Source organism: Mercenaria mercenaria, chromosome 17 (genome assembly GCF_021730395.1).
Source record: "Mercenaria mercenaria strain notata chromosome 17, MADL_Memer_1, whole genome shotgun sequence".
NCBI lineage: Eukaryota > Metazoa > Mollusca > Bivalvia > Venerida > Veneridae > Mercenaria > Mercenaria mercenaria.
Window position 1 is genome coordinate 3,428,353 of NC_069377.1, and position 68,403 is coordinate 3,496,755.

At 34.4% G+C, this 68,403-nt stretch overlaps 3 protein-coding genes and 1 long non-coding RNA gene across 7 annotated transcripts; 3 read left to right on the forward strand and 1 right to left on the reverse strand.

The window, feature by feature from the left end:
* The first annotated feature begins 3,412 nt into the window (after window positions 1-3,412).
* On the forward strand, window positions 3,413-4,293 carry LOC128550225 (uncharacterized). The gene is made up of 3 exons (XR_008368169.1): window positions 3,413-3,566; window positions 3,774-3,869; window positions 4,137-4,293. It is a non-coding gene; the product is annotated as an uncharacterized LOC128550225 (long non-coding RNA).
* Window positions 4,294-4,473: 180 nt separating this feature from the next.
* Window positions 4,474-28,871, forward strand: LOC123535998 (uncharacterized). The gene is made up of 9 exons (XM_053528674.1): window positions 4,474-4,537; window positions 5,330-5,662; window positions 12,102-12,422; window positions 14,355-14,642; window positions 21,682-21,972; window positions 23,718-24,020; window positions 25,379-25,507; window positions 26,167-26,188; window positions 28,694-28,871. The coding sequence occupies exons 1-9, from the start codon at window positions 4,474-4,476 to the stop codon at window positions 28,869-28,871; spliced, it is 1,929 nt and encodes a 642-aa protein (XP_053384649.1).
* Window positions 28,872-42,508: 13,637 nt separating this feature from the next.
* LOC123549348 (uncharacterized) lies at window positions 42,509-46,374 on the reverse strand. The gene is made up of 8 exons (XM_053528676.1): window positions 46,369-46,374; window positions 45,983-46,191; window positions 45,559-45,742; window positions 45,215-45,379; window positions 44,602-45,048; window positions 44,358-44,427; window positions 43,851-44,201; window positions 42,509-43,613 (listed from the first exon to the last, which is right to left on the reverse strand). The coding sequence occupies exons 1-8, from the start codon at window positions 46,372-46,374 to the stop codon at window positions 43,312-43,314; spliced, it is 1,734 nt and encodes a 577-aa protein (XP_053384651.1). The 3' UTR covers window positions 42,509-43,311.
* A 1,062-nt stretch (window positions 46,375-47,436) lies between these two features.
* On the forward strand, window positions 47,437-67,769 carry LOC123536298 (gastrula zinc finger protein XlCGF57.1-like). 4 transcript variants are annotated; one of them, XM_053528795.1, is made up of 2 exons: window positions 47,437-47,610; window positions 64,958-67,769. In XM_053528795.1, exon 2 carries the CDS (start codon window positions 65,894-65,896, stop codon window positions 67,280-67,282), a length of 1,389 nt encoding a protein of 462 aa, XP_053384770.1. In that variant the 5' UTR covers window positions 47,437-47,610; window positions 64,958-65,893; the 3' UTR covers window positions 67,283-67,769. The 4 variants fall into 4 exon arrangements, with proteins under 4 accessions (XP_053384770.1, XP_053384771.1, XP_045175301.2 ...); XM_053528796.1 differs by lacking the exon at window positions 47,437-47,610 and adding an exon at window positions 47,716-47,837; XM_045319366.2 differs by lacking the exon at window positions 47,437-47,610 and adding an exon at window positions 62,489-63,934.
* Window positions 67,770-68,403: the final 634 nt, after the last annotated feature.

Sequence of the window (68,403 nt, forward strand, 5' to 3'; positions counted from 1 at the left end):
TTATATCAGGACAAACAAGTGATCGCGTATGCTAGTCGATCTCTTACAAAATCAGAGCGCAACTACTCGGCATACAAATTGGAATTTTTGGCGCTAAAATGGGCTGTTACTGAGAAATTCGCAGACTACCTAGCATTGAACCATTTCACAGTATTGACCGATAACAATCCGCTAACTTACATATTAACAACCGCAAAGTTAGACGCAACCGGACAACGATGGGCTTCCGCATTAGGCGAATACAATTTTGATATTCTGTATAGACCAGGCTTACGCAACATAGATGCCGATGCGATGTCAAGATACCCGTACGAAAGACTGAATACTGGAGTTGAAACCATGATGAAGATAGACGACAGCACAGTGAAAACTATATGTAGCAGTATCATATCACCACCTTATATAGAAGTCATACCAACAGCCAGTATAAATATACTAGAGGCAACAGAGACACCAGGTGTACCTATGGCACAACTTGAAGTTAGGGAAATCCGACAGAGTCAACGACAAGACAGATTGATAGAAAGATGGCGAAGAGCTGTGATAGATCAGTATTTACCAGATAGAAATCAGTGCAAGACAAAAGAGGACTTATTTATGAGGAAAAATTTTCACAGTTTAAAGATAGTGAGAGGGATTTTGTATAGAGAAGTAAAAGGAGAGAATACAATCAACCAACTAGTCATGCCAGAATGCTACAGAAAAATGGTATTACAAGGCCTACACAGTGATATTGGACACCCGGACGAGATAGAACTTTATCACTACTTAGAGAGAGATACTTTTGGCCAGGCATGACATCGGATGTAGAGAACTGGGTTTCGAACTGCGAAAGGTGCATAAGAAGAAAGTCATCAACAAACATTAAATCAGAACTAGTGAACATTGTCACAACTTATCCTCTTGAATTAGTATCAATGGACTACCTTACACTAGAACCATCAAGAGGACATGGTAACATTCTTGTGATAACTGACCACTTCACCAAATATGCTCTGGCAATACCAACCAAGAATCAGACAGCCAAAACTACTGCAGATGCTTTCTACAACCACTTCATTGTCAACTATGGAATTCCAACTAAATTACATACAGATCAAGGTGCCAACTTTGAGTCAGACTTGATCAAAGAATTATGCCATATCACAGGAATGAGAAAAACAAGAACGACACCATACCACGCAATGGGAAATGGCTGCACCGAACGCTGGAACAGAACATTACTAGATATGTTAGGCACATTAGAACCATCAAAGAAGCCTGATTGGAAGAATTACATCCCATCATTAGTATACGCCTACAATTGCACCAAACATGAGAGTACTAAAACGACACCATTCGAACTTATGTTTGGAAGAAAGCCCAAGTTACCGATTGACGCAGTATTCGAAACTTCAGACATTGAACAGCCAACATCTAAAACAACAAAGACTACATCCAGAACTTAAAGAAAAGAATGCAGACTACGCAAGAAATAGCAAAGAAGTATACGGACAAAGCCAGAGCGAAACAAAAGAAACAATACGACAAGAAAGCTACGGCATCCAGAATTTCAGTAGGAGATAAAGTCCTCATTAAAATCCTTGCATTTGATGGAAAGCACAAGATAGCAGATAAGTTTGAAGAAGAGGTGTACGAAGTAGTAGAACAGCCTAGATTAGAAATACCAGTGTTCAGATTAAGATCTAAATCTGGAATTGAAAAAGTACTTCACAGAAATCATCTGTTACCTATACAGACTACAGACAGTGAAAGTGAAGAGGAAATTAAGATAATGAGACCTGTTCCCAAACCGAGGAAATTAAAGAAACAGAAGGATGAAATTGTGGAGAAAAGTGAACCAAAGGTTACACTTCCAGAGATAAATAGAATAGAAAGAAGTGACGTCACAAGTGATTCAGAGTCAAGTGATTCAGGTGATGAATATGTGCCTAACACATACAAAAGTGGGGACGCCCACATTCCTGAAATTACAGATAAAGTAAATAAAGTAGACAGAAAGAAAGATAGCAGAACTGAAAATTAGAAAGAGAAATGCATGTAAAAGAAGTGGATGAAACGAGAAAACATACAGGAGATGAAATACATGGTAGTCAAATTGACAACATGGGAATTCACACTGAAGACGATGACATGAGAATTCATACTGGAGAGGATGATATGAGAATTCATACTGAAGAGAAGAACATGAGAATCCACACTGGTGATGACAACTTGGGAACACACACTGAAGATAACATGGGCATTCATACTGAATATGAAAACCTGAGAATACATACTGAAGATCCAGTAGATATAGGAACAGATAGTGAAGTTACAAATAAGGATAGTTCAGTTAGTGAAGTTACAGATAAGAATAGTTCAGTTAGTGGAGTAACAGATAAAGATAGACAGAAAGGACATTCTGAAATAGAAATGATTAATGAGGCTGAAAATAGAAAAGGAGAGATAAATTCTACAGAAACTGTGTTAGAAAGAGAGAGAGGAATTAGAGAAGGTGCCATAAGAAAAGTACCAAATATACAGAAACGTGTAATGATATCAGAGGAACCAAAAATAGAAACAATTGAAACAAGAGAACCAAATATAGAGAGAAAAAGGAAAGGACAAAAGCCTTTACCTAAAATACCTACAAGAAGGTCTGAAAGGGAGAAAAGATTACCGGCTAATTTAAAAGACTATGAGATGAATGTAATGGTTTCATATCCTCCAGACTATAGGTTACATGCCTTAGATGTTTTTATAAATTCCGGTGTTTTAAAGGATGTAGATCCAGAAGTTGCAAAGAAAGTGATAAATGCAGTTATGCAGTAATATGTATCACACTGTAAACAGAATTGTGAAATGACAGTATAAATTGCACTGAATAGATAAAATATTAATAGAGATAAAAAGAGATAAATCAAGAGAATTATTTCTTAGAGAAAATATAGGCTGTACAGAATCTGTACAGAATGATGTAGCTTGATTGAGCATATTGGATTGAATATTGTTGTTTTTATTGTTTTTAAATTTTTAAATGTCTGATGCATAATGTTGTTTTGTCTACAATTGTGAGGTCACAATTTTTGAAAAGGGGAGACAATACAGTAGATTTGTTGACATAATTTTTGCTATTCCTTTTGAGAAATACATGTTTAATCACATGTTTAAATTTTTATGAGAAATATTTAAGGGGTATATAAAGTAGCCTTTATTATGTTTATTAGTTATGTCTTATTGTAATATATTATGTATAGGACGGTGTAATATTTGACGTATGAATGACGGGACGTCATTTCTCAGACAGGGGAAGTGTGTGGCAGTCTTGATTTTAAGGCTTTGGATTAAGTAGTTGTTTAAGCTAAGTTATCTCCCTTTGACCATAGTTGTAGTTTGTGTCCAGTCAGGTGTATTGACCTTAGGGCAATTTGTTCCCTCTAAAAGACTGTGTTCTGATTGGTTTAGGCATCAGTGATCAATATCTCACTACCTGGAAAGCTTTGATACTGTGTACATGTATTTGGTAGAGGTTGTTTTAAATCAGTAATATATTAGTTTTAAAGGAATGGAATTATTAGTCAGAGGTTAGTTACTTTCATTTATAAGGTTCCTATCAGTTTTGCTAGTCTTATAAAGTGATAGATAATGATTTTAACCTTTACAGTTTTGGACTTTTCTGATTAAGACAGATTAGTATATTTTGAGTAAAATCATGTTTCATAAATGGCAGTCTTCTCACATATCTCTGTCTCATTTTTTAATTACACATTTAACAATTTAATCATTTGCAGACCATTAACCTGAATCACAGTGTGATAGAGCAGATGAGTTGTTGGTGCAGCTGGTGATGTTTTCTATAGTGGTGATGCATTTAAGTCCACAACTTGGTAAGCATACATGTGTTTTGTTATGTCCATGTGTAATATGTAATTGTATACTTTTAATGTATATGTAAGTTTACATATAATTCAAGTATATGTCCTAAGTATTGTGTTTAATGACTGCAAGGTGCCACTACACACAACTATATGTTTTAACCTGTATTACCATATGAATAAGATATTTATGCATTTATTATAATATGTATGGTATTCTGATGTATCTATTATGTGTATTACCTGATTGTAAGTTTTGTTAATGTTATGTACTTTCAGGATGCTTAGTTTACCAACCAATAAATTGATAAAGGTACAAAGAGCTTGTTTCCTACACACGGCCTCCAGATGGACCTACTCCTCAACCCCCACTAGCAGTTATACTTCTTTATAATTTACAAAAGGACTTTAAGTAAAACTAGCCAAGTGACATATGTTCATATTTATATACAATGCTCAACAAAACAATCGTGAAATCTCTTAGCATAAATGTGCTTTAACTAAAATAACAAGATAAAATCAAATGTATATATACGTAGTATTACGTGTAAACAAATTCAGATAATATGACTTCTTCCTTTTAAATGAGGAAGATTTGTAAGTTAAGCGTGTAAATATGGCAGTGAACAAAATGATTTATAACCTGTTTTTATTATGGATTATAACAGAATACAATCAAGGCAAGTTCTACTCTGCTTAATTATTGATTGGTCAATACTGTATCTATTTAGTACTTTGAGTTCTTTGCGTACTTTTGCCACTTATGCGTGCACCGGTAACGAGTAAATATAAACCTGGCAGTTTGGACAGTTGAGAAAAGTCCGGAAAATTACATTATATAGAAACAAGCGGCAACATTTACGCTTAAGCTAAAGGCCTTTATAAAGTCAAATGCGTATTATTTAGACAATATATTTTGAAATTATTCTGGTTAACAAATATATAAGGTAAAGTACATGAACTCGTACTTACGTAATTTCATGTAACATTATTCACTAATTTTGTATGTAAGACGTGATAAATTCAAAACAATCAAGAATATTTTGATATTTAAAATGTTCCTATGATGTATTATATCAATGTTACTGTCTAATGATTAAAGGGAAACTATAAAGGGAAAAGGTCTTGTTACGAATGTACATTTGAAAAATACTTGTATTCTTATCTTTTATGTAATATGTAATCAGTAACATCAGAAATTGTAGAGAACATTTCTTATTAAAGTGTTAGTCAAAAAAATGTACTTTTAAATGTACTGAAGTTACAAAAAACAAGGAAAAATGTGTGGGGGGGTCTTTAAGTTTAGTCCGAATCATTAAGAATTATGACTTACCATTATACCAGTAACAACAGGGCAATAGTTGGAGACAGTGTTCATTGCAGATTTAGAAGGAGGGCTGTTCCTCAGCGTAGTCGACATCTATTTTGTTTAGTAAGAAAATATTATAGGTTTCCCTTTTCTTTTCTTTCAGTGTACACCTGTACCACTAACACAGTGCAATATGCAAACAGAGGAGGAAGTGTTGTATTACAGTTTCAAGCCGTGACTGTGAACCCAAGATATGCTACAGTACTTGTTCATAATTATGTCGATAAACCTAATGGCATGCCACTGGTATCAGTCTTATACGTAAATGGATCTATAGCAAAGCCAAATCTAGATTGCTGGGGTTGCACCTTTGTGGGTGATACATCTACAGGAAATATTTCAATGAGACTAGATAATCTCCAGGTAGCAAATGAAGGAACTTATAAACACGGAACTTCATCAGAAGCTGTGAAATGTATTACTGTTTACATTTTAGGTAAGATATTTGCTGTGTTACACTTGTCAATCTGGTTTTACATATTAATTTTTGTACTTTATCGGAATGTTTGCATGCACATGTACATTTGTATTGATTGATCCTATCTAGCAAAACAAGTAGATGCAACTAACTAACTTACGCAACTACTGAATTCCGACAATATCTGAAAATACAAATGAATCTAGAAATATCAATTTATAGAATGGAAATATTTGGGATTGTTATTATTTCAGTATAAAACTGCTTAAAATTTTGCGATATTTTATGGAGATTTTTACATTGCCGACACCTCTTCAGATGCCACATCAGGAAAAACATGTTACAACTTTTCCTTTTCTTGCATCAAAATATAAAAAAAAATGAACATTTACGTTACGCTGTGGAAGACACCTTCTAAACTGTTTGTGAACATCACGTGATCCCTTTGTTAATACCCCTTGGAAACGATATTTACAGTAGTTGCATGCTAGAATTATGGTTGTTCTGCAATAGCATTTGATTAAACTGTTATTTATAAAATTTCTAATAGATAACAGTAACTTTAACAAATATTTTCGAAGCTGAAGCTGGGGTTCCGATATTACAAAGCACAAATATATTGATTCAAAATCAGTACTTACAAGTCTCTTAATCAGTGTATGATATGAGCCACGCCATGAGAAAACCAGTATAGTGGGTTTGCGACCAGCATGGATCCAGACCAGCCTGCGCATCCGCGCAGTCTGGTCAGGATCCATGCTGTTCGCTTTCAAAGTCTATTGCAATTAGAGAAAATGTTAGCCCCCCCCCCCCCCACCCCCACACACACAAACTTTTACCCCCTATTCTCAACTTTTTACATTTCTCACATCTTGTATCTTGTATTGTTTCTTACTGTCCCTCTACTCCCTCACCCAAACAAAGCGTACTAACATGTCTATTTGTCTTTTATTCTAACTTCAAGTAACTTGTAATTTGTCATCTTGTGTTTAAGTACACTCCCTCACCGACTTCTCACTCACCCCGAACATGAAGGAAAGAAGGATATGTAAGATTTCTATTGTCTGTAATTTTAATTTTTCTATCGGTAAACGTTTTTCTTGCATTCATTCATATTAGTACGGGGGCAATGAGTTCTACCATGCACTCTCCCCTAGACTTTCTTTCATGGGTACCAAATTTTTCGGCAGGGCCAACTCTTTCAAAATAAAGAAAAATTCTCATGAAAAAAAAACTCTTTTGAACATATCTGATTTCAGTGTTTCCATGGCAACAGTTCATTTTTGAAAACGACGACCATCTAGATGATCATCAATCATATCTTGGTCAGTTTTTGGAATAAAACAATAAAAATTGTGTCAAAATAGAGTTAGGACATTAGCCTTTAAATAGCAGCATTTTAGTGTTAATTTACTAATTTGCATATTCATGAATATTAATGAGAATGTTAAAAAATAACAAAAATTTGTTTAAAAATAACATTTTCTAAGTTTCAAATCAATTTAAATATACCAGTCACATTTGTTCTGGTCTTAAAGGCTCTCATTTTGTTACTCTTATGGCACTTTCGTTTACTAAAAACTGGATGTGCTCAGCTAATTTGCATAAAATGAACCAGTGTCACAAACAACGAATAAAATTCTGAAACCCCTAAAACTAAATAAAATAATATAATTAATTGTTACCAATGAAAAACCAAGTTTTATGTGGTCTATAATGTTTGCCGACATAGAATTGACAGTTTGTCAAAGGAAAAATAAAAATATAACATATATTACACATGTTACGTTACCATTTCAACAACCTTGTTGTATTGCATCAGTTATTCAGAAAATATTCCAGAAACATAATAAATATTACTTATTTTGTAATAAAATAATTCAATATACTTCTTTACTTGTCAGACAGTGTGGTATTTTTTCCATAACACACTTCAAAATACGTTACCACTACCATTGCTTTTTTAAAAGATATTAAAGAAGAAGTTGAAGCCCAAATTGTCACATACTGATTTATTTAAACTGTTAGCTGTTAGTTTTAAGAAGGCTTTCTTCTGTTATTTCAGAAATTGCCTGAAATATATATTGCACCATTTATGCAGCTATAATTGTAGATGGAATTTTAATAATAAAGTCTGTAAAAAGATCCTTTGGAAACAAAGAATGCAACAAAAACGAATAACCAAACAGAATAATAGCAGACTCGGTTGGAATGTGTCAGTTCATGAGAGGTAATGAAATGTGTAACACCTCTCACGCCCCCTAGAACCGGCTTAAGTGGAACTCTATTACACATATTTTGAATGGACTCAATGATCCCAAAGGACCAGAAAAACATGCAGTAATATCCGTCTATGCATCCAAAATATTATGATCAAACAGCTGATATTTTCAATCTTCCTTTGAGTATAGTTTTATAAAAAGTACTTTTTGAATTTTAGAAAAAGTAGCACTATAAGAACATATACAAAACCAACAATAGCTTTATAAGATGAATCATAGGGTCAGATATCTGGATGATACCTTTGCTCTCCATGACGATTCAATAAAGACATCGTGTCTGAAGTCATCTTAGTAGAAGTAGACTTACACCTGTTCAACGAAGAGAACAAAGCACTTGCCTGCAGAAAACTGAGTAGTTCCAGTACAGAATCCATGGACACTTGTTAGGTTATTTGTTCAACATTACATGACTGAATTTCTGTTGCAAATGGTGCTAAACCATCCTAATAAACAAAAGAAAATATGCTGGTATTTAAAGTAAAAACTCTAGATTTAAAACTAAAACCAGCTGGACAAAACTGCTTTAGTGATACCAAATAAAGATATAAGAAATATATAAAACTTATTATGTGGTGGAATATTCCTGGATATACCGGAACATTAAGAGAATCACTACTAACAGTAACTATGCATCAATCGTAACAAAAAAGTTTGATTATCGATTAAGTTACATACCGAAGGTTATGACAACGGCATGACATCTCTTTTTCAAAAGTTCAGATTGTAGCAACAGACTCGAGATATGATACAAATTGCTACAGAATCAAAGTGTAATCAAATGTCATTCATAAAAAATAAAGTGATTATTGAGAGCCTATGATCTTCTTTTGTCATTTGCTTTCTTATTTTTAAATAATATGCTATAAATCAAGATATTATTCATAACAGATAACCAACAAGAGAGCAAATATGCTACATAAGGTAACATTAAATTGAAAACATCGTAAGTAGCATCTTAATCAAGGCGTGCAGAATTTGATTCTTGTAACACTTCAGCCTAATATTGTGTGCATTTCGTATTTTTCAGACAATTCATCTGATTTTAAATTCGAATCTTAGGCAATCCATAAAATTTTACTATAAAAGAACACTGTTTAAGCTAATGCTAGGGCAGTTTCATATTTCGCTACATCCTTTGGAATCATAACAACACAATCAAACAAAACAATAGCTGACGTGATTATTACTCTACTATTTTCTGAGAAAATATCGATACAATTAAAGTGGAATTATATGCATTTTTCAAGTAAAAATCAAGCTTAAATAGATGTGCATGTAAAAAGGATGGAAGAAATTATAGCTTTTAACCCAACATACCAAACTCTTCCTGTTACCAGTACAAAATAATAAGTTTCCAAATATGATTTTTCTTATTTTGACTGGGGCAGTTTGACATTTTTTAAAAAGACTGCCCCAGTCAAAATAAGAAAAGGCTTCCCTTCTACTTCAGAAATTTCCATTTTCAGGTAAGGGAGATCATTGCGCAGAAGACTGAAAAAATATCTATTATTTTATCCGCCCGATTTCTTTATTTTTAAAGCATCAACTTCAAATACTAATGCGGCATTATCGTTAATTTAACACATCTAAATGCACAGCAACCGAAAATTGCTTTTATAGAGCACTAACCCAAAACACACTATATGCAGTATTAGATGCGCATAATGCCACTTTAAACAAGATTACTGGAATGGTAACATAATATGTGCAAAGTATGTTACAAATAGATTCCTCTTTCGAATAAGTATTTACATTAAATGTTCATGTGCTTTAGCTAAAATAACACAAGTTTATCGATCACAGTTAAGTTCATTGTGTTGTTCAGTTTTAGTTACATCTTGTTTTCAGGTATGTCTGTTTCAGCATAGATTAATGTATGCAAACTTGCTAATATACCAAATGTAGAAAATATTATCTACCTTCACAGTAATAAAATACTATTCTAGAAAACACTGAGAGACATTAAAATCAAAACTGTCCGATCTATATTTTCTAGATAATTGATGTAACAAAGCAAGGCTTTTCAAATGGTAACGTAACATGTGTAAAGTATGATACATACTGATTCCCACTTCCAAATGGTGTTCAAACTTCATTTCCAAACAATATAGCTAACATAATTGTTATTTAATTGATAACATTTAATTATATCATTTTATCAAAATTCTAGTGGTATCTTGTTTCCTGTGATGTTGATTGTGGTAATGGTTAATTTAATGCAAATTAGCTAAACCTATTTTGGAATAAAAAAGTTACCATCAGTGTAACAAAATATTATCTAAGAAAACATTGAGAGACTTTGAGAACTGGGCCCGTATTCATAAAGAATCTTAGATAGAAATATATCTTAGAAGTCATCATTTTCTAAGTTTTTCTTATTTTTGACTTAGAAACATTTTTGCCTAAGAATTGTTCTAAGAACGAAATCTGGCTTTGAAATTATCTTAAGTAGGTGATTTTTCTCTTAAAATTTAAGACAGGTGGCCACTTATCTTAACTTTTAAGAATTATCTTAGAAAAGTGAAAATGAGATGGACGCCAATGACCGCAGTAAACAGTTTTTCATGAATTGCATCTTTACTGTATAGACTTTATTAAGCTTAATTTAACTTGTGACGGGCTTTCAGCGTCATAGGTAGCACCTAATTTCATATTAAATATAGACATAGAAATGAAACTAAGAAAAACATTTTCTTATACTTTTTTCGCTAAGATTTTTCTAAGTCGCTTTATGAATAAGAACTTAAGAATTTCTCTTAGCTAAGTCTAAAAAATAAGATAAGAAATATCTTAGAGTTGATTCTAAGATTCTTTATGAATACGGGCCCAGATCAAAACTGTTTGGTACATTTAAATTGATTTGTCATTTTATAACATTCTCATTAATATTCATGAATTTGCAAATTAGTTAATAAACACAAATATGTTGCTGTTCAAAGGCCACTGTCTTAGCTCCATTTTTATTATCGAGCCCGTTTGCGGTGAGCTCGATGTATTCGTCAATTTCGGTGTATGTGCGTGAGTCCGTGCGTCCGATTTTGTCCGGAGCATTACTGACATGCATGGACTAATCTTGTTAATATTTGGCATGAATGTTTACCTCAATAAGAAGGCATGTCATGTGCTAATCCCATGTTCCTATCTCAAAGGTCAAGGTTACAGTTGGAGGTCAAAGGTCAAATTGAAGCTTGTCCGGAGCATTTTTTCTTCATGCATGGTGGGATTTTGATGTAACTTGGCATGTATGTTTACGGGACGGAGTGTCATGAGCAAGAATCAGGTCCTTAGGTCAAAGGTCAAGGTCACACTTAGAGGCCAAAGGTCAGATATAAGATTGACATTGTCTAGAGCATATCTTCTTCGTTCATTAAGGGATTTTGACGTAACTTGGTACACATGTTCAACACCATGAGGCAATCTTGATGTTAGAATTACTATAAATAGCTTATATTGTAAATTTCTTATTAATGGCCATTTGGAAAAAATGAGACCACTTTTCTATGGTACTACATGCATGTAACATCCAATATTTTGGTGTGTTCCTGGTAAGGAGTTTTGTGTGGACTTATATATACATATATTTTTATCATTTGTCAAAAAAATATATATGAAATACAGGTGCCAGAGTAAATCAGTTCTGACACCGCCAAATAGTATGACAAATGTTACTTCTTTAGAGAGCTGGTGGGCTCGACATTCTGCCCGTGGGCATGCAGAATGTTTTTCTAGTTGTTTTATCACCTAAACTGAACAAGATATGACTGATTGTCCTCTATATGGTTGTATTTTCCAAAAATGAACGGTTGCAAGTGAAACAGTGAAATCTTTTATAGTTCAAAAAGAGTTTTTTCATGGGAACCTTTTTTATTCTTAAAGGGTTGGTCCTGCCGAACAATTTTGTACCTACGAAAAAAGGTCGGGGAGGGGGTGCATGGTAGACCTTTTTGGCCCCCACCTATATTGATGTTTACATGTGCTCAACAAGTACACAATTACACATATCCACATTTTTGCGTTGAGTGTTGTATAAGAGGTTGTGTTGTTTGAATATGAACATTCGGTATTATGTCATGAATCCAACGAATTATAAGCAACAGTGGAATATTTTTTTCTTTTTACCCACTTTCGAATTTACATCGAGCATAGCTATATTATCAGTTATTTTCTGTTTACAGATGCTGTCAAAACTGTGAAACTTACACCACCTACAAATTCTATAATGGAGGGTGTAGAATCATTGTTTACCTGTGAGACATCGGCATGTCGCCCAGCTGCAAATGTGTCATGGTTTAAGGAGTCAGTTAATGGACAAAGCCATGAGATTACTGATGTTATTCCTTGGACAGAAGAGGCTCACGGAGGTCTTGCTAAATCTATAAGTTTCTTAGAGTACATACCTTCAAGAAATGATACCGGAGCTAAATTGTACTGCACAGCGTTAAATATACTTGAAAGACCACCGGTGAAATCAGATAAATTTACGCTAAACGTGCAATGTAAGAAGTTTTGATAAACATTCTTGTTATAATGCATGCACTGAAATGCCAGTGCCGATAGTTATTTCCCAAATGTTGACTTTTATTTTATTTGTATTGCCGTCAACAAGAATTGCAAGACTACTGCTCTGAAACATTCTATACCGAAAAAGTCTCGTTACGTTATCTTTCTCAAATCCTGATATACGAGTGGTTTCTTTGACTTCAATCATTTGTGTACTGTTATATGGTGTCATAAACAAAAATCACTCTAATGAAACAACAAACAGTATTACATTTAAAGTTATAACAAGCCTAATGATTTGAACAGTTTTGTTTAACTACTGTAACAGGTCTATATGCCAAGTTATCGAACTTCGTTCATACAATAAACAGATAAATCAGTAACTAATTGAAATGTGGTAGGTTAAAACAATGAATTTGATCCAAAGTCTGTTCCAGGTTCAGATTACAGACTTTATGTTTTATGATGGCATGCGGAAAATGTAGTTGTTGATTCTATTGGAAATGAATTATTAGTTGTTAATAAAAAGAAATCAAATTATATAATCTATTTCCTATCACTCGAACTCAGATCACTCGTTTATCTCCCTTCGTTTGTCCGGTCCCGGCAAAATCTCTAAAAATGCAAATCAGTTTACTTCGGATAGCTCGTACACTAATTGTTTGGACTTTCGAACCTAGCCAAAATTGGAGTCAACAAACTACCCCTATAATCCGTCTGATTGGGCAAGGAATGGGTCCCGTAGCGTAATCGATAGAAAATAATTCTAGCACCTGGCCAGTATAAACAATTATCAAAGGCAGGCACAACAAGTATAAGAAGTGAAGAGAGGAGGGGACTTCAATAAGCCTACTGGCTTCCAGTCCAATCCAGAATTTAAGTATGTAAAAAATCATTTGAAATGTACATATTGGGAAATAAAATATGTTTAAACCAAGTTTAAGAAAGATATGAAGGCAGAAACAAAATAGGTGTTGTTTTTTTTTTCGGGCTTGCTGGTTGTTAACCTTCATAGAAGCTTTGAATACTCCATTGCATAGTAGTTATAAGGTTATAGTTATGGTCAGGGTAAGGTTATACAAATTAATTTTAAGCAATGCTCGTTTAGAAGAAAACCTTTTTTTTATTTGAAAAAAGTAGACTGCAAATTCCTATCTCTTACATGAAGCGATGGATCACATAGTTGAAAAATTAAAAATCCCAGGTATCATATAATTTGTCAAAAATTAGTAGTTTGTAACCGCATTGTAAAATATCAGATTTGGATGACTCCATTAGAGCTGGAACTCATGTTAATAATCTGTATTATGATCCATTTGATTACCTTTTAAAAGAAATTGAAATATATACTAGGAGTACAGTATAACAATATACAATATAAAGGCTAAACAGCTAGACAGGCTAATTGTGCGGTTATCGTTGTTTACCCATTTTTATAAAAAAAAATGCTTCAAAAAATGCGTAAACTACTGTTTCTTATCTCATTTCACATTAATTATTCACTCACAATTTTATCTTGTATTTTATAGATGATACATTATGACATATTTGAAATTTATTCATAAATTATAAATGAAAGATACTGTCAACATTTTGCCAAATTTGCTTTCGTGGCTCATTTACCGGAATTCCTTAATTATAACAGCGTATTATATCAGGAAATTAGCGAACATTGTGTACACAATGATGACTTTGGTACATGGTATCATGGATAAATCGCTTGCATTATTGTTAAAAGTAAGCATGTAAAATGTTTTTGTTTGTTTGTTTTAACTGTAGTATTTTGCGCTTTTGACCTCAAAACATACTAATGCTACATATTTCACTCATTAATATTTCACTCATTAATTAATTTATTGTGCTTTAGACCCTTTGTTCGTCGTGGATACCGAAGTTATTAAATGAAATATCCCTTCACATTGTTCTAGATTCTCCTGATGGTCCACCGAAAATCCATGGCTACGCTGACGGTAACACATACAAAATCTTTAAAAGCACTCAAGGCGAACTTTCTTGTTCAATCAAGGGAGGTAATCCACTAGCGATATTAACATGGGACTGTTTTAACAATGGATCATCGCCATTAAGTGTAAATTCAACAGTTACAAGAACAGTTACCTGGACAGCATCCCCTGGTCAAGACAGACCATGTACCTGCCATGCATCTCACCCAGTTGTGGGTGATCAATCAGTGTCGGTCATTGTACAAGTTTTATGTGAGTTATGTTTTATGCTTAGCAATTGAAATTATACATTGTCATATATTTCAACAACATTCTATTTAAAAGCGAACTGTTTCTTTTTCACGAACAATTGGCTATGTATTGACTTTTCTAGTATCCTCGAAATTATACATGTACTAATTATGCTTACGAGTCTCTAGTTACCTACTTCTAGGGAATTAGCCTTCTTTTATATTGGACTTATTCGAGCATCGGGACAGCACACGAACCAGCGTCCTTGTTTAAAGAGAATTCCTATAGTTCTTTTCCTTTCATAGAATTTGTTTAAATTCACATATATGCTAGGAAAATTTGTGCTGAAATCAATGAACAAATAAAAATAATTGGTCACCAGGCTTTTGTGAAAAATTGTTTTGAACACACCCACTGTTGCTGAAACTGCCGGCGATTTTTCAACATTTTCATAATTTTCTGATTTTTTTATAAATACCAACCAAAATATACATCAAGACAGCACAATAAGGTTTTTTTCTTTTTACAGATTTTGTTATATATTTATTTGATATCATAGTCATATTTGTAATACTTTATCATTACAATAATGGGTACAAATGAAAAAAAATTATTGTTTCATATTCAGTTTTGTGAACTTTCTTCAATGAATAATACCCATAGTGAAAAATATTTTTTTAGATTTTGAAAAAAACTCCTTCATATAATTTTTTCTGTTTTTCTTGTGTATAGATAATTGTATTGTGAGCATGAAAATGGTTGAAAATGTATGGATCACCAGGCTAAATTTTATGTTAAGACCGCTAGAATACAACACCTGTTCGGATGGAAAATGGCGCGAACCTGGCCAAATTGATTACATGTATGTCTACTAAAAGTTAAAAAAAAAGTTTTAAAAATTCTTAATTCTTTCTATAATTGAATACTAAATAATCTGGAAGGTGATCAGTACTTAGTCAATTATTTTACATTATATGAACAACACTGTCTCTGTACTAAATTGCGATGTGAAAACACAACCACAGAAATAGCAAGATACCTGTCAGACATGATACTTGTCAATACAACATAAACCGGTATCAACATTTGATTACTGATAAAACTTTTCAAAAATGTTATTTCATTCATGATTCCTCATATTTAAGATTGTCTGTCATATGTTTCAACAAATGTTGACTTCAGTTCAGTTTTCCATAGAAAGTGTCGGCTGCGCAGAAAGATGCGCATAAAAAACTATAGGAATTCCCTTTAACTAGATGGATATGAATCTAGGAAGTATTAACTATTTAAGCACTACGAGAAATGTTTTCGTTTTTTTTTTTTTTTTTTTTTTTTTTTGGTTCTGTTTTTTACACGCTGAACTGTTGTCCTGCATTCTAGTCTAGCAATCTAGACGTTGTAAGGAGTATAAATATATTTAATTATTCTTTTCAGCATTATTAAAACGTATCTAAATGATTCTGCAAATAATACAAATATATATTTAGGGGTTTGTTAAATACCTTCAGTTAAAAAAAAACAGACAGAATGCTGCAAGAATTGCCAGTGACTTTTGAACAAAAGTGTAATTATCAGCATTACTTTCTAAATTCGGTGCTTTAATTTCAATAAATGTATGATGCGTTTCTACTTTGCATTTCATTTGTTATTCGTGTTGCAGGGAATCTGTAATTAAAACAAGTTAAAGTTGCATTATTTGGAGGTAAAAGAGTTTCGTAAACTGTACACATTTTTCGAATCGCTTTATTTTCAAGTTTGAACACTAAGTCAAGACACATCGAAATGATCTATAAGATATTTCACTGTATTCATTTTGCAATGCATTTACATAGAAAAAACAATCACGTGTACTACGTTAATTTAAAACAGATGGGAGTAGACTAATATGTTCCTTTCATCACAGAGCAGTTAGCGCTGTCTTAATAAACAAAATATTGGAGACTTGTTTATCCTCACGTAACCAAAATTAAAAAAAACGAAGGTTAGCGAATATTATGGAGCATTTTAACGCGTACTATATACACACATACACGAGGTTTTTCTTTGATTTAACCTAGTGACCTACTTTTTGACTACAGATTTTGACTACAAAGTGTTCCGCTATTTCCTGACAAGAGAAAAGTTAAAACAAGAGGGCCAAGATAGGTCGCTTACCTGAGAAACACACCATAATACACCATAACAGTGTAAACATGTTTGACCTAGTGATTTCATGGAAAAAAATATTCTGACCAATTATCATTAAAATTGGAGCAAAAACTAGTATTTTGTCACCAGATGACCCATATTCGAACTTGACCTAGATTTCATCAAGGTTATTATTCTGATCAAATTTCATGAAGATCAATTAAAAAATACAGCCTCTATCGCAAACATAAGAGGTTTTTTCTTTGATTTGACCTAGTGACCTAGTTTTTAAACCCAGATGACCCATATTCGAACTTGACCTAGATTTTTTCAAGGCTATCATTCTGACAAAATTTCATGAAGATCAGTTGAAAAATATAGCCTCTATCACATACACGAGGTTTTTCTTTGATTTAACCTAGTGACCTACTTTTTGACTACAGATGACCCATATTCAAATTCTACCTAGATTTCTTCAAGGCAATCATTCTGACTTACTTTCAGGAAGATCAATTGATAAAAAACAGCCTCTATTACATACACACGGTTTTCCTTTGATTTGACCTAGTGACCTAGGTTTTGACTCCAGATGACCCATATTCAAACGTGACCTAGATTTTATCAAGGCAATCCTTCTGACCAAATTTCATGAAGATCAGTTGAAAAATACAGACTTTATTGCATACACAAGGTTTTTCTTTGATTTGACCTAGTGACCTAATTTTTGACTCCAGATAACCCATATTCAAACTTGACGTGGTTTTATCAAGATTATCATTCTAACTTAATTTCATGAAGATCAGTTGAAAAATATAGCCTCTATCGCATATACAAGGTTTTTCTTTGATTTGACCCAATGACCTACTTTTTGACTCCAGATGACCCATATTCAAACTTAACCTAGATTCCATCAAGGTAATCATTCTGACCAAAATTCATGAAGATTAATTGAAAAATACAGCCTCTATCGCATACACAAGGTTTTTCTTTGATTTGACCTAGTGACCTTGTTTTTGACCCAGATGACCCATTTTCAAATTCAGTCTAGATTTTATTAAGGTAATCATTCTGACCAAAATTCATGATGATTGATTGAAAAATACAGCCTCTATCGTATACACAATGTTTTTCTTTGAGTTGTCCTAGTGACCCACTTTTTGACCCCAGATGACCAATAATCAAACTCAACCTAGATTTTATCAAGGCAATCATTCCGCCGGAGACCGAATTTCATAAAGATCAATTGAAAAATACAGGCTCTATTGCATACACAATGTTTTTCTTTGATTTGACCTAGTGACCTACTTTTTGACCCCAGATGACCAATAATCAAACTCAACCTGGATTTTATCAAGGTAATCATTCCGCCGGAGACCGAATTTCATAAAGATCAATTGAAAAATACAGGCTCTATCGCATACACAAGGTTTTTATTTGATTTGATCTAGTGACCTAATTTTTGACTCAAGATGATCCACATTCAAACTTGACCTAGATTTTATCAAGGTTATCATTCTTACTTAATTTCATGAAGATCAATTGAAAAATATAGCCTCTATCGCATACACAAAGTTTTTCTTTGATTTTACCTAGTGACCTACTTTCTGACCCCAGATAACCCATATTTAAACTTGACCTAGATTTCATCAAGGATATCATTCTGACCAAAATTCATGAAGATTAATTGAAAAATACAGGCTCTATCGCATACACAAGGTTTTCCTTTGATTTAACCTAGTAACCTAGTTGTTGACCCCCGATGACCCATTTTCGAACTCGGCCTAGATTTCATCAAGGTTATCATTCTGACCAAAATTCATGAAGATTAATTGAAAAAAATACAGCCTCTATCGCATACACAATGTTTTCCTTTGATTTGACCTAGTGAGCTAGTTTTTAATCCTAGATGACCCATTTTCGAACTCAGTCTAGATTTTATCAAGATAATCATTCTGACCAAATTTCATGAAGATTAATTGAAAAATACAGCCTCTATCGCAAACACAATGTTTTTATTTGATTTGACCTAGTGACCTAGTATTTGATTTCAGATAACCCATTTTCAAACTCGGGCTAGATTTCATCAAGTTAATCATTCTGACCAAATTTCATGAAGATCAGTTGAAAAATACAGCCTCTATCGCATACACAAGCTAAATGTTGAGGGACAGACAGACAGACAGACGACGGACGCTGGACATCGAGTGATCAGAAAAACTCACCTGAGCAGCATTGCTCGGCTGAGCTAAAAAGACATTTCTTCCTTCCAACATAAACATCTTTAAAGCTCTTTAACAAGATAATATCAAATTAACTAATAGCTGAATTTTCAGACATTTTCCTTCAGATGAATTCAGAAACTATTAAAGATATCACATTACCACAAACAGAGAACTTTAGAAAAAAAGTATAATTTGAATGGCATCATCATATATTTAACGGAAAAGGTGGATCAACAGTAATGAAAATATATTACACACTTTAAATCAAGCTGAATTTACTACTAGTCTTATATCTAAGAACTTAGACGTTTTAGCTATTACAACCATGATGACGCCACATATGAAAAGAGTAAGTCTGTGTTCACACCCTGTATTTTGTTCACAAGAGGTAACTCCTGAAGCTATTCTTTTTTTTTTATTTATGTCATTTTTTTCTCAAAACAGTGAGCCCAGACTTATAAATTCAGATTATATAACATAAATCTTTTTATTTTTCCTAAAGAAAAGATTATCTAGTCGATAGTCAGGCTAGATAAGAGCTTGCAACGTTTATGTGTCCTTTGTAACATTTCCTCAAATGTATATTGTCTGTTTTAGAGAAAGTAGTCGAAGTGTTTATGTAAAAACTGTCATTGTATTTCCGTCTGATCTGACTGTCCATAACCTATGTCATGAAAACGTATGATAGTAACAGGTTATTTTCTTACCAATGCCTTAATGCATTAACTTACTTGAATAATTTGAAAACAAAGTCACATTTTAGTAGGTAGATGATTTTATTTTTTGTTTGATTTAGAAACAAATAAATGCGCTTAGTGTAATTGATTTACATTTAACTAATCGCTGATTCCGCATTACATTTTCTTGAACTGTTGTTACATTTTAACGATTTCATGTAAGTTTTTCTGCTATGTTAATACTATTGCGTTTGTTTTGTTAAATGTGTAGCTTTTCTCAACTACTCTGTACGAGTATATTACTATCGTACAGTTGTTCCGGAAACTTAAAACATATCCACTACTGGTTGGGAGCCATTTTCCGGACACAATTTCATATTTCGGCTCCATTATTCCCTAAAGAAAATATTTGACATAAATGAAGCCCACACTGCACAAACTTCAGCTTCTTCTGCAGCCGATGTTGTAATCAGCATCACGTTGTGACGTAAAATATGGGTTCCAATGGGCCACAAATGGGGTTACCAAAAGATGAAAATAACCTCGTGAGTTAAACCAGTATCCGGACAAATATTTTGACGGTGTTTTGCTGTTAATATGATATCGAAATAAGTAATTAAACTATTTTTATACATTTCTTTATCATTCATCTCTTCAAAAATGCACATGAAACGAAAACTGACGTTCAAAAGCAGCTACGAAAGCAAACAGAAAATGACAATAAAAATCTCGAATTTCCTTTAACACGAATTCTTGATAATTCCAATAGATATAGAATAAAATATGTGCAAAAATCGACAGCCCTGTATTTTATGTAACTATTACCTTGAAATTATAAGAAGCATAAGTTATCAGCAGACAATTAATATGTAGCGTAATTATTTCTTCCCCACTTGATACCTCTGCAAGAGTGAACTACTGCGCATGGGCAATGCTATCTTCATGCCCCGTTAAGACAGAAAGTTGAATTGTAAACATAGGTGAGTTATCATCATAAAACCTAATATTTATACAGCCTTGTAATATAGTGATTTATTCTAGATATGAAGAACAAACATCTAAATGATCTAGATGAAACAATTACATGAATAACACCAAAATAAAGCGGGTATTACATGTGTCCGAAAACTGGTCCTGTCCGGAAACTGGTTCCCAACCAGTATATGTAAATTTGACCGCTTCAATTTGATAAGTTAAGAAAGGTTTGTGTAATGACGAGATTGTTTTTGATTCTTCATTATATTTCGGTCAGTATCAAAGATTAACGTTCGCTTTTATAGTACATATCCCTCTCTCTCTCTCTCTCTCTCTCTCTCTCTCCCCCCCCCCCCCCCCCCCCCCCCCCCCCCCCACACACACACACAAACCATTCCCAATAGAATCCTTCATGCTTACTTATATCTTATTATAATGATGATATTTTGGTAAACATATTTTGATAGTTGTCTGTCTGCCGTCTGAAAGCTCTAATGGAAATTGATGTTAATAGTCCGGACGAGAACACAAAAACGGCTGAAGGGAATGTCATAAAACGTGATTTATCAATAGAAGGCAAAGCGGCTAAATGCAGAGGGTAAGTTTTAAATGGCTGAAGGGTTATCATAAACATGAACAAATCATATGCGGCGAAAAGAGAGAGTGTATCATACAATGACAACTGCAATACCTTACTGAAGAATCGACAGATAGAAATGACTATACGTGATTAGCATAACCATAACTGAAGGTTCCTTTATAACTGATGTAATCTCTCGCCACAAAAAAAGAGAGAAAAAATGGTCTTGATGAAGTTAACAATTGACATTTTCCTATCGATAAGAAGATAGGACACGGAATTACAGACGGGTGCAACAACGCACGGACATGCGTGACTGCAACTTTTCCCCTACATACTTTGTATCTAGAGGAATAAATACGTCAGATAAAACACAAAATATGCAATGTGTAGTATTTATTTCTGTTTCAATATTTAGAGAAAGCTCTATTATTGTTTTTCTTTCAACTGTACTTTCAATGTTAAAATTCTTACTACAGATAAGGCTTCAATTACGTCATTTGTCGTCGAAGGATATACAGAACCACATGTGTCTGTAACAGTCAACGAGAGTGACAATTTGCGATTTATATGTTCTGTAGACAGTAACCCGGCCTCAAGTATTGAAATACAATTTGAAGGCAACACACTACAAAGACAGGATAATACAAATAGTCTTGCATACACCTTTAATGCCACCTGTCTGGATGCTGGCATTTATAGATGTTCTTCCGAGAATCAGTATAATTATGGAAACTTGTCTCTGATGGAGTTGACACTGTATGTAAGATGTAAGTACATTGTATGATAAATTTAATTTTGCGGTTTACTAATAATAGCTGAAAACAAGTCTCCAAGGGCACATCATAATGCCAAACATTATTTTAAAATCAACAATAACTATAGAATATTTATGAACTAAAATAAATATCATTATATTTAACAGCTCTTCAAGTTTTAAGGATGATAATCTGGGCAATCCTTGGCTAATGCTCGTTCTTTTTATAGAGTCATGTGAGGAAGTCATCGAGCTGACTCACGGAAGTTCGTTGGTTCTACCAGTGTTTCCGCTCTTGATGAAATGATGTACGGAGGGGCACCTGGGGTCTTCCTCCTTCTTGACAGCTAGAAAGTATCCATATAACCTTAATTATGTCGGTGCGAGGTTTAAACCCAACACGAGCTATTTAAATACAATTCTGTTTGTTTAGGGTAATGGGTGCCTTTATTAAAAACAATTGTACAAGTACACAATTATAATATGACAGATGAGTTTAAATATAGTAATTAATGTGGATTTTCTTAACAATTACTCTAGCTTATATTTTATAAGAATTATGAAAAGCTCATGTAAGGAAGTATTCAAGAAAATAATTCTTTCAAACCCGTCACAAGTCTTTGATATCACGAGATACTCTAACAGATTAGGCAGGTTTCATAACTCAGACTTGTATTTTGTCAAAAGTATGCATATCTTTAACATGGGCTTTTCGTGCCCATGATGTAGTGAACTGAATGCTGTCCAACTTTGAATCCGTAAAATGATCAGTCCCAACCAATCTCCACATATCTCACTTACAGTTAACGTAAACATATTCCTGAAAACACGTTTGTAACGACTTTGTATACAAGCTAATTTTATGTGGAAGACAGCTCTTGTTCAGTTTATTCAGTTTCATGAATGTAAACGTTAATAAAACTTCTCTGCAACTGTCAAGAATTCGAAGCAACTGATTCTTGGTTTTTGAACTATTAACGTAAAAATGGTTGCTTGGTAAAGAGCTATTTTCAATAATATTTTATATATCTTTTTGAGCTGAAAATCTCATGTATGACCGTGGTTCATGAGCAGACAACTAGTTGACATTGCTCTTGTATACGAATCAATTACACCGAGCCTGCAAGATTTTCGTTTATGTCTTGTTGGGCGACCTGTTGTTTTCCACTTTTTTCTGTTTTATAAAGGCATCTACGTTTTGTGGCTTTTCCTGTTTGTCCTGTGTCCTCATTTTGCATAATTAACAATGCTGGCTTCACGATTACAAAATGCTTTCAGTAGTTTTGACGCTGTTCAAAAACAAGAGAAAGAAAGAGTTTAACAATACCTTTTTTCAAAGAAACAGACAGAAAATAACAAAACAAAATCTGATCGAGGAGATGAATTCGTTTAAGTCTTTTCTTTTTCGAAGATTTGTTTTCTAATCCTATGAATACTTTGCTTAATTTTATGTATCACATTTATATGTATGCATATGGTTACATTTATATGTATGCATAGTGTAGATTTATATGTATGCATGCATATGTGTACATTTATATGTATGCATATGTTTACATTTATATATATGCATATGTGTACATTTATATGATGCATATGTGTACCAGGTGCATTCGAAATAAATACTGTTAAAACCAAAGCGGTTTAGATTGCCGTTTGTAAGGTGACAACTGACAAACATACACAAATTAAACATTTGCACTTTTAACTGCGGTAATTGGTGGAGGCAGTTGACAAGACAATTTCTATACTTTAAAGGTTCCCCACGCCCTCTTCGTAAAAGCAGACGGGAATTCCCAAGTTCTTTGAATGTTCCAGTGCTAATGAGATTTACCGCATTGGCTTATCCAGAACCAGGACGAAATGGATTCGTCTGGCACAAGGAAAATGGGTCAACGTGGGTACAATTACTGAGCAATACAGACCTGTTGATATCGTCATCAGAATTGCAGACTGACCTGATAATCAAAAATATGTCTAAAACAGACTATGGGCATTATCGAGTTACAGTAACGAACGAAATTGGCAAATATGAGCAGCACATGTTTCTTACAGTGGAGGGTACTTAGTAATATATCCTTAATTAATTTTTTAAACAACTACAATAAATGTCTTAAAGTATTTGTTATACATTTAAAAAAGTATCACCAATAGCAGTTTCATAGATTTCGTCTTGTCCGTGCGTCCGTTCGTGCGTCCGTCCATCCGAAGTTCGTGACGCGCCTAGCTCAAAAAGTGTTGGATATAAATTGATGAAATCTTGCATGAGTCTTTATCATGATATGAACTTGCGTACCTCCTATTTTTCGTCTGGCTCCGCCCTCTATTTTCAGGGTTATGGTCTCTGAAATAGTCAAAAATGCACATTTTCACATCGTGGCACGCCTAGCTCAAAAAGTATTTGATATGGATTCATGAAACTTTGCATGAGTCTTAATCATGATATTAGCTTGCTTACTTCCTATTTTTCATTTTGGTCTGCCCGGTACTTTCAGAGTTATGGCCCCTGAAATAGTCAAAAATACACATTTTCAGATTGTGATGTGGCTAGCTCAAAAAGTGTTTCATATAAATTGATTAAACCTTGTATGAATCTTTATCATAATATGAACTTGTGCGCCTCCTATTTTTTGTCTGGCCCCGTCCCCTATTTTCAGAGTTATGGCCCCTGAAATAGTCAAAAATATATATTTATACTTTGTGACGCGCCTAGCTCAAAAAGTATTTCATATAAATTGATTAAACCTGGTATGAGTCTTTATCATGATATGAACTTGCGCACCTCCTATATTTTTCTGGCTCCACCCCCTTTTTTCAGAGTTATGGCCCCTGAAATAGTAAAAATTGCACATTTTCACCTTGTGAAGCACTTAGCTCAAAAAGTATTTATATAAATGGTTGATAACCTGCAAAAATCTTTATCACGATATAAACTCTCCTATTTTTTGGCTGGCTCCACCCATATTTTAAAAGTTATGGCCCCTGAAATAGTAAAAACTGCACATTTCACCTTATAATGTGCCTAGCTCAAGTATTTAATTTAAATTCACGAAACCTTGCCTGAGTATTTAAATCATCCCCCCTTATTTGTGACAAATGTACCAGTGGGGGGCACACCCTGTGTCCTACAGACACATCCTAGTTTGTCTTTAAAATGAGTGTTTAAGTCAAGTTCAAATATCATTATTAATGACGCTTAATCAGAAACAGATTTATAATACGGGTATTCTATCTTATTCACTTAAAAGATATTTGTAAATAAAAATTATACTTAAGAACTATTTGATATGGTAATTGTCATAGTACGTAATGGAAAATATAGAAACAGCTGATGAAATTTGCTATTATTGCAAATAATTCATTCTTAAAATCAAAAAGCTGATCATAAGGATTATATTACCCTAACTTTCAAATTTCAGATATTAACAAAGACACATCTGTCAACATAACCTTGAACGTTGGTATTACCCTTGGTATGCTATGTGCTGTCCTTTTTGTGTATGCAATTATTGCAACTGTTTTGCTTGTACGGAAATCAAAATTTAAAGGTAATCCACCTATTTTATCCATATGGACTCAAAATCCGTAAAATATACAAACACTTGCTGTTTATCGAAAATATAGATGACATTGATGCCAAACTTACGTTTAAACTTAAATATTTCCCTGGAATAAAACGGTAAGATATTTTCCCTGTCTTTACACTTGTTCTGTTGATATGCACATGTTGTATAACGTAGAATGTGTAATTCAAGTAACCATGGTATTTCTTTATACAGATTCTATAGTATAATTCAGTCCTTGCTAATAGAGATAATTTGCTATGTGAATATGTCTCTAAAAGTATAATAACTTTTGACCTAAATTGCACAAAACCTTTCACATGCATCTTTAAATGTTTATAATTTTGCCATGCCATCAGTATAGACGTATTGTAAGAAACGTCTTTCTCAAATCTCTAGTTCCTACTATCCATACAATGAATTGCAATCAAAAACAACTAAATGCAAGTAAACAAACAAACAAAAAACAAAGAACAATACCGGATGAAAAATGTAAGATCCTATATTACTCAATCCGAATTGTCTTTCTGTATTTAGTATACCCTTTACATTTTAAAATGACAATGTAAACTTCATTTAAATATGGCATAATTCTATTCCATTGTAAATAATTAATTTCCAATACCGGTTTTGCTGTATTTTAGAAACACAGCGTGGGCAACAAACGTAAGTATCTTCTTTAATGAATTCTGGAGAACGGGTCATACCTAGCTTTAATCAGCCAGAAAGCATAATATGGATGAGAGGCATACCTTATTGTCAAAGGCAGTCTTACCTGTCAATTGATTAGTGATTTTGTTTAATCTACAGCTTGCAGCTGTAAACAGAAACATGTGGACAAACTGATAACAAGTCTTGCAGTGAACGTATCATATAAAATGTAAAAGTAAAGAATGCAATATATACATGTCTTAACTTATGGTCTTTCTCAAATATTTAGCTAACCAAAGGATGATAAAATAGTCTTAAATGGTATTATTTCTTGTGCCATGATTATTAAAAACAAGAGACCATGAATGCCCTGTATCGCTCACCTCACCTGTTTACCTAAAGATCATCAAGATTAACTCTCTGACCAAGTTTCTTAAGATATAGTCATAAATGTGGCCACTAAAATGTTCACGTAGCTTTTCCTTTGCTTTGACCCGTGACCTAGCTTTTGTCTCGACATAACCCAGATTCGAACTTTACCTAAAAGTCATCAAGATTAACACTTTCACTAAGTTTTATGAAGATAAGTCATAAATGTGGCCTCTAGAGTGTTAAAAAGCTTTTCCTTTGATTTGACCTAGTGACCTAGTTTATGACCCCACCTAATTCAGATTAGAACTTGACCTATTGGTCATCAAGATTAACATTCTGACCAAGTTTCATTAAGATATAGTCATAAATGTGGCCTCTACACTGTAAACTAGCTTTTCCTCTGATTTAACCTAGTGACCTAGTTTTTAATTTTACATAACCCAGATTCAAAAAGGACCTTGAGATTATCAAGATTAACATTCTGACTAAGTTTCATGAAGATACAGTCATAAATGTGGCCTCTAAAGAGTTAACAATTTTTTCCTTCGATTTGATCTGGTGACCTAGTTTTTGACCCCAGGTCTCCAAGTATCTAATGTTTAAGACTTTACTAAGGGTAACATTCTGACCAAGTTTCATTAAGATTGGGTTAAAACTGAGACTTCTAGAGTGTTAACAAGCTTTTCTTTGACTTAGTTTTTGACCCCAGTTGATCCAATATCAAACTCGTCTAAGATTTTATTTAGGGTAACATTCTGATCAAGTTTCATTGAGATTGGGCCACAACTGTGACGTCTAGAGTGTTAAAGGCCAAATTGTTGACGACAGACGACTGACGGTCGACGGACACAGGGCGATCACAAAAGCTCATCTTTGAGCACTTCGTGCTCTAGTGAATTAAATGTAGGTCTGCGTAATTCCAAAGGTCTATCAATTCTTATCAAACATTTTAAGTAATAGTCCAAATGAGCAACTGTTTCTAATACTTTTTCAATAACATGATGCTTAACAACATCTAAAACATATGATGTTGTTATATTTTTGCCTATAAGTTTCTGCTGTGACCATACATGTAGGGGTGTCTTCAATCAAATGACAAATATGTCATTTCATTTTAATGATTTCAACTTACATAATTTTGTATTCATTTGCAAAAACGCTGGCAGTTACTTTTATATGAATTTGTAGAGTTCAAAATAACTTTAACCAAAATAACTTACAAAAAGTATATATCGATGGTACCACCCCCTTGTGACCATAGTAGGTATATATTGTAGGTCATAAAAGCGTTGATAAGGAATCTGTGTTCACATTTCGAACTGTGTCAAGTGGTACATTAGAATGATGTGTGTGGAGTAATGCGAAGTGCACTCTATGACAAATGTTTATCAATACCATTTTTATATTTTGTTAAGTTGTATCCGATTTGCCTGAATGTACTGGATTTCAACTTTATACAATGATAAACGTAACGAATGACACAGGAGAGGAATTATGTAAAAATATGTTGGGACTTCAGAGAGACAGTCTGGATAACATGTAAATGTACTTTATGTGATAATGTACATCGCAGTATGAGAACATATACCGTTCTAGAATTGCCCTGCACTTCAATAATTTTGAACCGAACAATTCTGAAGTTGCACAAAGAAAATTCAAGTTTTATTTTATTAAGTTTAGAAGAAAAAAGTCTAAAAATGTATTTAATGTAACAGTGAAATAATTAAGAAATGAACAGGTAGAAGAATAAGAAGATTAAAGCATTGATTTCCAGAAGTATAGCCGTCGGTCGCAAATGGATAGCAAAAAAAAAGAAGAAAAAAACACTCATAAAAATAAAACTGATTAGCATTATGAGGTGGCACTTTAAAACTCGGAATAATTTATTTGGTTTAACCCGTTTCCTCAAATCAGAAGCGTTGAGTTGCAAGTGGTTGGATGATATGACCTTAAACCATTGGATCATGTTATGTACATGTAATTGAATTCGAGAGATACATTTTTGATTTTATAGGCTCAAAGGGATATTCATATGTTTTTCATATCGCAATAATAGAGAGAGGAAAATGTAGTATGACATAACAAAAAAAAGAAATGAAAGAAGAAAACAAATGTCTGCATTTACTCTAACAAATTATCTTTTTTCAGCACCTTTGTCAACCGAATCTTCATACCTGATGACTTTGCCAGTGCTGGAAGGGGATACACGCAAAATAATACTGAGCCTACCAACGAAGGATATGAAGAACCTATACATCAGTATACAGCTCTAGAACGACATACAAATGACGACCGAATGCTGTATGATTTGATTCAACAAACATAGGACACGTATTACGTTTGAAAAGAACTTCTGTGTGTGAATTCGTAGAAAGATGCCCATTCTGAATTAAAGAAGTGTTTTGTTACGTTGAAAGACTAGATTATTGAATCGTCTCTATGTTTCCGTTTAATATGTTTTGATATTGTTTTTTAATCTGTGAGGAAGTCCTGTGCAGCATTAGTTTTTCATCATGTTGAAATCAGAACGGAAATGACATAAATGATTTTGTCACTGTATTGCGAGAGTCAAAGTATTTTACCCTAATATAATATGTCAACCATGAAAGGATGGATATATATTCTGATATTCCAATTTGGTTGTGTTTAGGAGAGCTGCTCACTTCTTGGCCTGCACTTCATTTTGTAGTTTCCATACTCTTTGCCTGTTTCGTGTGTTTTAAACGGCACTGCATTACTCAAAAGTGAATAAAATTGGAGGAGGGGGATGTAGTCGATATTCTACAACATTCTTCTAAACTATCCTATGTTTGATTAGGGACGCTACGCACGTGTGTGTATAATGGAGATTTAAACAGAGAATACGGTTGCAGTGCTTCATTTAATTTGTATAAATTTCATTCGTGCAAATACGGAATTTATATTTATTTTGTTGTCGCCGCCTCTGTGGAATAACTCGTTACGGAACGGAAACAGTTATACTTTGAATGACCTCAGTCCATCCATTACACTTTTCTTGTGTACGTTATGCATTCTACATTAAGTATGAAATTCAACTGGATCTTTCCGCATATCATCACTAGTTATGTCGACATAAACATCTTGTTGGAGCTTTCGTGTCCAAATACTCAAATTCATCTACATAATCATATCAACGCGATTTTGGTCCGATTATTAGTGTTTGAGATATTCCCTTTTTTCCACAATTACATCTGTAGCTTGTGCTCAACTTTACAAGGTTAATACGAGGGCTGTTCAAAAATAACGTAGACTTTTGCTGTCAAATGTTGCTTATTGTGTAAAAAATAATATGAAATATATCGTTGTAATTCGGAATCTCTCTGTAATTTAGTCATATATTTTTTGTAATATTTTTGCTGATAGGCGATTTTATTACCATAGCTACGCATAACCGGTGCAGTCGCTTTTTGATCTGTCGCGATTTGAATTCAATGCTAATGTTCACAGCTAAAAGTACATTTTTTGCCCAAAATAAAAAGGACAAATAAAGGTCACCAATTTCAAAGATTTTCTTTTTCGAGATCTTTCTTGAGACTTTGTTTCGGTGAGTATGAAAAAAATTGATCTTGCACCCTTTAGTTTTCGATCCATCAAGTTGTTATAGGTCCACCTCGTCAACATGATAACATGACTGAACACTTTGTGTTTATCGTATTTCCTTACCTCGTATTGTCGTATCTTCGCCCCGCAAACTCAACATGGCAGAAGTCAGTCACAGAATGAACCACATGTCTTAATTATGATTAGAAGATATTTGTTTGCTTTGGTGAATCACTAGATGCTGTACATTTACGAGCTACATTGGCGTTCATGAAAGCGAAATACAAGAAAGGAATTTAAGCTTTTAGAAGCAATTTCAGTCCGTCTGTCACTTGTTCCGTATCTTGAAATGTTGTAAACTAAGACAAAGATATTTATCTTACGACATAAATATAGATAACGTACCGACCTAAGATCATTATCAAATTTCCACGATTTAATGTTTAATAAGCAAATAAGACTAATTCATTAAAATCAATCGATAAATAATAATTTTGCTGACAAGTGGATTAAATATTGGAGTATTATTGCATGAAGTTTATTTTAGGGAATATATTTTTCTATTTAGAACAACACAGGTATTTCTCCATCTTAAACATATATTTTCATCAGATGAGTCAGTATCTTTCACGAATATGAAAAACGACAGAGTTATTGTAGCAGTAAGTTGATCTTAGATGTTGTTTACTAGAGAGGATTTTGCAAGACATGGATTACCGACGCAAAAGAATGGAAGAAAGTTTCAGAGCGGAAAATGTATAGCGCTTTTAACTTCCTTTTTATCCGATTGCGAACTTCTATATCAAATATATTCCATAATGATGTAAATAAAATGTTTATGTTTTTGTACACTCGCCATATGTTGTGTGTCGGCTACAACATCCATTAACGTTGATTACCGTGTTGCCAACATGTTCACCATCGTTTGCGTAAATCAATCTTATTATCAAAGAAAACGCAATAATTTTCTGATTCATTTTATCTCTTCTTCTTTTTGAAGTAATCGATGTGTTCGAAAAATGTCTATTAACCGAAGTGTAAGTCAAAAATAACCGTTGTGAAAGCGTCATGCACAAGTTATCGGGCTATCCATGCGAACATGTGCAGATGGGCGTGTTAACGTGTCACACTTTTTTTATGTAAATATGCAATACAATTTCATAACTTTAAAGCAGCTGAGACAAAATTACAGTTTAAGATTTAGGGTACTTAAGTAGTATAATAAACGCCTAGTCCACAATATAAAATGTCAGATGCATGATAGCATTGCACATGTTTTAACTGCATACGTTTAATCTATTCATCAAACAAACTCCTGCCTACCTATAGTGTCATATCAATGGTTATTGTCATTTGTGACTGTTTCATACAAAAGTTACCAATCGCGTTAGTTGGATTAAGAGGTCCCAGTAAAATATTTATTGAGTTTGAATGTAGGTCATACGGCGACTTTCCAAGCTTTTGACTGCTTAGGGAGATCCTATATGCCCGTCAAGGCATAGATTTACACTTGCTTAGAACCGGCCTTTAATAAGACACCTTGATGATTTACACAGAAATCCAGATACTTTCTGCATATTCAAGTCACAAAAAGTTTGTTTGTTTGTTTGTTTGTTTTGGGTTTAACGCCGTTTTTCAACAGTATCTCAGTTATGTAACGGAGGACAGTTAACCGAACCAGTGTTCCTGGATTCTGTACCAGTACAAACCTGTTCTCCGCAAGTAACTGCGAACTTCCCCACATGAATCAGAGGTGGAGGACAAATGATTTTAGACACAATCATTGTGACAATGTCTTTTATCAAATCGTCACGGAGAACATACGGCCCGCCCGTGAGATCGAACTCGCGACCCCGCAATTCGTAGATCTGCGCTCTCCCTACTGAGCTGAGCTGGCGGGTTGTCACAACTTAGATCTGACACTGAAGTAGCCATTAAACAAACAACATGACTAAACAGCTAGAGAGTTACTGCACAGTCTTCTTCACAACAAAAATTTACCATGCAGTTTTGAAAAAAAAATCATAACATTGCAACCTTCTGTTAATGTCAGGATTTGAAAGAGTTTTAAAAGGGTTTCCCTAGATTTCTAAAGTGAACGTGATTTAGGTAAAGCGTCTACTGTACGTTGACATTGTTAATTGCGTGCAAAAGATAAAAACAAACATTTAAGGAAGTTTTTTAAACAATACATAGTGAGCAATCTCAAGTACAAATCTGCCAACAATTTTTCTTACTTTTCTGTTAATTTTCCGCGACCAAGACCGTATCCGACATCGGTTTACATACTTAGCAATCTTAAGTACACATCTGCCAAAAATTGTTCTTACATTCCGATTTAGTTTTCGTGACAAAGACATTATTCGACATGGGTTTAGTGTATTTACATGTAGAACTGCCTAGCCATATTTTCTATTGCGTTTTACAAATTATAAAATCTACTGAAATAGTACTTCAAAAAATTGCTAAGTTGTAAAAGAGATAAAAACTACCCAGTATTTTAATACATTTTCCCTTTAGCTCAAAATCTTTGACTTTTACATTCTTTCACTTGCAATATAACATGAAAGGAGATGATGTTTTCATGACACAAAACAATTTTTGTACCTTTTTACGGAAGCTTATTAGGGCCTACAGTTGGTGAGATGTTTTGTGCTAAGTCGACTTGTCTTTACTCGCCTAGATAAGATGTTTTACACATGTCAATAAAATTTATTGACAAAGATTAAAAGTATAGAGGTAATGCAACTTAACCTTTCGCGATATGCTCGGTGTTTTTCCCTTTTCGACTTCACTTTTCTCGATATGCTCGATGTTTTTCACTTTTCGACTTAACTTTTCTCAATATGCTCGATGTTTTTCTATTTTCGACAAATATTTAATTGAAAAAAAATATACATCGTGATTTTCGAGATAAACATTGTGAGACGGATGGACAGACAGACAGACAGATGGAGAGTAAACCTATAGTAATCTCCATATTTCCATGTATTAACATACCAAATTACATTAACCTAGCCACTATAATTTTTAGTCATCAAAGGATCCATATGGGAAAACTATATTTTGACTATTTCTGTTGCCATAGCAACATGAATTTTAACAAAGTGTTGTTCATAATTTCAATATTGCCCTCTATTCACATACAAAATTACATTGATCTAGCTAGTATCAAAGCTTTGATAGTGTTTGATATATTTAGTCGAGCTAAAAAGGACAATCATATAACTGAATGGGAGGGAGGAGGGGAGGGGGCGGGGGCGTGTGGAAGTGCTCTTTTGAAATTTCACATGTTCATACTGAAATAGAGCTGGAAAATAAAAAGAATAACTGGGGGAGGGATGTCACCCTGGTGGAGGGGGTGCAGGGTGTCGGGATGCGGGGAACTGTTGTTTTGAAATTTCACATTTTCACATGTTTATATTGAAAATATAGCTGAACAATAGATTTTTTAAGGGGGGGGGGCAGGTCACCTCAGTGTGGGGAGGGGGTTGTGATGTGGGGGGGGGGTGGAAGTGGGTGGAGTGTTGTTGTGTTATTATGAAATTTCACATGTTCATATTGAAATATAGCCGAAAAATAAAATCATAAATGAAACAATAATTCTGTGCAGACAAGACCACAATTTAGACAAGTTTTGCCCTTTTAGGGGATATAACTCTCGAGTCAATCGTGGGATATGCCTGGTTCAAGAAAGGAACCAAGATCTTTTGGTGGTAAAAGTTATGTGCAAGTTTAGTTAAAATCAACTCACAAACAAGAAGGGTTTTTGTAACAAAAACACATGTCTCCCCCAGCCTCCATGATTTGTTACAGTGACTATTTGTGCCAAGTAATTTGAAAATCCTTTAAGGTGTTTAAACAATACAGCCCGGACACGATTTGTGAAGGACAGACGGACGAACTTACAGGATTTGTGGGGTAATCCCTTATATTACCTATTATCTTCCTTTGATCCTTTTAACCCCACAATACTAATTTTTAACCCCACAATACCAATTTAACCCCAGAATGACCACAACCTCAGAATGTCAAATTCAACAGAAACGCTAACCCCAAATTTACATGTGGGCACGTCGGGACAGACAGACGGACAGACAGACAACTCGGGGGAAACAATATGTCTCCCTAGAATATTTCTGGCGTAGACATAATGAAACCATCACTGTGCAGACAAGACCAATATAGGCAATTTTTGAACCTGACGTGTTTAAATATCACGTGACATGCATAATTATATCGCTTAAAGTAAAAGTTCTCGAGAAAAAGATGTAACAAGTCGAGTAAATTATGTTGAAATACCAAATACATTTATCTTCTTGTTATGTTTCTTGACGACTTCGCTGAAAGATCTAGTTAGACGTGTAGAAGTTAATCGCATTGACAAATATTTTACGCAATTCGATAAAAAAGTATGCGTAATGATTAAAAACATTTACGTATAATGTATTAATTATCACGCCTTCATCAGATGTTTTTGTTCAAAACGAAAAGACACAAGTTGACTTGACGCGAAACTTTTAGATAAGTGGAGGCCCTGATAAGCTTCCGTACCTTTTCTATGGTGGCATATTTCTGCATACGATAACCAAATAAGTTTCGCGAAAATGTATCTAGTTTTCACGAAAAACAGAAAAGTTATCGCGAAAGCATAAAAGCTTTTCGCGAAAACATAAAAGCTTTTCACGAAAAGAACTGCAAATATTAAGTGGAAAAATTTATGTTAGTGCCCACGTCTGCATAAGAAAATCAGATAAGTTTCGCGATAATGGACCAAACTTTCATGAAAATCGATAAAGATTTCGTGAAAATAAAATATTATTTTCACGAAAACATTTTATTTTCACGAAAACTGTACCGTTTTTCATGAAAGTTTGATCCATTTTCGCTAAATTTGTATGGTTTTCTTGTGCAGAAATGGGTACTAACGCAATTTATTTCCAGTTAATATTTGCAGTTCTTTTCGCGTAAAGCTTTTATGTTTTTGCGAAAACGTTTTTGTTTTTCGTGAAAACTCGATACATTTTCGCGAAACTTATCTGGTTATCGTATGCAGAAATATGCCACCATACTTTTCTTTTTCAATGAAACATGGCATAAAGTTACAACTCTATCGTTTTAGTTGTAAACATAGAAAGAGTTTTCCCGAACAATTATGAAGCAAATGAAGTGCAACATGTAATTATCTATAATTAAATTGACAGCGTTTATCATGTTAAAAATTTTAAAGTAAAATGCGTGGTAGAAGTGGTACTGAGATGTGGATACTTTATTAACTATTTTGAACACAATTATAATATATATAACCAGTACCACAACATTACTAAATATAACGTTTGAGATGAATACATTTCAGTTGTTCTTTTGTTCGATTTCGTTGGAAAACATATCATTTAGTATTTTAGCATGTCACATGCGTTTAGTCCAATTATTGGACAGCTACTGTTGAAATTTCATACAAACACAAGTGATATACGTATGATGTTTAGTTACATTTTAAACAAAAAGTCTCGCCACCGGCATTAATTTGGTAGTATTTTTCTATTGGTGTTCGTCATTCAAAGTAAAGTACCTTACTTGTTATACTGCGTTTTACAAATTTCAGATGCTTTATGAAAACGATTATCAAATTTCAGGTATATATGAACGGGAAAATGCTGAAGTAAGATATATACAAAAATTATATATACAGCAAAGGAATAATAATGAAATGTTAAAAAATTTGCGTTTCTTTAATTAGCACGACTCCAATAATGAAAACAACAGCATTTACATTTGTTATGGATGTTAATGTATTGATATAAATCTGATATCATACGACACCTTTTTCATTCTAGTAAAGACAAAAGAAGTGAGTCCATAATTCAAATAGATATCGGTACAGCACTTGTTCACAATTTCAATTCAAGGTCATCAATTACAGTTTATGAAACTGGAGCTTTATAGTCTTGTTTGTTTGTTTGTTTAGGGTTCAACGCCGTTTTGCAACAGTACTTCAGAACTTTATGTAACGGCGGGGAGAACATACGCCCCGCCCGAGGGTCGAACTCACGACCCCGAGATCCGTAGATCTGCGCTGCCACTATTGAGCTAAGCGGGCGGGTGAAGTTTTCGTCGTTTGATTGGTTTTGTAGACTGTGTTCGTAACAAAGTTGCACCAGCGTGGTGGGGGCTCCAGAACGACAGAACGCCAAGACGACGTTTTTTTAGGTCGCCGTTTATAAGTGTCGTTCTTTCGTTCTGTCGCGTTGCATTCTTCGTTATATCGTTTTGGCGGGGGGCCAGAACGAGGGAACGAAACAACGCCAAAAGAGGAAAACGTCGTTTTTTCGTTATGGCGGGGGATCCAGAACGACAGAACGAGACAACGCCAAAAGAGGAAAACATCGTTCTTTTGTTATGGCGGGGGCGCCAGAACGACAGAACGACACTGGCAGAAATCAGCCACCATACAAAATGCAATTAATTTAGTTGCTAACATTGTGAAAAACGGTTGCCTAGTCCCGTCCGCAGAGCCAAAATAATTAACTATATCGATGTACGTCATCTTTATAGACAAAGTAGTGAGCAAATTGGTGGTGTAATGACGAAAATAAAAATGTGTATCAAAAGATAGTACGTAAAGGTAGACTTCTTGGAAGCACAGAGCACTAAAAACAAAGCACCATAGCCACGCATTTGCATAGTAGGCCCACAACAAAAAGAAGCTGTAGTGTTAAAAAATTCAGATGGGTTGCTCCAAACATCCAACAATTAATGTATGCTAAATATGGTGGGGGAATGGTAAGGAACAAAATGGGGCCAGGGCAAGGGGAGGAGGGAATGCGAAGGTGAAAGTTGAATAAGGACTCATAAGCAAAGGGAAACCCACGTGCCTTAATAACAGTCATACTACAACGTAAACCACAATCGCTCAAACACTCATGTAATGATAAACACACAGCCACACCCAACTAAGTAACATAGAAAAACGAACATGCAACATACAAGAAGATTTCCCTTGCACATAGTTTTGTGCAACACATGATATTTCACGCTATGATCATTTTGCATTACCCGGAGAATGCCACCTACGTGCCTTTATAGCTGATTTGTTTTCGTTATATAGGTTTCTGACCGTTCCAAGGCGATGAACCAATTTTCAACTGGTTTTCTGTCTTGTATTGTATTGTATGTTGCGTATGTTTTCTTGTTTGTTGAAATCGTTTTTGTCCGCCTTGCTCCCCGTGTTGTCCCCTCCTTTCCCTTGCATTTGCGCTACTTTTTGGATCCCCTCCCCCTTTTATTTCAGTAAGTTTTCTGGCTACCGTAGTCCTGGGGCGGTGCACGGTTGCTTTTTCCTGCTTATATAGGTCTGTTTGTGTGATTGTGCCGTTGTTTTCCTATGTTTTACTTGTTTGTTTCTTTATGTTATTTAGTTGGTTGTGGATCTGTGTTAAAATCTGGTTCATGACTGTCTGCGCCTTTGTGGTTTTCATTGTAGTGTGACTGTTATTAAGGTGCGTAGCATTCCCTTTGTATATTCATCCTTCTTCTTTCCACTTCAGTTTTTTTCTCAAAATAATACGTTGTTGGAACATGAAAACAAGCCAGTACATGATACCTTGTTTGAAAGAACAAATCAGTACCTAAATAAAAATGCCAGGTGAGTTCGAACAAGAATCAAAACGCAACTTTCTTTAAAGAGTCGTGATTTAGTTTGTTTTTTTTTTTTTTTTTTTTTTTTTTTTTTTTTTTTTTTTTTTTTTTTTTTTTTTTTTTTTTGTTGTTGTTGTTTTTTGCATGTAGCTAAAAAGCCCTTCTCTTTTGATTCAGGCCACTGGGTTTAGTGTATCGCTATTACGAGTATAAGTGAATCGACATTATCAGCCAACTGCTGTTTAAGCATTAACATCCTTTCTTTTTGGAAGCTGATCACATCATTTATATAAATAGAACTTGAATGAAATATATTATAACCTCAACCATTTTAGAGATAAGACGGTCACTGATCTACAGAAACGAAATAATTTTAAGCGCTGAAGCATTTATTTTCATTTGGTTGTAAAACATTTTGCTTACAGTTCCATGAAAATTTAACATAGCTACTGAATGGAAATAAAATGCATGTAAAAACGCGGTCAGTAGCAAAGGAGCATCATTGAAGGCACGTGCAATTTTCCCGCCACAATAATTGAAGAAACGTAGAAGATGGCCTGATAATAAAACAAAATAAAAATATAACACAAATATAACGTACTAAATTTGCTGTTAACAGTCATGGATTGCCCGATATTTAAGTATATATTAGTTACGTTTTTGCTAAGGCTGGCTCTTTACAACTTACTCCCACGTGCAACACAATATTCGGAAAATTCTGCCCGTCAGTGTAGGAAAATGTATAGAAGATCTATATCGAGCTAGCATATTTTCTACGGAAATACGGTTTTGGAAAAAAAATCATATTGAGCAAAGAGCATTTTTATTCTAAAACTTATATGTATCATGTCCCGACACCGACAAGGCTTTCAACTGCTATCTTACTTTTACTGTTGGTGATTTAAATGAGTGGAGTGATCCTGCTCCGTTGCATTACATTCGCAGATCTATGTTTGATGTAAATGGGACAGTACACAAAGAGATGAATTTTGTTCACGGATTATTTCAAAACTTAATATAATTGTAATAACATCGTTGAAAAGATTGACTGGACAAAATAATAATAGAATGTCAATAAAGTTTGGGTTATATTTATAGTCGTTACTCAAACTCACACTTTACTCCAGGAAGGTCTAATACGTATCAGTTGTTCCAGCTTTACTCAAACTTGGGTATACAAGTATCTGGGAGTGACTGATGAGCCCCGTTTGTCTATGTTTTGTAGATGTACATTTGATTTCCTATATATATTTTTTTAACCGTTTGCTCCAGTTTACTGCGACACAGTCTTTTAATTTGTTGGATCTTTTTGCGTTTTCGTCGTACTCAATTTAATAGCCGCGGCGGTCCGGGGTTCGATGTCGTCTTATTTTCTTGATTTGGAATTTTGAAATATTTTATATGTAACCCTGGCAACACTGTACTGTTCGCTGATTGTGTTTTATTTAATGTGCGCATCGCGTCTATCTCCCTAACTTTAGTATATTTAGTTACCTAACAATAGTAATTTATTTTATGCTAACTAATGAAATACTGTATTCTATCAGTTAAATATTTTTATATCTCATCACTCACACTGTGAAAATATGAAATCTATATTTTCACACTGTGATAGATATAGCTCCGCCCCCTCATACATTGTGTATGAATTTTAAATTATTTGCTTAAAACAGGATGAAAATTGTAGTCGCACTTTTTTCTTTATAGTATATTTCTCGATTCAAATTATTTTACTTAATGAGAATTTCATAACGTTATGCAGCAAAAAATAAATAAAATGGATTTTGTTTGTAGGGATAATACACGTTTTTTTTAGTATTAACGTCTGCAGAAGCCCGCGGGATTGTTTGTGACCGAGACCGAAGGTCGAGGTCACAAACATATCCCAAGGGCTTCTGCAGACGTTAATACACAAAACAAACGTGTATTGTCGCTATTCTTGCATAAGAATCGCACAGGTAAACACGCGGTTCTTTAACATTCACGGTTGTCTACAAAATCTGAATTGACGCAGAGTTCTAAAAGGGGAGTAAACAAGGGAAGAAACGAGTACGAACAATGTTGGGGGCCAGCGCATTTGGCGTTAGATACTGATACAGTAAAACATTCTATGGTTTAGACTGCATCTTTAATGCTTCATGAAGAGGTTTTTATAAAAGAAAAAAGACGCGGATACCAGATGTCAATCTGCACAGAATTACATATACGTCCCTGGGAAAGCATTTCAAAAATAAAAAATCGGGTATTAACAGCACGTGAATTGCCTTGTTTGTACACGATTTTTCTCCTGTTAATACATGGGCGGAACCAGCGAAAAAAGTAGTTTTTATGCAAGAATGTTTGTTTGTTTGTTTTGGGTTTAACGCCGTTTTTTCAAGAGTATTTCAGTCATGTAACGGCGGGCAGTTAACCTAACCAGTGTTCCTGGATTCTGTACCAGTACAAACCTGTTCTCCGCAAGTAACTGCCAACTTCCCCACATGAATTATCAGAGATGGAGGACGAATGATTTCAGACACAATGTCTTTTATCAAATCGTCACGAAGAACATATGCCCCGCCCGAGGATCGAACTCGCGATCCCGCGATCCGTAGACCAACGCTCTCCCTACTGAGCTAAGCGGGCGGGCAAAAATAAAATGGAACTTTATGTTGTGTGCGTCTTTCTAATTCTATATATTATACAGTGACGTAGCGAGTGTATGGGTCAGTGTAAAGGTTGTATGAATGTGTTCACCAGTTTTGCACGCGCATGAATACTAACCCCGCGAAACATTTTCTTCCCGCCTATCTTTCTATTCTCTGGACACTCCACTTCTTTGTTCTGTACTAGTAAGACGTACTTGGCGGTACTGTCTAAAGTATACTATGATATGATTAGAAGTTTTCTATACAGACATATAATCTGTTTAGATCTTTTGTAAGTGATCCTGGTAAGAATTATTTATTCTTTTCATGAAATTGTATCATAATTTGTATTGACATTCGAATGCTGATACTTATGAAACTTGTAAATTTATATGTTGATGTTGAACGATTTGTAAAATAGATGTTATCATTTCTTTTAGGCTTTGTCGATATAGACAGAATAAAAGTGAGTTACGATAGACAGCCGACTTGATCACTGTTTGAGATAAGAGTTATCAAAGCGCTATCGCTTTTTTGCTCACAAGGGGAGAAAACGCTAACAACGAAATTGACTTAATCGTAGTATTTGCACACTTCCTTCCCCTGATAAATGAGAAAAATTTCTCAGTATTGTTGGTTCTAATACTATAAACCAAGCCCCGGTTACATATAGAAACAAAAATTCATATTCTAATATTCATAATATGACCAAAATTTCAATTTGAAAGAAAGATTTTTTAAGCCAAATCTGGAGGCATGCTGCTTTAATGCATTATAAACGCCACGTGCATGGTGGGAAATGGAAAAATGAATTTTATCGACATCTACACAAGTGCGAAATACAGAAAATAATCAGTGGCACGATGACATCTTGATTGACAGAATTCTTTCGGTGACCATCAACGCTCTCAATGAAATTTAAAGCATGATCAAGACAGCAATTCCATTGTTTTACATCTGAGGGTACTTATGATAAATTTGAATTTCAAATGCGATTGATTGTGCACGCTTGTAAAAACAATTACGTTGTGGACACGTTATTATAATTTGGGTAAATAAATCAAAAGCGGGAACTATTATGTTCTGTCCCTTTCTGATCCTGAGAATAATATGGTATTCATTAAAAAAAACATCTCTCTCAATTAAACTCGTAGGCGCTGCCACCGAAAACGTTATGAATGGCGCCATTTTTATTCGACGTCACCGGACAAAATTCATCAATAGATCTATATCGTATGTTGATATGAAAATAGCTCAGAATCTCGCGTTTCACGACATGAATTACAGAAAGCTAAAATCCTGAAAATGAATGTTACCTCTCGTCGCGCTTATCATCCAAAACAGTGATTGATAATATCGACATAATAGGATAAATCCCGTTTTCCGGTATTTCGTCAATTTTGTCAGCGATTTTCAGCATATGGGTATCCGAGTGAAAAGGTAATCATATCTCAGTTCGTAAATGTCTGTTTTATCATTTTGACCAATATTTTGTTCATATGAAAAAGAAAGATTATCTCTTTAGGTCAGTGGGAAGTAACCATCGAGGCCTCCGATTGGTTGAAAAAGTATATGGTATTCTGCAGTATATATCTACCATGTAAAGTGATCGGATGGTAGTGGTTTCGTCAAATCACCGGTTCGTCATACTTGATTTATATAGAAAGTGAGAAGTGGTTTCGCCATACTTATTGTTATAGTGTAATAATGATTGTTTGTTGGTCGTTTTATTGTTGATGTACTTTGTGTGGCAAACAAGTTGTTAATTTTGAAAAGATAATTTCAAAGCTAATTATTTATACAGAAAATGAAAAGAAAAATTAATGATATAATTGCCGATCGATATTTAAGATATATAGAGATTTAGTTTTTGTTAAACTAATTCTTATGGACGAAACTTATGTATTTATTACTGGTTACAAATGTTAATTTCGACGCAAGACAATTTATTTTTCAAAATGTTAAATTTGAATTAATAAAAAATTAAGAATTTCTATTGAGAATTAAAACATTTTAAAATTATTTTGAAAATATGAATTTGATAATAAAAAAAATAGATTCTACTATAAAAAGTAAAATTTAGATATATATTTAAAGTAAAAGAATTAAAATTCTTATCTTAAGAAGTTAGCGTAACGGTCCCCAAAGCTTAACAGATGATCGATGATTATTATACTTAAAATGTGCTAAATTCCTTGCATTTCTAGAATGTCAGTGAGGTGCTAATTGTGGCACATTCTGCTCATTAAATTCCCGACATTTCATAGATGTTTCTAATTAGAAATTAATTTATCATCAAAATGTATTTGCAGAAGAAAAACAAAGCGTTTTATATTTTTACATTTATTTACATCATCACAAAAGACACACATTCAACAATGAAAATAAGAAGCACATTTAATACACAATACAATTTTAACATTATAATACACATGTCAACTCTGAAAAAGAAAAAAAAAGGCAATCAATAGCACATTCAATACACAATACAATTTTATACATTATAATACATAAGCCATGTAAACTCTGAAAAAGAAAAAGAAGCAATTAATATCACAGTCAATACACAATGCAATTTTATACATATCATGTCAACCCTGAAAGAAAAAGAAACAATATCACATTCAATATCAATACAATATAATTTTATACATTATAAAATATCACATTCAATATCAGTACAATATAATTATATACATTATAATACACATGTCATGTCAACCCTGAAAAGAAAAAGAAACAATAGCACATTTAATACAATATAATTTTATACATTATAAAATATCACATTCAATATCAATACAATATAATTATATACATTATAATACACATGTCATGTCAAAAAGAAAAAGAAAAAGAAGCAACAGAACATACGCATTTAATGTACAATACAATACACTACAAAACACACATTTTCAATGTCAGTTTCTTTGATTTAATTTATACATCTTCTTGTACCGCGCTGTTGGTAGATCCAGTGGAAGGTCCGAGCCCCGCGATGTTGCTGCATCTACGTAGAAGTTGTGTCGTCGTCAGTTCACCGTCTTCGTATTTGTCCCAAGCGTCAAACAATGCCCCATGGAGTCTGGCGTATCTTGCTCTGTGAAGCCTCGTCAGTAGAAGGGCTGATACAAGCCTGATTTGGAGATCTACCGTCTTGGCCTCTCTGCGAAGCAAAGGTACAAGCAGGTAGAACTCCAAATCAGCCCGACCAGCCCGGGTGTTGATTCTTCTATGCCACCCTGAAAGTAAAAAGAAATACTAATGTTACATTTATCGTTATTTAATACAGAAGATAACATTGCATACATAAACTTGCATACAATTTATGATCAAACAGATCAAGCAAAACACATGGCAGTACCACAACACAACTAAAGGTAAATGTCAGTAAATTTATTAAAACAAAACAGCTTTATGTTAATTTATGTCTAATTCATGGAACCATCAATTTACAGAAGTCTGAAAAGTTTGGTCACCTTCAACGTCGTTGTTTGTCCTGACCGTCTCCCTGAACACACTCCAGTGGTTCGGCTGCCACATACTTCCTTCTATCCACGTACCCTGGACATACTGCGTCACGTGCAGGATTGGGCCGCCGACTTCTAAAGCTTGCTGCTTCAACTGGTGGAAAGCCGATGGAATTTGCTCTGAAGGGAGGTATGGCAGACTCAGCAGTTTCCGTAAGTACCTGTACTTGTCTTCTTTTTTCAGGTAGGCAGTGGCGAGAACCTCGGACTGGATTTTACGGTAAACCCGCTGACTCCAATGGAACACACATCCCTTCAGAACACACCCCGGAAAAACTTCCCTTAATGCCTGCCAGGCAGCTGAAAATAAAATAAATAGAAATTAATATATTTCTGCATGAATAATGATTGTATTATGTATTAAATGTTATATGAAAGTTGTATAATAGTTGTCTAATGAAAGTTATTTAACCACTATAGAATTTCACATTATACAAAATCGATTTTTCTACTTACCAGCTTCAAAGTCCAGCATGAACCATTCAACCTGCGGGCGTTCCAGCTTACTACGTAGACTGGTCAGCACCTGAAAATAGAAAAGAATATTTTAGTTGATAAAAAATACTGAAACATAGTTAGAAATGCTTGGTCTGTTTATTATTTTATGCTTTGTCTGTTTATTATTTTATTTTAAAACGTACTTAAACTATTAAAGATCTGTTATGCAAGTAATATATCAATATATAAAGGAATTAAGTACCGCAATATAATCCTGCTTTGTTCTCCGTGACATCAGTACGTAGGCGAGTGGTACTTGTTTGGCATCTTCACCCTTTCGGACGAACGCGTGGACAGACATTAACTGGTAAAACGGGCGTTTCACCAGTTTGAAGGTGCCATCCAAGAACCACCGCCTGGCCTGTTTAAGCTGCTGTAACTGAGGTGTTGTGGCAAGAAATATGTGCCTCTGGTCGTCTACCCGGATGTCGTCCGCAACGAAGTCTGGTCCGATGAAAGTGGGATTGATCTCGAAATCCACCGTAGTTGGGTCCGTTGGTCGGAGATTCTGCCGATGAAGATTGGCGGCCCTGATAAGAAGATCTGGTTTCGGTAGAGCGAATTCTTCTGCCGAAATCAGATCCTTCATCACGGTCTCCACAATTTCACCGGCAGGCCGGAAAACATTTTCCCGAGCAACTTGCTTCACCTGCAATGAAAAAAGAAATTGCGAAATGAACATGTTTAGATTTAATTGCAATTGGAATATAAATAAACCGTTTTCATATTTAAGTTAAATATATAAATTAAATAACAATCATTGAATAACGACTTTCCATGCCCATCCTGTTAATTATTATGTCGATAAAAATTACCTTCGCTGCTATCGTCACCTTCTTCAGAGCGCCAGGCACAGCGGGATGCTGGTGTCCATTCAGACTGGGTGTGAATAAGTCCCCGTACTGCTTCACACTTGCCATACACTTGAAGTTCCTGTTGCGTATACTGCATGTCCAGTATACGCGACCCTCTTTAACATTCTGAAATGAAAATAACATAGTTATAGATAAACAGATGTAAAATGTTACAGGAAAGTTACAGGATATCAACTGAAAACTGATATTATAAATGATTGAACAATCGAACTATTGAAATATAACCATAAACTTGAAGTATAAAAATGCATTGTTTTTATTAAGAGAAATAATAATAAACTTACCCTTCGTGTGTATGTATAACCATCACTACTGACCAGTTTCTGTCCCCCGCGTTTGGTACCACCTTCCACTACGTTGAAGGTAACTGGGGCGTCATCTGGAATTGAATCGTCAAGGGAGCGATCTCTTAAGGATTCATCCAGTTGTGGTGCCGGTTGACTGAAGGATCTGCCGTCATCGAAGGACCTGTGGAATATATTTGCAACATTTATTATAACTATTATTATTATTGTTGTTATCATTATTATTATGCAAATTAAAGCTGAAAAATCGCCATATGACCTTCTATGTGTTGGTGCCACGTTTAATCCAACAAAAAAAAATATGCACATTCCAGAAATTGTATAATATGGTTAGGTAACATCCTTCGTATTTTAATTCATACCGGTTTCTAAGTTAAAATTCGTAATAAATAATTTAACTAACCTGTCTTCGATGAAGCTACTTTGTAGATCCATCTCCGGCATGGAAGAGTCTGCGCTGTCTCGAATAACGTAAGTAGCATTGAGCAGTTCATGGACTGGGGATATTGATCTGCTGCGAACAGGTGGGATGCTGAGATCGACATTGAGCAGTTCACGGACTGGGGATGTTGATCTGCTGCGGACAGGTGGGATGCTGAGATCGGCGTCGACCTGAAAATAAAAGAATACATTTGTTTAATTGTATATCAATTATTTAGTATCTACAGATCATTTGTAAAATTAAAATATACTTAAATCAATGTTATTCATATTATACTTGTATTTAAGTAAATGACATTAATTTTTTAACAACTAAACTTAGCTACTAGTATGGGCTTAAAACAATACCTGCATTTTGTGTGAGAAATATGCATGTTCTATCAGTAAGGCATTTTAATGAAGGTTATAATGCAGTAATTTGGTCAAAAATGTGCTTCTGTGGTCGAAAGAAGTCCCTAATAAATAGATCCTAATTTTTCCATTTTTCGCGCATTTGTGCGTAAGTCGGGGGCCAAATGGGCATTATTTCACTCATGGAATGAATTTTACATGAAATAGGACACTTTTCATGCTAATATTCGCATGTTTTCGAGTTGTTTACTTGAAAACGAACGGACTGTGTCTAAATGCAGACTTGGAGCACCGGTATAAATTACAGACTCTGGTACATACCGGATTAACTAAATTTGAACGGAAATAGCTTAAATGTATATTTTGTAACCATGGTGATACTAACCCTAACCTTTAGTCAGTATTTTATGCATATTGTACACTAAATGCATGCGGACATGCAAAAATATGTATATTTTTGCAGTGCGCTACAACTCATTATCACTTTTGGGCATGCGCAGAAGACCGCTCCAAGTCTGCAATGAGTTACATCGAAACGAAAGTAGGGTGTTTATTCTGCGGACCGCTTTCTGAAATGTGGCAATATGAGGGTGCCTGACTTCAGTTGACTTGCATTTCACTGCATACTATTCAACACCCCTTTTTCTTTTCGTTTTCTTGAAGCATATGTATGGATATCTTGTGGAAAATAGGTCTACGACGGAGTGAAAATCTAGAAACTGTAACAAAATCGTTCTGAAGTAGCTGAATTTTATATGAAACAAAGAACAATTTCTTTTATTGGTATATAACCTGAAAAATAAAAAAAAATCATTACCGGACTATGGGTAGCCGAGTTCAAAGAGAAAAAAGTGCCCAAAAGTGATGGTCAACATATATATTTCCTGCAGTTTTTCGATAGTTCTTGGATAGTTCTTTCAACCTGAGTGATGGCATCAAAAGTGTACATGTTAGGAAAGTCCCATGACCGGAAACATTACAATGTTGGCCTATGGAAATTCAGTTGGTTCCCTACAACCATGGGGAAATTTGTAAATATCACAGTCAAGTATTCTTACGTACATCATCCATGTCAGAATACTTGACCGTGATATTTACAAATATTGAGCGGCCGATTTTTCTTCCTACGAAACTTTTCAAATCCATCACCAAGTGTGGAAGTATACTTGCGTTACCGTAAAGCTCGATTCTCGGGCAGGCCCTTCGGACCTGCTCTTCGAGCTCGCTATCAAGATTTGGGTAAATAATTTTGAGTTTTTGTGCTGCCAAAAAAACAAAATTCAGCTCGGGGATGTTTTTTCCATGTTTTTATTGATCAGGTCGGCGTGACGTCACTTCCTAGCAACCGATAAATCCGAGTTACAGCAAGTTGAAAGTATCACGTAGCAATTAAACTACAGTTGGTTCACCAGTTCCGACGGACATTTTATAACAATGCGCGTAAATTAAAGAGAGCGATTTGCACTGTAAATATCACAATACATATTTTTTAGGTGTTAAATCCTTTATATTAAAATCAATATTTATTGTCAAATATATCGGTATTTACAAAAAACAGATGAAGTCACTTGCAGCCGATTTATCCAGTTCCGTTGTATGTTCGCCGGTTCCGTCGTATTTTTATACTTCCATGTAAATTAAGTGAGGGGCACTCGACGGGAAACTTACAAATTATCTAAGATAGCTCAACACTCTTAAGTGTTCAGAAGTGCAAAATACAAATCAAAGTACACATCAAAATATATTTGAAAGCCTGTTCTGTTATTATAGGCCTACTGGTCCAGTGCCTAAATCCGGACACTTTTGGTGGGTTTTTGACTGTAACTTTGCATTATGAAACCACACGTGCATAAAATTTTAACTATAATGTTAGGTTCTTTATAAATCTCTTTGCAAAACAACAAAATCGTATATTGCTGATTTCATCATAAAAATGTCATCCGAATTGGGCCAGTAAAAGCTGTCAAAATTGACCTTCGGAGTGCTTAAATATTCTGACACTATTTGGGTATAAAATGCAACAAATATGTGCACCCAAAAATAACAATAAACACGACTTCGTTTAAAATAAAGCAGTCAAATACAGTCCTGTAAATTTATACAAATAGCTCCGTCCGAATAAAATTTTATTACCTGTTTATCACGTGATCATATGGACTAGTTTCTAACTTTATATAATTGTCAAATATAACAATAATATACTAAAATTTATCTGAGCAAAAATTAATGTTTAAAATTATTCTTTCTTACATGATTATTCTGTCACTGTCGTTATACATTTTGACACAAATACGGGGATCATTATATAAATGACACTGTGCCGATTTATCTAATGAATGCTGGAATTTTTTCTCTATTGAATTAATTGATATGTAACAGAAATTGGTTAAATCTTTTAAATAAATACTGAGGGTAGTACAGAATTCTAAAACATCTTTTTACATCAGTTTCAATCAGCCAACAAAAAAGAGTCGTCTGCAATAGGCAGAATATTTTTCTTATTTAATCAGTACCTGTTCGCACCTCAAATAACTGGCGCGCGCTGTATGACGTCATCCCCCAACACACACAATGTTTACTTTATGCGGTGCGGATATTTGAAGGTAGTTTTCTCTGGAAAAGCTTACATTTGTACACTATTGTTGACAGCTGGTCATCAAAGCTTTCGCTTGCGTCGATTCTATTCATTTCAGTAAAAAATCATGATCGTAAAGCATTTTTAAACGGTGTCCGAATAATTAAGCACTGTCCGGATTTAGGCACTGAACCAGTATCATCTTGGAAAAAACAACCCCATAGAAAGTTATGTTTGAGATGACAATAAGAATTGTAAGAATAAACAGTAAGACTATTATTAGATAAAAGCTGCAACAATGAACACTTTGTGAAAGGTAGGTTTGTAATATATCTAATACAAATATGTACATGTATGAAGATAATGCTGTCTTGTTTTGATATGGATGCCAGCTATTAAAGGGTTCACATCAAGCATGCACGGAAGGCCAAGCTCAATAAAGACTGTCAGCTGAATCTTAAAATTTTAAACACTTCAATTCCTGTTTGTCAGTTCAAATGTGAATTTTAATATATTAAAAAGGATATGGTGGCTTTGTCAGTAAAAAAGGTCCAATGAGAAGCAACAGTCATGCCAGAGCTTTCATCCATGGTCTATGAAATGCTAATTGCAGAGTTCTAGGCAATTTTTTGAAGGCATGTTGCAGAAGGATATTTTTTGATGAACAAAGGGGTGGGTGCGGGAGGGATGTCACCTCTTTCATGGGTGTATGGGGGTTACCCCAGAAAATTTTGTGTTACTACAACTCATTTTGGTGCATTCTGGTGCATTTCAGAGTGAAAAACATAGTGGTATTTTCAGTGATTAATAAGCATCATTTACATGCACAACAAGAACAAATAAAGATATTGGGTCATAAAAAATCCTATGGAGTTTATTTGCTGAATGACAATTAAAAGTTTATCAATTTTAAGTTGCTAAAAATGTTCATTTACTATTTATTGTAAATAAAACAACACAATTTTAGCACTGCACACAGATCTATTTGTTTAAAGTTTATGTCTTCTATTCCTGTGGAGTTTATTTGCTGAAAACTTATCCATTTTATGTTTTTGAAAATGTCCACTGTTTGTTGTACATACATGTAAAACAACACAATCTGAGACTGTCATCCAGGGAAACGCTGGTTTCCATTTTGGATCAATGCCCGATTTCCTTTGGCCATTCGGCGTAGCTGGGGGGGATTCTGAAATTGTGACGTTGGCCGAGTGGTTAAGGTCGCTGGCTTCAAATCACTTGCCCCTCCTCGATGTGGGTTCGAGCTTCACTCAGGGCGTTGAATTCTTCATGTGAGGGCTTACGGAAGGTCGGTGGTTCTACCAAAGTGTCCGTTCATGATGAAATAATGCACGGAGGGTATTTCAAACTTTTCTCTAAAAGTTCTATTTTGAAAGTGACGACAGAAAACATTAATTTTTGCATTGTCTTTTCGATATTCGGCCCAAGAAAACACATTTCATACATGTGAAAAACATTAATCAGGGTTCTCACTAGCAATTTCAAGTTGCAGTCCTGGGACTCCCAAAGCTGAAAAAGTTGCAGTCCCAACTACTGACTAGACTGACGGACAGACTTAAATGTTTCGTCAATACACAGGCCTCTATTGTACTGTCAAATTAAGTGTAGACCAAAAGACATTTTGTAATCACAATTCTTCACCCAAATATTGTTAAGGTGCGATGAAAAGGTAAAGGTAAAATGTAGTCAAAAATTAATGCAGGACAAAATCACCCCTGCACAACACCCCCACCCCCTCTCCGCCCCATCCCTGCTGTTTCTGATCTTCCTGGACAAAATCCCCTTGTGAAATTATAAAGGTGGACAAAATTCCCCTTGTAAAAATATAAAGCCAGACAAAATTCCTGGCGATAATTTTATCTTTAACTTTTTATTTCAAAATGGAAACGTATATAAACATACAGTGAAAAAAAAATACATGAACAATTACTGCTTTTATTTTAATACTTATTAAAGTTAAAACATTCGGTCTAAAATACATTAAGAATGCACAGTATGTCTATGATCAACATATTAATAAATGCTTCTTCAGTAAAATCATCGATTTTGCAGAAAAATAATCACGTTACTAAGACTGGCATCGGCAGCATCTTAAATTACTCGGACATTCATTCCTAATTATCACTTCTTCTAAAAAAGTTCTTTAAAACTGCCTGGTAATTAGTACGTGAGAAAACAGTCAGAGTTACTCCAAACACTATGTAATCCGTCGTTAACAATTAGAAATTGTCACCTATGCAATCACGCCGACAATCACATGTATACATTCGAGTAAATTATACATATGCAGCTTATCTCGCGGTGTACTGTAAACGGGCAACGCTGATTGGCTATACGCTGCTATCGGTGACAAGCGAGTGACTCCGCCCACATATTTTGCTCTCAAGTCAAACCTTGTGTATTCACAGGTTTATGTAATCAATTAATTTTCATTGCGTCTCACTGCAGAAACGTGCGTCCGGGGACTCCCAAGCTGCAATAAACACGCGTATACCGGGACCAATTATACTTACAGGGATGCCGATTTCGGCGTTTCCGAGAACCCTGATTAATATTACGGCGATAATTGTTCAAAGCATTTTACCGTGTTGCACAGTTTTTGACTTAATTCCTTACATTGTCTTTCCTTGATTGCGAAAAATGTTCGGACGATAATTGTTGAATCATCTGTCATTATATCTAATGACATGTATAATCTTAAAACTTGCGAAAACAGTCACTTTCATGTACACATCACAAGATACCGCCTGTCAAAGGATTTAAAGGCGGAGCTACGATGAAATTTACGTCACACGTTCCACATAGGAAGCTGTCATTGGTTTATCGGTTATCTTAACTGGCATCGCTTTACCTAAACTATCGGGTAAGCACGTGGAAGCTTTTCGAATACACTAACGGATCGGGGTGTTTATTGGATTTTTGACATGTCGCTTCGGCAATTAAGGGATGACGGGGGAAATAAGGGATGTCGAATATACAACTCAAAGTCTGAAGGCATGTCGCACGTGACAGGTGATAATAGCCTGGCGAGAAGCCTGAATTGAAGTATGTTTAATAATAAACCAGATACTCATGAACATGGGGGCTATGAAGATGGCTTTAGTCTGCTGTTTTTTGGAATCTGAGGATGCAATGTTTTATGTACTAGTATTTCAAGAATAAAAACCACTTGTTTTACACGTGTATGCCTTTATTTCTTACATATCATTTACAGCAAAACATGTTTAAAATTCTACCTGTGACAGTGTCATTTACATAAAGCAAAGTTGGTATAAATTATATAGCATGAAACAAACTTTGGCTACAATGTCATCACAAATGGAAATAACACAATCTAAATGGAAATCCCTATATGGTAATATATAAAATGGAGAAATAACATGTAACAAATATAATGTCATTTTTAGCTCATCTGATTTTTTGAAAAAAAATGATGAGTTATTGTCATCACTTGAGCGGTTGTCGGCGTCGGTGTCGGTGTCGGCGTTGCCTGGTTAAGTTTTATGTTTAGGTCAGCTTTTCTCCTAAACTATCAAAGCTATTGCTTTGAAACTTGGAATACTTGTTCACCATCATAAGCTGACCCTGTATAGCAAGAAAAATAACTCCATCTTGCTTTTTGCAAGATTTATGGCCCCTTTTGTACTTAGAAAATATCAGATTTCTTGGTTAAGTTTTATGTTTAGGTCAACTTTTCTCCTAAACTATCAAAGCTATTGCTTTGAAACTTGGAATACTTGTTAACCATCATAAGCAGACCCTGTACATCAAGAAACATAACTCCATCTTGCTTTTTGCAAGAATTATTGCCCTTTTGGACTTAGAAAATCAGTTTTCTTGGTTAAGTTTTATGTTTAGGTCAGCTTTTATCCTAAACTATCAAAGCTTTGCTTTAAAACTTGCAACACTTGTTCACCATCATAAGCTGACCCTGTACATCAAGAACAATGTTGGGCGGTTAAAACCCCCCCGGTTTTAACCAGCGGTTTTAACCGGTTAAAACCGCCCCGGTCAATACTCTCTGAAGTGGTCAATACCGGTCAATACTGGTCGATTGGTCAATACTGGTCAATTAGTCAAAACTGACTGCTAAGATATTTTGCAGAGTTTATGAACAATTTAAATAATGACTGTTAAAGAGCATCTGGGGCTTGATGAAGGTGGTTGCATGCATTATATTTTAATTAAAACAACCTAATCAATACTCCCAAATTAGTCAAAGTGGTTGATTTGTCAGTACTGGTTGATACTGGTCATTAAACTGCTAATTTAACTGAACTTCATTTGTAGAAAGTGTTTCTGTAGCGGTTAAGTGTTTAATTCACAAGTTTTTACTGGAATATAAATTCAATGAAAATTGCAGTGAACAAGTGGACCCTTTCATGGAAGTGGTTTACCTGTGTTTTGATAGCAACTGTCACATTGCGTAATTGACACCCTGTCTTACAATATACAAAAGATTATATATTGCAGACCTGTCTGTCTAGTCACTAATTAGCAGTCATGATCAATAATCCCACTGTATTAATGTGATGCTTGAACATGGTAACTTTATCTAAAAAAAAAAAAGTTATGCAATCAAAGTATTCAAATGACCAGTATTGACCACTATATTTGTTGAACAGGGATACTATGTAGGACTTAAATTTGAATTGACCAGTACTGTCCATTTCAATGAGTGTATTTTATAGTAATTTTTTTTTTTATTAATTCAAAATAAAGGCTACTATAAGAAAATAAATTGAATTAGATAATTGATAACTTGAAGACAGCATTGAATAAACCAGTATTGACCACTGACCAGTCTAAGTATATTGTCCAGAACTGAGCCTGACCAGGACACACTGCCAAGGACCAAAACTGAATCGACCAGTATTGACCACTATACTTTTACATAAACAAAATTCTATATTATTCAAATTGCTTTATTATTTTTACAATACTCTTACAGTCTGTTCTAATCTGTTAATGTGCATTATGTAAAAGTGTTGAATTAACCAGTATTGGCCACCCAAGAGTGACCAAAGTATTGAATCGACCAGTATTGACCGGTATTGACCAGTATTGACCGGTTTTAACCAGTATTGACCGCCGGCCCGGTCAATACTCATATTGACCGGCTTTTTGCCAACATTGATCAAGAAACATAACTCCATCCTGCTTTTTGCAAGATTTATGGCCCCTTTTGGACTTAGAAAATATCAGATTTCTCGGTTAAGTTTTATGTTTAGGTGAACTTTTTCTCTTAAACTATCAAAGCTATTGCTTTGAAACTTGCAACACTTGTTCACCATCATAAGCTGACCCTGTACAGCAAGCAACATAACTCCATCCTGCTTTTTGCAATAATTATTGCCCCTTTTGGACTTAGAAAATCATTTTCTTGGTTGAGTATTATGTTTAAGTATACTTTTCTCATAAACTATCAAAGCTATTGCTTTAAAACTTGCAACAGTTTTTCACCATCATAAGTGGACACTGAACATCAAGAAACATAACTCTATCCTGCTTTTTGCAAGAATGATGGCCCTTTTTAGACTTAGAAAATCATGGGTAGGACAATATTTCTATTACGCAAAAAAAAATCAGATAAGCGTCAGCACCCGCAAGGCGGTGCTCTTGTTTTCTTTCTTTCAAGAAAACATTGAAATACAGGTCCTTGGCAATTTATATTTGCTACTGATACTTTATCATTTAGACCTAGTCTTCTCAGAAATCTCAAATCATGGAAGTCTATATCCTTGGATGCTATAGTTACAAAACTACCATCATGAAATTTATTCATATATAACTTAAAAATCAATACTGACAGCCTTCCAATGTGATTTTCTGTATCACTTTAATGGCTTCTTTTGTGTAGCTTTAATAATAATACTCTGTGCAGACTAGTGTAGAGGGGGAGGGGTTCTGCTGCAATTGGACATGACATCTTAAACAAACCAAAAATATTACAAATGTGTTAAAATGCCTATAGTAGCATAGCAAATATATGTCGGGTGACATTACAATTTTAACATTTGTCAATACTGCACAAGCAGACAAACAGACAAGCTTGAAAGCAGACTGGCTCATTAGAATTTAATTCAAGAAGGCAAGTGAATGTTTTTAACATACGCTTTGCAAAGAATAATGGAATCAGCTGTTTTTTGGATCCCCTCTGGATACCTCTTCCATATGGCATTTCATCAACACATCCGTTGGAACTGGAGAAAAGAGATACGTTGTAAAATACACATGTTTAGTAACTTCTGATGATTTTTTTCCAAGATTTTTTTCTGTGTTAAATGCAGACAAAATAAAAGTACAATTTGATAACAAAAGAAATGGAATTTGTTTCTTACAAAAAATAAGTGCTTCGTGTAAAATTTTCTTTCAAAACGCGTCACTTGGACACCGTCAATTTACACACATTTGGCGCAATATAATTCATATTTTTAGCTCATCTGATTTTTTGAAAAAAAATGATGAGTTATTGTCATCACTTGAGCGGTTGTCGGCGTCGGCGTTGGCGTTGCCTGGTTAAGTTTTATGTTTAGGTCAGCTTTTCTCCTAAACTATCAAGGCTATTGCTTTGAAACTTGGAATACTTGTTCACCATCATAAGCTGACCCTGTATAGCAAGAAACATAACTCCATCTTGCTTTTTGCAAGATTTATGGCCCCTTTTGTACTTAGAAAATATCAGATTTCTTGGTTAAGTTTTATGTTTAGGTCAACTTTTCTCCTAAACTATCAAAGCTATTGCTTTGAAACTTGGAATACTTGTTCACCATCATAAGCAGACCCTGTACATCAAGAAACATAACTCCATCTTGCTTTTTGCAAGATTTATTGCCCCTTTTGGACTTAGAAAATCAGTTTTCTTGGTTAAGTTTTATGTTTAGGTCAGCTTTTATCCTAAACTATCAAAGCTATTGCTTTAAAACTTGCAACACTTGTTCACCATCATAAGTTGACCCTGTACAGCAAGAAACATAACTCCATCCTGCTTTTTGCAAGATTTATGGCCCCTTTTGGACTTAGAAAATATCAGATTTCTTGGTTAAGTTTTATGTTTAGGTCAACTTTTTCTCTTAAACTATCAAAGCTATTGCTTTGAAACTTGCAACACTTGTTGACCATCATAAGCTGACTCTGTACAGCAAGCAACATAACTCCATCCTGCTTTTTGCAATAATTATTGCCCCTTTTGGACTTAGAAAATCATTTTCTTGGTTGAGTATTATGTTTAAGTCAACTTTTCTCATAAACTATCAAAGCTATTGCTTTAAAATTAGTTTTTCACCATCATAAGTGGACACTGAACATCAAGAAACATAACTCTATCCTACTTTTTGCAAGAATGATGGCCCTTTTTAGACTTAGAAAATCATGGGTAGGACAATATTTCTATTACACAAAAAAAATCAGATGAGCGTCAGCACCCGCAAGGCGGTGCTCTTGTGTTTAACTTTAAAACAACTCCTTGAGATGAAATTTCTAGGAATAGTTACTTGTTAATTGAGGATAATAAAGCAATAGTTTGATTATTGATATCTTATTGTTTACTCGATATTAATTCCGAATTCTTCGGAACCGGTGAAACGTCGGAACCGGCGAACTAACTGTAGCGGTACGGGTTGCGATGTTTTCCAATAAAGTAGATGATATGATACTTTTTTATTTCATAATTTTTATTAGGAAGTGGCTATTCTTACGGTCCTGTAGGAATAGCCTCGGAGGCTATTCTTACGGCTCTTCCGTAAGAATAGTGAAAAGTCCACTGATCGGATGGGCAGAAGCCATTTAACGTACATGTTTTTAGTAAACAGTGATGTTTTTTTAATAGGGATTTTTCTAGAGCGGAAAAGCAGGGCGCAGCGCCCTGCCCATTTTTAGCACTGCCACCCTCGCCACCCTTTTGCCTTTCTTCAGCGCCCCTTTGCCCTTTTAGCACCTCCCCTTTGACCATTAATTAAGTATTTCTAAACGAACTGTGTATTTGAGGCATGTATGCAGTATCGGTATGCAGACGACCGACCGAATCACAATAAACAACAAATAGATAGGTCAGCAATTAAAGCAAACTGCAAAACAGAATAAAAAAGGAGAAAAGAACATATCTTAAAACAAAGTCTGCTACTTATTAAATGCTGATTTATGGCCAGTAATTAGCGGCAATTAGCGTGGCACCTCGTGTCAATTTTGTTGTTCACAGTTTGATCTCGGTTGAAGATAACAGTCGATCTTTAATTAGTATCACTGCCTATCAGAATATCTATGATTTTGTTATATTTATTTCATCAAAATACGTCTATTAAATTTGTATGATATTAATTTTGTTTAAAAGAAAATAAACCACTCGATCTTTTACAGAACATAACGGCAATCTCAGAATTTAGCGTAGACAGTCAACGCGTAGAGTAGTTTCCCTCTACCAAAATGGCGAAAATCGTAAACAAAGTTATTTTGAAGTTGGAAAATTGTCTACACCTTTGTATAATATGCACCCACGATTCGGGGGTGGGGGTGTAGGGGGGGGGGTCCGGGGTAAAAAAAATTGTGCATTTATACACGAGTATCAACGGTACGTTCAGTAATATAATGAATGCAATTATGACAGATTTGCACCAGAATTATTAAATTATTGAAAAGTATCTTTATATTATGGTATATTTCTAATCAAGAAAACTTTCAAGAGAAAAATAATGTATGCAAACATAAAACAAACTGCATGTATTTATAAATGATAAGCATGTTATGTAGACAAACAGGTATTAATGTTTTTCCTGACATTCAGAGTCATTGCAAATCTTTCTGTAGTACCTTACAATGTAGGCATTACAACAAAAACCATGGAAATCTACCTTATGATTTTCGTAGACAAAGGTACGCAATGCGCAAAATGCACCCTGCCCCTTTTTAGCAGCACCCTGCCCTTTTTAGAGGTCTAGAAAAATCCCTATCTAATGTCCCTAACTTTCTTAAAACACAAATTATATCAATATTTTTTGATCAATGGAAAGGTTATAAAACAAGCAATTCATTAATTGTTTTTAATTATTATTTTGAAATAAGATGTATTAATTATGAACGCTTTACTTACACTGTTTTTCTAAAAAGTTTTGAACATCACTATGCCGCTATTAAAATTATATGTCATTTAAAATGGTTATTCATTTAAAAATGATATTTTAATACGAAAAACACAAAACTGCCATAGGAATAACCACTTGCGGGCTTTTCAGTAGTCGTACGGGAGAGTCGTAGGAATAGACACTATGCCGCTATTAAAATTATATGTCATTTAAAATGGTTATTCATTTAAAAATGATATTTTAATACGAAAAACACAAAACTGCCATAGGAATAACCACTTGCGGGCTTTTCAGTAGTCGTACGGGAGAGTCGTAGGAATAGACACCTGCGGACTTTTCACTATTCTTACGATACTATTCTTATCTGCGAGGCTATTCCTACGGGACCGTAAGAATAGCCACTTCCTTTTTAGCTCACCTGTCACATAGTGACAAGGTGAGCTTTTGTGATCACCCTTCGTCCGTCGTCAGTCCGTCCGTCCGTCCGTGCGTGCGTCAACAATTTCTTGTCTGCACTATACTGTGAAATCATTTAATTTCGTCGACACGAACTTTCGTGGTTTTGACCAAAACGGCTGTTTCGTGGGGACGTAAATTCGTTGATTTTCAATTTTCCATAATTTCCACAGGAATAGATCTACAAGTACTTCTGCCCTTACATGTGAAACATACACGTGTCAAACAGCGCTACCATGGTTACCGAATTTGCAATCTACGCCGCGGGAGATTAGCGAGTGATCACGTTCCAATTAACGACTGCGTTATCTATAATTATACGACCCCTAATTTGCAAAACTTTTTAAAACTGTGCAATATTCAATGAGAAAAGTCGGCGCCAATTAAAAAGTGTCAAAACCGTAGCACCTTGCACAATTAGCATTCATAATCAAAACAAATATAAAGTTGATCATTTGATCGTGTTTTAAACAAGAACTACTTATTGTACTGCATATTAAAACACACTATAATTATAGATTTAAATAATGTAGTACTAGTATAACCGCAATAATTCTTACATAAACTATTATAAACTGGTCCGACTTTTTTTTTCAAAATGAATGCGCGTCTGCATCTAAAATTACAAGCTGTTGAACTTGTGCATGTGTTATTTCCTGCTGAGAAACGTGTAATATGAATTAGGTATTAGTGCATCGGATACAAATCTTACAATTAATTTGTAATATTTAATAGTTCCAAAGTCGTAGTTTTTTTACTACATGTCAGCAAAAATAAATGCTAGTGTATAAACATTGCATAGCGGGGCCGAAAAATCATATAACAGCTGTATTATAGTGTAGTTGGCACGTGGCGCTACGTCAAACTTCTATATTTAGTATCTACTTTCACTTTGACAAACATGTCATAAACAAACCACGTGTACATTTCTAAATGACATAGTCGGTTTTGTTTCCAGAAGCTTTCCACGCATACTTATGTTTATCGTTGATGGAGTCTCCATAAACTACACGAAAGCTGTAGGTTAGTACTGCCGCATGCATACAACTACGAAGCAGATCGAACGGCTATGGTGTCTTTTTTGGCGACTTTGCGTACAATTAAACATTATCGTGGTTAAGCTCAACCACGAAATCCACGAAAATTAATCCCCCACGAATAATAATGATTTCACAGTAGTGGTTTTATTTATGATTTTATTTTAACCAAACTTGCACACAACTTGTATCACCATAAGATCTCGGTTCCTTACTTGAACTGGCCAGATCCCATTATGGGTTCCAGAGTTATGGCCCCTGAAAGGGCCAGAATTAGCTATTTTGACCTTGTCTGCACAATAGCAGCTTCATTTATGATTTTATTTTAACCAAACTTGCACACAACTTGTATCACCATAAGATCTTGGTTCCTTTCTTCAACTGGCGAAATTCTATTATGGGTTCCAGAGTTATGGCCCCTGAAAGGGTCAGAATTAGCTATTTTGACCTTGTCTGCATAATAGCAGCTTCATTTATGATTTGAATTTAATCAAACTTGCACAAAACTTGTGTCACCATAAGATCTTGGTTCCTTTTTTAAACCGGCCAGATCCCTTAATGGTTTTTTTTAGTTATGGCCCCTGAAAGGTAGAGATGGTACCTACCCAAGTAAATCTAAGGGGAACAACTCTGAATTGACCAATAAACTGAAGCTAACATAAAACATTGGACAAAAGTGAAAGAAAAATCAGATAGGTCCTTTTTCCGACAACTGATCAGGCAAACAAAATATGACCTACATTAATTTTTTGTTTAAATTTCATTGTATTCAATATACAATATGTACACTTTTCTCATGGCTTACACTGACAGTTGTTTTATACGTTGTAGTGAGGCCCTGATAGAAAGTTTAGTTATGCATGAAGATAATGTAAAATTATGCATAAATTCCTTTAAAGAAAATTTACGAAATTAAGAAACGGTATTAAGTTCTGATCTTTTAGTCAAAGTTATTTATTGTTCTTAATGGTGATACATTGGTTTACACAAAATTTATATATTAAAATGTAAAATTCCTATATCAAACAATGAGAAATAACAAACAAAAAGTTAAACTAGTATCACTTTTGTGTAACAAAGTAGCTAGATTGCGTATATTTATCACTTAAATGAACCATTTTGAAAGTGTCTCTTATGCTTTAGTCATTTGGAAGAGTTTCTCTTACTGTTCAGGAGTACTTTGCTTCAAATAATGTAACACAAAAATTAATTATAGTCGAATATAATTACAATGTTTCAAGGTAATGGTTGTAATTACTTCATTTAAGGTGACTCATAGGTAATGACTCTATGTAATGTATTTTAAGCAATTCAACTTTCTCTGGACGGAACTATCACGATCATTGCTTTAATTGAAAAACGAATAAATGCTGAAAAAGCATATGGAGTTTACTTTATTTGATGATTTTCGATACATATACTTTAAACAAGCTATAAGGTGTTTTATTTATTGTTTTTAACAAAGTGAGCGAGTAACTTCAGATATCAACATTAATCTATAACCTAAACTGTTTACACAACTTGAAAAAGAAAAAAGTTTGTTAGGGCCTCTCATTTACTGTTATATCAGCAATTATCACCTGAATTGAGTGCATTTATGAATGGGAAATATTGATGGTAAAATAGTGTAGGGGTTTGTTTACATTATAAAATCTTTAATAACTTCTTTCAGGTAAATTTTTGGTATGGTTTTGGCAAGCTTATGATAAACAGCATGTCATTCTCTTTCACTCTGAATTTTTTTCAAGCGTTTTAGACTCTTGGCTAGTCTTGGATTTTGACTTTATTAAAAGACAAAAGGAAGTTCAGTATAGGCTCTTTCAGAGTGCTGAAAGTAGACTAAACTTACACTATACTCTATTGAATTTATTTAGTTGTGGAAACTTTTGATATAGACTATAATTGGGGAAATCCTAAAATCATTATAAAACGGTCAATACAAGAGTTGTCCATTTTGCTTCAGATATTTTGAAAAAGTCGTTTTTTAAATATCAAATAATTCTGTTTTTACATGGAGAAGAGGAAAACCATAAATATATTTAGAAAATTGGTGCACTTAGCTATCATTTCACCCTGAAAAAAATATGTAAAGATGAATTTGAATTTTTTAGGTACCATCTCTATGAAAGGGCCAAAATTAGCTATTTTGACCTTGTCTGCACAATAGCAGCTTCATTTATGATTTGATTTTAACCAAGCTTGCACACAACTTGTATTACCACAAGATCTTGCTTCCTTTCTTCAACTGGCCAGATTCCTTCATGGGTTCCAGAGTTATGGCCCCTTAAAGGTCCAAAATTTGCTATTTTGGCTTTTGCAGCCATATAGATACTTCATTTATGGTTTTATTTGATACAAACTTCCAAAATATCTTCAGCAACAATAAATCTTGGATTCCATGACAAATCAGATCCAATGGTAGGTTCCAGAGTTATTTTATATCTGATTACCTCCCCTGATTGTAATCAAAATGGATTTATATATCAGTTAGTACTTATAGGACTTATTTGAAATTTCATTATTGTCATTAGTTGGACTGAGCCAATCAGGGTAGATAACTATGGACTGATTTTATGTCAAATTACCTCCCTTTATTTCAAATTAAAATGGGTATATCTCTGTAACTAATGAAGATACTGATCTGAAATTTCATTTATGTCAACAGATTTATTTGGCAGATCCTTCTTTTGTTCACTTACAATAATTTTTTTTTTAATTACTTCCCTTTTACAGTACGTCCAAGATGAAAAGTCAATTTTTCGCGCGACCTCGGTGACAAAAAACGATTGACTGTGTCCTTTTGCGGTGTCCCGAACACGCTAGCACATCGAAACGGACACCGAGTCCGTTATCGGCTGCCTAGCGGACACGGTGCGTTGCGGTGTACAATTGCGGTGATTCTCTGTGTTCAGATCGTCTCAATTAATCCCGTTTGTGATTGTAGAAAGATAATTTTTGCTCCTATATTTTGTTTTAACAATATTGTTTTCTGTTTTCAGGTGAACACTAAGCTTATAAGATGTGTAATTATAAACTGTTTTGTTTCCTTTGTTTATGTTCATAGTTGTATGTAAAAAATGTTAAAACGTCCTCTGTTGCAATTAAACTGCCTAAGTCTTTCTTTCGTTTAGCATGTTTGCCAATTTTCACATGTTGCGAAATTATTTGGTAAGTTACTTATGATTAATAAGCTCATGTTGGTATAACAAGTGCTAATTAGGTAATTGTCGACATCAATAAAGAGTATTTATTAAATTTTATAGTTTTCGAGTAAAACTTCTTTCTATAAAATGCAGTTTCAAACAGTTAATTTTAACTTCAAGTCATGAAAATTGTTCGATGATCATGTTTAAATCAATATCATTTTCACTTGTACATGTAGTCTAGTTTATTTTCAATTTGCAATGATTTATTATCGTAAAATTTACAATGAAACAAGGGATAAATCAAAAGTTATGAAGCAATTGTTTTATATTTACGTTACTATAAATAGCTTATTTTTAGTAACTTTTTTATTATTGGCCGTAGGGGAAAACCGAGACCACTTTTCTGTGGTACAACATGGATGGTACCTCCAATTTTTAGGTGTATTTTGACATATCTATACCTTGTAAGAATTTTTTTTTTCTTTTTGGTTAAATTTCTTCTGTTTGTTGTTCCTGTCCTTTGGACTTTGATATTTTACAGAGGACCTTCTTGTCCTCTTGTTTCTATTTTCAATTGCGGTATCATTGAGGGTAGCAGCGAATATCCTGTGAATAGGTGTGTTCGCGGCATGTTCTCAGCTTTTTTACCATTTCGTTCTAACTCTATAATCTTTTACGAAATGGTCTTTCTGTGAATATCCGGCGAACTAGTATCAAATCACTTGCGGAATGAACGCGGTAGCAGCGAATATCCTGCGAATAGGTATGTTTGCAGCATGTTCGCAGCTTTTTTACCATTTCATAAGGGTCTTGTTATATTTCCTTTTAGATAATCTGATTCAGCTCTGGAAAAGTTTAAGCATCTATTTCATTATCAGTGTTTCTCATGTTTAATCAGGCATATGAGATTAGATATTAAACATAAATTTTCTGATTTACCACAAATAGAAATATATTCCTATCATCCTCTAAGAATTACCTTGCTTTCACTTTTGAAAAATGTCCGTAATGCATACAGATTTCCCGCAAAACCTGTCCAAAATATCTGGTTGTAATTAACTTGTTACTTTACAGATAATGTTACAAATTAATTGATCTACAATTACCTGCTCTTATCAAAGTTCTTCGTGGACAGTTTACCAAACGATTACAATCTTCTAAGTTCTTCTCGCGATCATGCCGAACTAGTATCAAATCAATTGCGGTATCATTGAGGGTAGCAGCGAATATCCTGTGAATACTTCCTGTGAATAGGTATGTTCGCAGCATGTTCGCAGCTTTTTTACCATTTCGTAAATGTGCTCTGAACTGTTGCATGACGTCATCAGTTTCCCTCGAGAGACTGTGTGAGATGCTGCTGTTTGAAACTGGTAGGAAATCAAATGGGGTTTCGCCATAACTTAATGGATGTGACCATCAGAAAATAAAACCAGCATCAGTTAATTTATGGTACTGGTAGCCAGAACCATCACTATCCCTGCCAAATATCAGCCAATATTTTTAGTCTTAAAACACACTGAGCACATATCTCAAGCATTGAGTATGTTTTGTTTTTACAAATTCAGCATATTTTAAAAAATTACCATTTACTATCAATGCAATAAAAAGAGCAATATATAGATTATGCACGAGCATGAGTAATGCTTGTAGGTCATAGGCCAAGGTCACAATTGAAGGTCAAGTAAAATTTGTCTCTGCTCAATAACTTTCATATATGCATTGAAGGATTTTCTTACCACTACATGCAAATGTTCCTCCTGACCAGAAAATGTGTTGCATACATGACCCATGCTTGGTTGTCAAAGGTCAAGGTCACTGTTGAAATTTATGTAAAAATAGTTTTTGTTCTTTAGCTTCTAAATGCATTGAAGCATGTTTACATACACTCACACGCATGTTCCCCATAACCAGATGATGTGTTGCTTGAATGACCGGTGCCTATCAAATGAAGGTCAAAGTTACCATAATCAAATGAAGGTCAAAGTTAACATAATCAAATGAAGGTCAAAGTTACCATAATCAAATGAAGGTCAAAGTTACCATAATACGCCAACATTAAATCGCCCCTATTGGATGTACGCACGCATTGAATATACTATATACTGACTAAAGGTTAGGGTTAGGTTTAACATAGGTTTAAAAGTGTACGTTCAATGTGTGCTTACACATAATGCAGGGAGATTTAATGCCGACCAATGTTACCATTGAAGGTCAAGTGTAAAGCTTTCAGCTGTTTATAAATATGAATAAAACTAAGTCTTTAATTTTTCATTTCAGGATCACTGTCGAGCCTTGTAAAACTTCTGGCAGAACGACTAATTATAAAGATGAAGCAAAAGATGTAACAAACATATGATATTTCAGACATGATGGCACAAAATACTAGTGGAGTGTATGAAACAGAGAATATATTTACTGAAGTTTCTACATACTTCTCTAAAAAGATATATGAGAATTCATACAGGAGAAAATTGTTTTAATTGCAATTTGTAGTTTGGTTTACAATAGCAAAGCTAGTCTAACAAGCATATTGCGAAAGTACATTTGTAAGAAAGACATTTAGGTGTAAAATTTGTGGTGTTTTGAGTAAGAGCAAAAATAGTCTCCACACAGTTAAGAAAATACTTACACGAGTGTGGTTTTGCCTGTAATTGCAAATAGCTTATTAAAACACTTGAATATATGTAATGTTACAAGTGAAAATTGCCAAAAGACACCTAGAGGAGAGAAACGTTTAAATAAGTGTAATTTTGTCATTTTGTATGCAACAAAATATCTACATGCAAAACATGGGTGTTCATACAGGAGAGAAATTCTTTAAGTGTAATTAGAGTATTAATGCGTATTAATACAAAAAGCAGCTATGGAAACATGAAAAGACATGCTGGAGAGAAGTGTTTCAAGTGTGATTTTTGTAGTTTTGGACGTTATGTCAAATTTGGACTCCGTAAGCATATGAAAATTCATACAGGAGAGAAACACTTCAGGTGTGAGCAGTGTAATTATGCTTGTTATTATGAATACGGACTCAGGACAAATATGAAGATTCATACTGGTGAGAAATGTTTACAGTGTAATATTTGTAGTTCTATATGTAATCGAAAATACAATCTTGGTAGACATATGGCAACACATACAGAAGAGAAGTACATGTATTTCAAATGTGGTATTTGTAATTATGCATGTATTCAAAAATAAAACCTCCAGGCACACATGGCAACTCATACAGGAGAGAAGTGTTTCAAGTGTGATGTTTGTAATTATGCATGTATTGGAAAACAACAGCTTAAGACTCACATGGCAATACATACTGGAGAGAAGAATTTCAGGTGTGCAATATGTAATTATGCATGTATTCAAAAACAAAACCTCAAGACACACATGGCAACTCATACAAGAGAGAAGTTTTTCAACTGTGATGTTTGTAATTATGCATGTATTCGAAAACAACAACTCGAGAGACACATTGCAATACATACAGGAAAGAAGAATTTCTTCTGTAATATTTGTAATTATGCATGTATTCGAAAAGAACACTTCAAGACACACATGAATACTCATACAGGAGAGAAGTGTTTCAAGTGTAATGTTTGTAATTATGCATGTATTCGAAAACAACAGCTTAAGACACACATGGCAATACATACTGGAGAGATGAATTTCAGGTGTGCAATATGTAATTATGCATGTATTCAAAAACAAAGCTTCGAGATACACATGGCAACTCATACAGGAGAGAAGTGTTTCAAGTGTGATGTTTGTAATTATGCATGTATTCTAAAACAACAACTCAAGAGACACATGACAATACATACAAGAGAGAAGAATTTCAGGTGTGATATTTGTAATTATATATCTATTCGAAAAGACCACCTCAAGACACACATGGCAATACATACAGGAGAGAAGAATTTCAAGTGTGCTATATGTAATTATGCATGTTTTCAAAAAGGAACCCTTGAACGACATATGGCAACTCATACAGGAGAGAAGTATTTCAACTGTGATGTTTGTAATTATGCATGTATTCGAAAACAACATCTCAAGAGACACATGGCAATACATACAGGAGAGAAGAATTTCAGGTGTGCTATATGTAATTATGCATGTATTCAAAAACAAAACCTTAAGGCACACATGGCAACTCATACAGGAGAGAAGTGTTTCAAGTGTGATGTTTGTAATTATGCATGTATTCTAAAACAACAACTCAAGAGACACATGGCAAAACATACAGGAGAGAAGAATTTCAGGTGTACTGTATGTAATTATGCATGTATTCGAAAAGACCAATTCAGGTCACACATGGCAACTCATACAGGAGAGAAGTGTTTCAAGTGTAATGTTTGTACTTATGCATGTATTCGAAAACAACAACTCAAGAGACACATGGCAATACATACAGGAGAGAAGAATTTCCGGTGTGCTATATGTAATTATGCATGTACTCAAAAACAAGACCTTAAAAACCACGTGGCAACTCATACGGGAGAGAAGTTTTTCAAGTGTAATTTTTGTAATTATGCATGTATTCGAAAACAACATCTGAAGAGACATATGGCAAAACATACAGGACAGAAGTGTTTCAAGGGTGATGTGTAATCAAAAACAAAACCTTTAGACACACATGGCAATACATACAGGAAAGACCTGTTTCATGTGTGCTGTTTGTAATTATGCATGTATTCAAAAACAAAACCTCAATACTCAAAAGGCAAAAAAAAATACATACTGGAGAGAAGCATTTCTGGTGTGATATTTGTTATTATGCATGTATTCGAAAACAAAGTCTGAAGACACACATGGCAAAACATTTAAGAGAAAAGTGTTTCAAGTGCCATGTTTATAATATTGAAGGGTAATCAAAAACAAAACCTAAAGACACACATGGCAAAACATATGGGAAAGAAGTGTTTCATGTGTGATATATGTAATTTTGCATGTAATGAAAAACAAAATCTAAAATCACATATAGCAAGACATTGTGGAAAGAAATGTTTAAAGTGTGATATTTGAAACTCTATATGTACATGTAATCAAAAGAAGCAGTCTCAATAATGTATGACAATACATGCAGCAAAAGAAATGATTTATGTGTTGTAATATTTGACTTTATTTGCAGTTTTGCATGTAACTTTGTAAGTATTTTCAGTACACACATTTGAGGGTATGAAAAAGAGAGAATTGCTTCAAGTGTGATATTTGTTGTAACATGCCCCAAATGGGAAGGGTATAGTCACAGCTTTGTCCGCCAGTGTGTCCATCTATCTCGCAATTCTTGTACGGAGTATTTCTGAGGATCCGCTGGTTGGAATTTAGCAAAACATCATAGGAAGTTTCACTGTCAAGCAAAGATGCATATATTGCCTTCATATTCCATTTAAATAATTTGTCTTTGAGTTATTGCCCTTTGATAATTTAACATTATTAAACTGTATTATCTATATCTTGTCGAGAGTATTCACCGGCAAACACTTGAATTTAGAGAAGTTTCATAGGAAGCTTCACTCCTAAGAGGAGATGTACACATCTAAGCCCGCCCGCTTAGCTCAGTAGGTAGAGCGTCGGTCTACGGATCGCAGGGACAGGAGTTCGATCCTTGGGCGGGACGTATGTTCTCCGTGACTATTTGGTAAAGGACATTGTGTTTAAAAATCATTAGTTCTCCACCTCTGATTCATGTGGGGAAGTTGGCAGTTACTTGCGGAGAACAGGTTTGTACT

What these genes read in the sequence shown, in the direction of transcription:
- LOC123535998 (XM_053528674.1), top strand. Translation starts at nt 4,474, where the DNA reads ATGGCAGTGAACAAAATGATTTATAACCTGTTTTTATTATGGATTATA. An exon ending in TATTACTGTTTACATTTTAG is followed by an intron (nt 5,663 to 12,101) that starts GTAAGATATTTG and finishes TTCTGTTTACAG; the next exon opens with ATGCTGTCAAAACTGTGAAA. An exon ending in ACACAGCGTGGGCAACAAAC is followed by an intron (nt 26,189 to 28,693) that starts GTAAGTATCTTC and finishes ATCTTTTTTCAG; the next exon opens with CACCTTTGTCAACCGAATCT.
- LOC123549348 (XM_053528676.1), bottom strand. An exon ending in GTTATACATACACACGAAGG is followed by an intron (nt 45,380 to 45,558) that starts GTAAGTTTATTA and finishes TTTTCATTTCAG; the next exon opens with AATGTTAAAGAGGGTCGCGT. An exon ending in CATGCTGGACTTTGAAGCTG is followed by an intron (nt 44,202 to 44,357) that starts GTAAGTAGAAAA and finishes TTTTATTTTCAG; the next exon opens with CTGCCTGGCAGGCATTAAGG.
- LOC123536298 (XM_053528795.1), top strand. Translation starts at nt 65,894, where the DNA reads ATGGCAACTCATACAGGAGAGAAGTGTTTCAAGTGTGATGTTTGTAAT.